At 49.1% G+C, this 71,802-nt stretch overlaps 1 protein-coding gene across 2 annotated transcripts; it reads right to left on the bottom strand.

Annotated features, from left to right (window-relative positions):
* Window positions 1-22,738: 22,738 nt before the first annotated feature.
* Window positions 22,739-42,188, bottom strand: LOC147100526 (proproteinase E-like). Of its 2 annotated transcripts, XM_085967568.1 has the most exons (8): window positions 42,098-42,188; window positions 38,595-38,683; window positions 35,217-35,314; window positions 34,984-35,112; window positions 29,750-29,886; window positions 28,381-28,523; window positions 24,543-24,695; window positions 22,739-22,821 (listed from the first exon to the last, which is right to left on the bottom strand). In XM_085967568.1, the coding sequence occupies exons 1-8, from the start codon at window positions 42,135-42,137 to the stop codon at window positions 22,804-22,806; spliced, it is 807 nt and encodes a 268-aa protein (XP_085823694.1). In that variant the 5' UTR covers window positions 42,138-42,188; the 3' UTR covers window positions 22,739-22,803. The 2 variants fall into 2 exon arrangements, with proteins under 2 accessions (XP_085823694.1, XP_085823693.1); XM_085967567.1 differs by lacking the exon at window positions 22,739-22,821 and having other exon boundaries at window positions 24,522-24,695.
* Window positions 42,189-71,802: the final 29,614 nt, after the last annotated feature.

Below are 71,802 nucleotides of genomic sequence, written 5' to 3'. Positions count from 1 at the left end.
AAGGAAGGGCCAGCATTCTGGGATCATAACCTCTGCTCATTGAATTCTTTGGGGCCTTTGGGAGGCTCCGGGCAGAACCCGTGTCTGCTGTCAGCACTCAGCAGATCTGCTGGGCATAAAAGGGCCGAGCTTGGCGGACCTCCCAGGATAGAAACCCCTAACCGCTGCTGGGACGTGGGAGGTGGTGGTTGAAAGACACACCCACCCTCCCCCTTGATTGGGATTTCCGGAGCAGGACAGATAGGTCGGAAACCCAGCAGATCTGGGTGCCGCCCCAAATTCTGTACCCCCTGCGGGAGTAATGCCAGATTTACTTTGATTATCTGCACCCCCCATTATCCACACTCTTGATTTTCCAGAAGAATTTTTGTTGGAGTCCTGACCTACTTTTTGACAGACCAGTTAAAATGCAATACAATGATTGAACTGATTGTTCAGAGGCTCAGGGCTTTGGATCCAGCAGAAGAAGGTAATTTTTATCTGGAAGTCCATGCAGCTCTGATATTTAGCCTCAGGCCAGGATACTAGTGGCAACGTTGAGTGTGGGAGACCAGCAGGTGTAAGGGCTTCGGGCGTGGGAGACCAGCGAGAGTCAGAGTTTCTAGTGCGGGAGACCATTGGGACTCAGGACCTCAGGTGTGGGAGACAGTGGGAGTCACAGATTTGGGTCCAGGATATTATGTCCGTGTATAATTGAGACACGGACTGCAGGAGTTGATTATAACAAGTCTTTACTGAATGGAGACAACCTGGAACTGAAACTACAGAAGCCTGCTCGGGCCTTTTATACAGGGGTGGTCACTGCCGGTACTGCAGTCTGAGACCAGTTATTCCCTTAAAGGTACATACACAACACAGTAGACCAGCAGGAATCAGAGCTTCAGGTCTGGGAGACCAATAGCCAGGGCTTTGGGCCTGGGAGTTCAACAGGAGTCAGAGCTTCGCATGCGGGAGAGCAGTGGGAGTCACACCTTTGAGTCCAGGACACCAACAGGACTGCAGGTGTTGAAAGCAGCTGGAGTTGGGGCTTTACATGCAGGAGACCAGCAGGGGTTAGGGCTTCATTTGTCAGAGACCAGCAGGAGTCCCGTTTTTTGGGCACAGGACACCAGCAGAAGTCAGGGCTTTGGGTACGGAGGACCAGTGGGAGTCAGGGCTTTGGGTACGGAGGACCAGTGGGAGTCAGGGCTTTGGGTACGGAGGACCAGTGGGAGTCAGGGCTTTGGGTACGGAGGACCAGTGGGAGTCAGGGCTTTGGGTGTGGAACACGACTGAGAGTCAGCGCTTTGAGTGCAGGAACCAGCGGGAGCCAAGGCTTTGGGTGAAAGAAACCAGTGGGAATCAGGGCTTCGCTAGTATAGGACCAGTGGGAATCAGGGCTTGAGATGTGGGAGACCAGTGGAAATCAGGTGTAGGAGACCAGTTGGAGTCAGCACTTCTGAAGTATAGGACCAGCAGGAGTCAGGGCTTTGGGAGCTCAGTGAGTCACGTTGGCTGTCTGTCTTTCAGGAATGGAAAATGTGAGTCTTATCTGCACTTAATGAAGTAATTTAAATAGACCAACCAAAAGCTTCAATCTCACAGGAGCCTGTAATGTGATGGCGGGCCCCTATGCTCTATATTATTGGCCGTGGAGGCCTCAGGCCGACTCTGCCTCAACAGTACCCAGCATGTCCTGACGTGGCCAGCCAGCAACTGTAGCACTGGGAGCCTGCATATAATTTGCATAAGGCCCCACACTTTAATTCCATGAGGGGGGGTCTCACTATAATACGACTGGATAGTCTCGAATGGGATCTGCAGGGGAGGCCCTACTGAAGAAAATTGGAATCTTTGCCCTGCCAGTAGCCCTGAAGCCTGAAACTCAGGCCCCTGCCTCTCGGCACTCCTGGGGGGACATGCCGGGGGCACCAGGAATAGATTTAAATGAGCTGATTTTGCATCTGTGGGAGAGAAGAGTCTCCCAAAGCTTTCCACCACTGAGGTGGTCCTCGCGTTTGTGTCTGTTGTAGACTAGTTGATTGCTATGATTAGTCAACAACTCCATTATTGTCTTATCATGTGACTACTAGGATGGAAGAATGTGAACCAGATGAACTTTGATCTTTTTTCGTCTAGCGATTCCTATGTTCTAGAGTTGGGGGGCAAGCCATAGGTTGAAGCAGAGGGCAAGGAGTGTGACATAAGAAAACTACTAGGCACTTGGTCTGAGTATTAAACAAGGCTTTAATCAACTGTTTTTCAACATGGAGATCTAGTTGTGTCCTTCACTAGTTCCTGTTAAAGAATGTCCTGAGCAAGCTGGGCCCATGCCCGAGTATTTATACTCTCCCTGGACAGCGCCACCAGCAGGCCGCCCAGTATTATTTCATAAGTCATTTCCCATGAATGACAAGATTCATGTCAGAGTGTTTGACGCTGGCAAAAGTGGGAAGAAGGATTCCCTTGCCCAAAACCGGCTCTTTTACCTCAAGCACAAAATCCAGTCAAAACTGTGTTTTATATATATATATATATGCAAATTAAGCAGAGGATATTAGCTGTTGAACTTTGTAACATCGTTAGTTTTTTGTCAGTACGTTGCTTATCAAAATGAGGGATAATGATGGTGGGGAATTGATAATTTTCCACTCCTTGCATCCATGCCCAGAATGAGGCTCTCCTCACATGTTAGTTATACTACTGGTGAAGGCTTGAACTCTTACAGTGTGTCCAGGGTTAAAACAGGTTTCTTTAAATAAGTTAGGTCAGTGTAGTCATTTTAAACTGCTCACTTGTTATTGTTGCCCTAAATATTTTTTTGAATACTTTGGTAACATTTTCCGTTTCCATTGTAGAAATACGTCCCTTTTTTAGGGGTTGATTTCCTCACAATTACCTGCGGCTGCCCCCTCACATGTGGTTTCTTTATAATGTTTTAATTGTTCTTTCTCAGAACCTAACCCAAACTTGACGTCATTTAACCACCACTTCCTGAGTAACTACCATTCATCTCATTGCTGTTTGGGAGCTCTTATTGTGCACAAAATGGTGTCCTTGCGACATGTTCAAGAAAGGGTGTAACCACAGGCCGGTCAGTTTAACATCAGTGGTGGGTAAATTTTTAGAAACAATAATCAAGGAAAAAATTAACGGGCACTTAGAGAGGTTTAAACTAATTAAGGAGAGCCAACACGGATTTGTAAAAGGCAGATCATGTTTGACTAATCTAATTGAATTTTTTGATGAAGTAACAGGGAGGATCGATGAAGGGAATGCAATGGATGTTGTCTACATGGATTTTTGAAAGGCGTTTGACAAAGTACCACATAGAGGCTGGTTAACAAAATTGAGGCTCATAGGTGGGTCAGTGGCAGCTTGGATAAGGAATTGGCTTAAGGACAGAAAACAGCGAGTTGTGGTAAATGGCTGTTTTTCAGACTGGAGGATGGTAGACAGTGGTGTTCCCCAAGGGTCAGTGCTGGGGCCACTGCTTTTTTTGATATATATAAATGACCTGGATATTGGAATACAAAATAGAATTTCTAAATTTGCAGATGACACCAAACAATGGCAAACAGTGAGGATGATACCAATCGACTGCAACAGGACATAAAAAGGCTAGCAAAATGGGCAGACAAGTGTGTAGGGGGTTTCTCTTGCTCGTTCTGGTCTCCTGCCAGGCTTTGTGCAATAATTACCCTTGAGTGGTTCGACCCACTCTCCCCTACGGTTCTAGACCTTGGACTTAGATGCAGAGAACTGTAGTGCAGAGAAAGGACTCAATAGACCAGGTTGAATAGCACGAAATGGATGCTTTTATTTTTAAACAGTTTGAAGCATTACAAAATACATGTCATAGGCACAGATTAAAGTAACTACAATCATGCACAAATTTATGAACTTGACTCTATGGAAGTGGGGAACACACGGCACGTCGTAAAAGGGGAAACACATTACGATTTAACCTTACTCCCTCCCCTAATACCTAAACTAAGTTTCGACTTGAGGAACTCGGGATCATGCTCACCACTATCAGAATCGCAAAAAAGGGGGTTCGCAGTCTTTTTGGCACAACTTTCCGTCGTCACGTGGATCTGGAAACTTCTGGCGCAGTTGGGTTTTTTTCTCTCTCTCTCAAGGCGGTGGGGCAGCAGACACAGCCTCGATGAGCGCTCGTCAAGGTTGAAATCCGCTAAATATTCTGTTGTGGATTTGGGTCCATGGAGGAGTCCCTGCCAACAATGGAATGTTGAGGCATGGAAGTGTTAGGCCCGGAGAGTCCTTTCTCTCCGGCCTGGATCGTCGGTCCTCCTGAGGGTGTCTTCTCCTTCGGCCTGGGTCGTCGATGAGCTCCCGACAAAGTACCCGGGCCACCCTCGTTGTCTTCCCGTTGTGGCCGAGTCTTGTCTGGCCGAACACCGACCGTGTCCCGAAATGGAAGTGCTGCCTTGCACTGAAAAGTCCGTCCCGAAGCGTCCTCGAAAAGAAGAAACGTCTTGGTCGAATTCCGAAGAAGTGAAGTGAAACGTGAACGTGATCCTGCACCTGTGTAACCGTACCTGAACTCCCCTGTTGGACTTTTCAATCCATAGTTATACCCTTTTGGGATAGTCTTATCTCCCGCCAAATCATAGTCCTGTCTTTGTAATAATTTTGGCGGGCAGAAATCTCTGCAGGGGCGCTTTGTCTTGTAACGGGGGCCGGTGATACCTTAACTGCCCTTCCTGGGCCGATAATGTCTTTTACTTTGTCACCGTAACTCGGTTCGTATATTGATCGGTCTGGAGATTTCCCTTGATGGCTGTTAAACGGTTTTTCCTTTGTACATTAAATGGGTTTAAGTGTTCATGCATTGTCCGCCCATATCTTGATGGGCCCCATCCTATCTCTGAAACTGTCTTGTACTTACAATCTAATTAATATGTATGCTCAGTTCCCTGAGTTTCGTTTTCCCGATACTGGCTTTCGCGGGCTTACTGTCTTCAATCCACAAGCCTGTCTGGCTTGCAGTAACAGAAATCAAATGGTCCAAGAAACTGATCACGAGGCCCGGTGGCCATTTTGTATGCCCTTTTATCAAAGGTTTTTCTGTACAAGCTTACCTTGGTCAATACTGTCTTATTTTATCCTGTTTTCTTGCGTGATTAATGCTGAAAATTTCGAATCTTACAGGCCCCCCTGTGATACTGATAGCTTGCTAGAGGTATCAATGATCCTTGGTGAGCAAATTTTCCATGATTCCCCACATCCAAACATTCCTGGCACTTAACTATCTATGACCCTCACGACACATGCAGTTCCCATTTCCGAAAAAAACGAAAATTACCTTGTGCACATTTGGACAATCATAGGCAGTACTTCTTAAACTATAACACATTCATCTGTCAGATGTGCAGGGGTTGATACCCTCTTGCACCACCTGCATACACCTTTTATTAATCCAAAAACTTAACAACGACTAATAACATAACAATATTCATACACTTAAAAGAAAACGCGCAAATGGACAAAATCTAAAAATGGAGGGATGCCTAACTTTCAATACTAGCAGCTTAAAGTGGGGTGTCTTCTTCCCCCATTCGCACATAGCGTTCTCTCCATTCTCCTGTGTTCTCGTGCCTCTGGAGGCGTTTGCCTCTCTTGCAATGCACGAACAGCAAAAATATGACAATTAAAACCTGACACACTACTAGGATGTGGGATGCTATTCTAATCCAGGCCGGGATCTCTATGTTAGTGGACAAGTCCCACCATGGTGGGATGACTTTGTCCAATATGTCTTTTCCTATCTCTAAAGTCTTCTGCTCCAGTGTGTAAAAATGTTTCTGTGAAACTATAACGGCTTTTAAAATCTTGGTGAGGTGTTCGGGAAGAGGGGGAATGACATAACCAAAATGCGCGACGAATCGTTGCAAGTCCGTGAAATTCTCTTTTACAGTGAGATGAACGGTGGAGGGTGCAGGAATGGGGACAATTCGTTGTTGTGCCACTTGAACCTCGGCCCTGGGTTTGAAACAGAAACTGCTATCACTGATCGAACACCACTCGTGCTGTCCGTGGCGGTAGTGAGGCGCTGCAGTGGTGACGCAGTATGTCCCACCCCCGATATATGCTACCTGCGGGGGCACATGGTCCTCTGCCATTGCCTCCATGGTGCAATTTATCGGCTTCGCGCTAGCGGTTCTGAACCCGCACTGTGGTTTCAAAAAGGCATTCAAGTGCTGGGGACACAGGATGATGTGTGCTCCCCGGCTCCGACACCCCAAGAGGTCGGTGCCTGTCATCGTACGCTCCCATCTGATGACGTAAGGCTGGACCACTGCGTAACGAATGTGCGCGCCCCCCTGAATGACTCCAATGTTCTCCACCCTGTATACCGGGGCGGGCTTTGCTGCGGGACCCAACACCGGCATTCTTACCACTATTCCCATGATAGTATGACTCGAACGTCCGCAGTCCACTGGGACTGGGTACGCTTCTGCAGCTAGTCTGAGCTGGCACGGGCTTAATGCATTCTCAAAAGGGTGGTGCGCTTGCAAGTGCTTGTTGCTGATCCAGGACGGGACCAAACCCTGTTTTAAATCCTCAAGATTACTGCGGCCCTCGCCCAGTAACCACGCCCCGTATAGCACACAGGCCTCGTTTTGCGCAGCTTGATCGGACGCATTCCGATCCTCCTTAATGAGCGCATTTACCGTTCTCGCGTGTTTCTCCAGCTCAGCTATTATTTCCTTAAAGTGTAGTGTCATGGCCTGGTCTTCATATAACTCAGAACCCACTACCTTATTTTCGTCTGTCAGTATGTTCCTTAACTGGGCTTTTAAACCGTTGATCTGTGTCTGCAGCTCCACGTTATCTAGAGCGTTGACGACAGATGTCCCGGTATTAAAAGCAGTGAATATGTCATTTACTGTACCCCTTCTTTGCCTCCCGACTCGATCCAAAACTTCCGGTGGTGTGGTGTATAATTTGTCTTTGTCGATGTCGGCAAAGTCATACTCGTAAAACTGTCTAAACATTCGGGTTAACAGGACCTGGTATAATTGTTCCGTTTCTTTGGGACACCACTCCGGCAATCGTACCTCAGTGAGGTTTAAAATCACTGAGGCTACCGCGTAGTGTACCCCTTGGTACAGCACCTGACCGGTGGGTACCAATACTAAACCGTTCCCGGGTCCCTTGGTGGTGGTGGGGCACCCTTCTTTCTGGGCTAGTGCTACCGGAAGCGTGGGCAGGAGCTTGCTTGGGCGGGTGATGAGTTCAGTGGTGTTTACCGGAATAGGGGAGTATGGGGCTCCGCACGCTCGAGTGCTGACATCCCATCTCATCCCTTTTCCTTCATCCTGCCACTGCCTCTGGAAGAAGATGGATACGCCCTTGGGGCAAACGCGTTTTGAACCCCACATACAGACATATATTCCTTCATCTGGTTCCCACCATTTGTCCCAACACACACGTAATTGTCCGTTAGTCCCCGTAATAGTCCGATGGGTATTGTTACCCAGTCGCTCCCACTCGACTGTAGAGTTCTTCATGTCCTTTCCCCGCTTTCGTAGCCACCACCATCGTCTTAGTGGCACGTTCCCATTACACACCAAACAGATCCTCTTTCCCACGGTAACACTGACTCTGGGTGCAAGGATCCTCACCCGAGGGCACGTTAACGAAGTCTCTTGGTAGGCAAAACCGAAATTGCTGGAGTATTCCGTAGAATTCGTCCCCAGCCAACCTGGCCATCTCCCCTGGTGGAAGTAGGTAGCGGTTTCCTCAACCTCTCGCTCCCCTGTCCCATCCGTCGCGATGGGGGCCGTGTCCCCGGAACACCCGAAGATGATGACGTCCTTGGTGCGGCCTCGGTAGGCCCACCCGCACCCGATCGCCACGAACATGATGAGAATCTTTTTCATCATATCCCAGGTTTCTGTAACCAATAAAATGATGTAGCCAGGCTCCCAATAGGTGCTGGCCTAATTAAATGGACGCGCGGGTTCCTAGACCCCGCTTCCAAACAAGCACACATACCGGGCAGACTTCAAAATTGTACTCTTAACATTTCTTAACACCGTAAACTTTATATTCCTTAAACTATCATCATAATTACCTAACTTAACTTATGTACAGCGCTGCCCTCCGCCAGGCGGCCTACTGAATTCCTGTGAGGGCTGCAGCATGCCGCACCCTGTGGTGGGGCTGCACTGACCTTCGGCTTTGATCCCCCGCAGCCTGTCGCTGTTGAACGGGAACCATGCCTTTCTGGGGCTGCTCTAGACCGAGGTTGGGAAGGATGGGGAGAATCTGGCCAAAACTTTCTGGGCTGGGGCGCTCGAGTCGACCTACGAGGGGCTGCTTTGGGTGAGGCTCCCGGGGCTGATGGACCGGGGGTTGGGACTGTCACCGTCACAGCCTGTGGTTCCACCACAGCTGCCGGCTCCAGCTCCCCTCCCTCAGGCTCCGCTCCCCCGGGGCCGGGATTTGTGGCTTCCGACTCCACCTCACTTGTCCCTACAGGTAGTGAGTCTCCGCCCCCATTCCCTACGTCCCCCAAGCTTGAGTCGAGGGCGGGATCGTCGTCCTCTGACTCTTCCTCCTCCGTGATTGGGTCCAAGGCGAGGTCGAGCTGTTCGGGCTCTTCCTCGTCCGAATCCCAAATTAGAGGGGAGACCTCCCACTCCGATGGGGTGGCCCCTCCCTTCACGCAGGCTACTGTTCCAGCCTGTGTGGTCTGTGACTCTGTTACAGGCTGAGGATTTTTGTTCTCAGACCTGGTCCCTGTTGTTGGCCCTTGTGCACCCGATTTAAACAGTTTACACTGGTTAATGTGATACCATTTAGTACGTCGGGGCACCTTCACTGCATAAACCATGGGGCTGGCCTTGTCTACAATGCTGTAAGGCCCCATGTACAATGGTTCAAAACTCCCTACCCTGGCATAGTTTCGGACCATGACCTGGTCTCTGACTACCCACTCTTGTTGCTTACGAGGTTCCAGTAACAGTCGGTTTCCCTGATGCTGTCTTCCCATGTTCCCAGCCGCCTGCCCATAAATCTGTTTCAGGCGCTCCAAAAGGGTTTGGATGAATTTGTCTCGCTTCACCTCTCGGAGCTGGCCCTCAGTGAGCACCGGGGCTAGTACATGGGTGGGTGTTCGCATGATCCTTCCAGTCATTAATTCGTGCGGGGAATACCCCGTACTTTTGGACTGGCTGGCCCGGATCCCCATGAGGACTAAAGGCAGGACCTCCGCCCATTTCTGGGGCGAGCCCATTGTCTCTTTCCTCAGCTTTTCCTTGAGGGTCCGATTCATGCGTTCAACAATCCCGGATGACTGGGGATTGTATGCTACGTGCCACTTCCCCTCAATGCCCAAGAGCATGAGGGCGTTCTGCATTACTTGACCGGTGAACTGACTCCCTTGGTCGGACTCTACAAAACGGGGGAGTCCCCACCGTGAGAACACTTCCCGAATCAAGATCTTAGCAGTGCCCAGTGCCGTAGCTGTTCTGCACGGGAAAGCTTCTACCCATTTGGTGAACACATCTACCAGGACAAGGCAGTACTTATATCCTCCCTGGGCGGCGGGCAGGGGCCCTATGTAGTCGACCTGAATCGACTGCCATGGTCCCTCTACCCTCCTGATGTGCCCCATGGGCACCTTCCTTTTGTGGGGGTCTGGGTTGTTTGCAGCGCACACAAGACAGCTTGTGCAGAACTCGCGGACATCGTCCCGAAGTCCCGGCCACCATCCCGCCTGCTCTACCCATTGCCAGGTAACCTCAGGCCCGGGGTGTCCCGCCCCTGGACCCTCGTGGGCCAGTTGCAGGAATTCCCTCCGGTGCTGCTGCGGCACAACCCACTGCTCCTCTCGGAACAGCATGCCTTCTTTGACTGAGAGGGCTGCCGTACTGTACGGACCCTCTACCTGCTTGCCTTCTGTGATGGCTTTTAGGACTGTTTTTAGGGCGGGATCCAGGGTTTGGACGGTCTTTATGTCTGGGGGCGGTGTCACCCCTGTGTTCCCTGGAGTTCCCTCCCCTTCTCGGATCGCTGCCACGGGTCCGGGTCCATAGGGGTCCCAGAAAGTGCCGTTGAGGGCACCCTCCCGGGCTAGCGCATCCGCCTGCTGGTTGCCCTGACTGCGGGGTTCTGTGGTAAACCACTGTATTGTATATTGCCACCTCTGGGTGGCGCTGTGTATGGAGGCATGCCTCAGCTGACTCCACCCACCACTGTGTGGGTTTCGTTCAGACTTGTTCAGTCACTCACGAAGAAGCATGGTCTCTTCTTAGCTAATAAAAGCCTTATTCATCTCTTCTTTCGACTCATCATCTCTTCTTCGACTCATCACCTTTTATGAAGTAATTGATAAGCGTATCAATTTTATTAGCTAAAAGTTAAATGGCGACACCTGAGGAGCAACAACAGCAACGGATACAGCAGACATTGCTGAGAGCCCTCAGACCACCACGCCTGGACCTCGACCCTCAAGATGTGGGTGCATCAGCCAAGTTTGAACACTGGCTGAGCTGCTTTGAATCCTTCCTCGCAATCTCACAGGTTACAGAGGAGGATCACAAACTGAAAATTTTGACCGCCCAGGTGAGCCATCAAGTATATATGCTAATCCGGGACTCTAATACGTACGTGGCGGCCCTCGAGCTACTAAAAGGGCAATATACGCGCCCAGTGAACACAATTTACGCCCGACACCTCTTGGGATCCCGCAGGCAGCAACCGGGAGAATCGGTAGGGGCATTTGCACGGGCGCTACTGGCACTCTGCAGAGACTGCGATTGTAAAGCGGTAACGGCTGTGGAGCACGCGCAGGGACTCGCCTGTGATGCCTTCGTCAGGGGCCTCCAGTCAGACCACACCCGGCAGAGACTGCTAGAAAGCAAGGAACCCGACCTGAAGACGGCCATTGCCCTTGCGCCCTCGTTAGAGGAGGCCCACCGAAACCTCGAGGCATACCCCCGTAACGGCGCCGAGACATGGCAATCGAAACCGTGGGACACGGGACCGCCGCCCCCGGCACCAACCGCTGCAGCGACCCAACCGAGACAGCAGCCTCCGGTAAGAACTGCTTCGATGCCCAGTAACCAGGCCCAAAAATGCTATTTCTGTGGCCAGTTAAAACATCCCAGAGCGCACTGCCCAGCTAAGACAGCTACCTGCTCGGGCTGCGGGAAGAAAGGCCATTACGCTAACGCCTGCAAGGGGAAGCCAGCCAGCAGCGCAGCGTGCGGGCCGTGGGAGCAGCCATCTTATCCGCCATTTTGTGTACCCCCGGCCGCATGGCATCCGCCGCCATCGTATCCAACGCACTCAACCGCCATTTCGTCACCGGAACCGACCACCGTCTCGGCGGATGACTATAGTGACTCACTAAGCCACATACTGGCCTCCGTGACGCTGGATCAAGGCCACCCTCACCATCTATCCAGCTCCATGATGGATATCGCGGTAAACGGCCGCGCCACCAGTTGCCTGATCGACAGCGGGAGCACAGAGAGTTTCGTCCACCCCGACACGGTACGTAGCCACTCCCTCACGATTCTGCCAACGCACCATCGCATTTCTATGGCGTCCAAGTCCCAGTCAATGGACATCAGCGGCTACTGTGTGGTGACCCTGTCAGTAGGGGGCACTGAATATCAAAAATTTAAACTGCTAGTCCTGCCCCGTCTTTGCGCTGCCGTCCTGCTAGGGTTGGATTTTCAGTGCCACCTTAAGAGTGTCACACTAGCATACGGTGGACCCCTCCCCCCACTCACAGTCTGCAACCAACAACTTTTAAATCGCCCGCTGCAAACCACCTGCAGCCTTTCCACATTAAAAGTCCCCCCCCTCCCCTGTTCGCTAACCTCACCCGCGACTGTAAACCCATCGCTACCAAAAGCAGGCGGTACAGTGCCGGGGACAGAGCTTTTATCAGCTCTGAGGTGGAGCGGCTCTTGAAGGAGGGCATTATCGAAGGTAGCACTAGCCCCTGGCGAGCCCAGGTTGTAGTCGTTAAAACCACTGCAAAACGCCGCATGGTAATCGACTACAGCCAAACCATAAACCGGTACACCCAGCTGGACGCGTACCCCCTCCCTCGCATATCTGATATGGTCAATCAGATTGCGCAATACAAAGTATTCTCCACCATCGACCTTAAGTCAGCGTACCACCAGCTGCCCATCCGCCATGAGGACCGCCAGTATACTGCCTTCGAGGCAAACGGCCGCCTCTACCACTTCCTTAGGGTCCCCTTCGGCGTCACCAACGGGGTTTCGGTCTTCCAAAGGGAGATGGACCGAATGGTTGACCAGAACGCGCTGCGGGCAACCTTCCCCTATTTGGATAACGTCACCATCTGCGGCCACGACCAGCAGGACCACGACGTTAATCTAGCAAATTTCCTCCGTACGGCCCAACGGCTGAACCTAACGTACAATAAGGAAAAATGTATGTTTCACACCAAGCGCCTGGCCATCCTCGGCTGCGTGGTGGAGAACGGAGTCATCGGGCCCGACCCCGACAGAATGCGCCCCCTAATGGAGCTACCCCTTCCCCACTGCCAAAAAGCACTGAAGAGATGCCTGGGGTTTTTCTCCTACTACGCCCAGTGGGTGCCCCTCTATGCAGACAAAGCCAGGCCCCTCATCAAAGCCACCTCCTTCCCCCTGACACCAGAGGCGTGTGCAGCCTTCACTCTTATCAAGAACGATATCGCGAAGGCCGCAATGCACGCGGTGGATGAGTCCATCCCCTTCCAAGTGGAGAGCGATGCCTCCGACTTCGCCCTAGCCGCGACCCTTAACCAGGCGGGCAGACCCGTGGCCTTTTTCTCAAGGACCCTCCAGGGCCCCGAGACGAGACACTCCTCCGTCGAAAAGGAGGCCCAGGCTATTGTAGAAGCGGTGCGTCACTGGAGGCATTACCTGGCCGGGAAACGATTTACCCTGCTCACTGACCAGCGTTCAGTAGCTTTTATGTTTAATAATAAGCAGAGGGGTAAAATCAAGAACGACAAGATCTTGAGGTGGAGAATCGAACTCTCCACCTACAATTATGATATCTTGTATCGGCCAGGGAAACTCAATGAGCCCCCAGATGCCCTATCACGTGGTACATGCGCCAACGCGCAGAGTGATAGGCTGCAGTCCCTCCACAATGACCTCTGCCACCCGGGGGTCACCAGGTTTTTCCATTTTATCAAATCCCGTAACCTGCCCTACTCCATCGAGGAGGTCAGGACCATGACCAAGAGCTGCCAAATCTGCGCCGAGTGCAAACCGCACTTCTATAGGCCGGACAGAGCAAGCCTGATCAAGGCCACCCGCCCCTTCGAACGCCTGAGCGTCGATTTTAAAGGGCCCCTCCCCTCCGCTGACCGCAATGTGTACTTCCTCAACATAGTTGATGAGTACTCCCGTTTCCCCTTTGCCATCCCTTGCCCAGACATGACCAGTACCACGGTCATCAAGTGTCTGAATGACATCTTCGCTCTGTTCGGGTTCCCCAGCTATATACATAGCGACAGGGGCTCATCGTTCATGAGCGACGAACTTCGGCAGTACCTGCTAACAAGAGGTATCGCCACGAGCAGGACCACCAGTTACAACCCCCGGGGGAACGGCCAGGTGGAAAGGGAGAACGCGACGGTTTGGAAGGCAGTCCTCTTAGCACTAAAATCTAAGGGCCTTCCGACCTCCCGCTGGCAGGAGGTCCTCCCTGCAGCGCTTCACTCCATTCGGTCACTGCTTTGTACTGCCACTAATGCGACCCCTCATGAGAAAATGTTCGTTTTCCCCCGGAAGTCTACATCGGGAACCTCGCTACCGGCATGGTTGACTTCTCCTGGGCCCGTCCTACTGCGGAGGCACGTGAGGACGCATAAAACGGACCCCCTGGTCGAGCGGGTGCACCTCCTACACGCCAACCCCCAGTATGCCTGGGTGACATACCCAGACGGGCGGGAGGACACGGTCTCCATACGAGATCTCGCACCCTCGGGTACCCCTGAATTACCACCGTTATCCCCCTTACCACCGTTATCCCCCTTACCACTGTTATCCCCCACCACCCCTCCCAACCCAACCCCTGCAGACGGCATGCCAAAGCCCCAGGAATCTTCGCCAACCACCCAGACACCAGACCCGACGTCGGATGCTGCAACACCACCGCCGCCACCACGACGATCAGGACGTCAGACAAGGCCTCCTGATAGACTTAACTTGTAGTACCCTTCACCCCGCCGGACTTCACATTAAACAAGGGGTGAATGTGGTAAACCACTGTATTGTATATTGCCACCTCTGGGTGGCGCTGTGTATGGAGGCATGCCTCAGCTGACTCCACCCACCACTGTGTGGGTTTCGTTCAGACTTGTTCAGTCACTCACGAAGAAGCATGGTCTCTTCTTAGCTAATAAAAGCCTTATTCATCTCTTCTTTCGACTCATCATCTCTTCTTCGACTCATCACCTTTTATGAAGTAATTGATAAGCGTATCAGGTTCTGTGGTGGAATGAGCCTTCACCTTGTGGATGAACACCTCCCCTTCCTCCCCCACAGCTGCTAGGATCTTTTCCAGCAAGGGCTTAACTGTTAAAGGCCGCCCGTCCGCGGAGGTATATCCGCGGCGGGACCAGATGGCGAGGTACTCCGTACACGAATTGCACGTGAACATGCTGTCTGAGCAAACCGTGTATGGGGTTGGGAAAATCTCGGGGTGGGTAACCACGTACGCCACCGCGGACAGTTCAGCCTGCTGTGCGCTCATAGTGCTGGGGAGCTTAATTGCCAGGGCAATGTTTGCCGCAGGGTCATAAACTCCACACCCTGTGAGTTGTTCGCCAGCAGATACCGTGCTGGAACCGTCTACGTAGATTTCGCGGCCTGTGGGGTGTATCCCGGCCTGTAAACCTATGTTGACCTCCCATACCCCTTCTACGGAACACCGATGGGCTGTTCCGGGGTATACCATGTTGGCTGCGAGCTTTGGCTCACAGAGGCCTTTAACTTTGAGATCCATCTGGGAAAGGAGGAGGGTCCAGCGCGCAATCCGAGCGCTGCTTACGGTCCCATCCTTAATCCTTCCATCCAGAAGCATCTTTGTGGGGGTGTGCTGGGTGAGGAGCGTGATGGGAGAGGTTCCTGTGAAGATCACTGATCTGTTCACAGCCCAATGCGTGGCCAGGAGATGCCGTTCGCAATTGGAGAAACTCCTCTCTACATCCGTGAGCACCCTGGAGGAATAAACTACCGGTCTCAGCTTGCCGTGCCGCTCCTGGAGCAGCACGGCGCTCAGGCTGTCCCCACTAGTGGCTACCTCCAGGAAAAACTCCTCTCCCCCATCTATGGCCCCTAGGGCTGGCGCGGTCTGCAGATCTCTTTTCAACTTCTCAAATGCTGTCTGGCACCCCTCATCCCAAGACCACTCGATTCCCTTGTGTAAGAGTCGGAGTAGCGGGGCTGCTGTGGCAGCATAGTCCTCGATGAAATCTCTGCAGTACCCGGTCAATCCCAAAAAGGACCTTACACCCGTTACTGTGTTGGGGATCGGCAGATCTTGTACTGATTCCCTTCTGGCCTTATCTATGGCTCTTTCTCCAGCGCGGATGGCCAGACCCAGGAATTTGACTTCCTGCTGGCCGATCTGTGCTTTCTTTGGGTTTACTTTGAAACCCTTCCTTTCTAACAGCTCCAATAATTCGGCTAATAGTGGGCCGTGCTCCTCCCTTGTGTCCGTGAACAGGAGTAAGTCGTCCACATACTGTACTATCTGGTTGGGCTGGCTAAATTCTTTTAAACTCCCCGCCATGCATTGATGGAAAATGCTGGGGCTGTTGTGAAAACCCTGTGGCAAGCAGTTCCAAGTGTACTGCTGCCCTTTGAAAGTAAAGGCAAACTTGTACTGATCCTCCCGCCGCAGCGGAATGGACCAAAAACCGTTCGAGATATCCAGCACCGTGAACGTGGTCGCCGATGCTGGAATACTCCCTATTAGGTCGGCAACTGCTGCTACCGTGGGCGCGCAGGCTGGGATGTTACTATTGAGGACTCTGTCGTCCACTGTGGCTCTCCACGAATTGTCCGGCTTCTTTACCGGCCATAAGGGGGAGTTCACGTGAGTGGCTATTGGTCTCAATACGCCCTGCTGCACCAATGAAGATATTGCGGTCTCCATGTCGGGTTCTGCCTCCTTGGGGAAGTTATACTGCTTTTGGGGTCGGATCATGGGGTCCCCGTCTACGCTGACTTCAAACCCAGTGACTCTCCCACAGTCGTGCTTGTGGGTGGCAAACGCGGTCAGATTTTCCGACACACACGCCTGCAAGTCCGTTGGGACGTTCGCTACCATGAGCTCGAGATCGTAACCTCCTGACGGCTTCATGGTGCACAGGGCCCCCTTTTCTTCCCTCCCTGGGATTACAACTACCTTACCTAAACCGCTCTCGGCTCCCCAGAGACAGTGATTTCTCAGGTCCACGAGGATCCCGTGTTCCACCAAGAAATCAGCCCCGAGGATGCCTTTTCCACCCCCCTCACTCCACTTCAATAGGATACACGTCCATGTGGTGTGGAGTGCTCCCAAATGAATGGAGAGCGGGATGGAGTACGCGCCAGCCTGTTCTCTGCCTGTGAAACCCGCTACTGAGAATGGAGCCTGGGTGGACAGAGGTGAGGCAAAAGGTCTAGCTGTGTGGATCACGGTGCACGAAGCTCCCGTATCCAACAGGTAACTACCCTTTTCCCTTTCCACCTCCATCTCCACCACAGGTCTTCTCCAGGCGTCATAGCGGAGCGGACACAAGTAGACGGGCTGCGCAGGCGTCAGTCATTTAGGTGCTTCGGTTGGGGTCTTGGGAGCGATAGGGCTGTTGGCGACTGCTACCTTCCCCTGCGAGGTCATCAGAGACCGCATAGTCTCTAAAATTGACTCAATCGTAGCGGGATCCACAACCGCACCACCTCCTGTTGCTGGGGCAGGGGCTACGGTTGGGTTTTGGGCTGGTGCTGGGGCAACGGTCTGGGCTTGGGCTTGGGCTTGGGCTGCGGGGAATCTCCCTCTATTATCCTTCCATGGATTTCTACAGTCCTTGCGCCAATGACCCTCCTTCCCACACCCATAACAACTGCTTTTGGCTTGGGGAGGGCGATTCCCCTCCTGATGCCATTCCTTTTTAGCAGAAGCTGCGGGCCTTGCCTCATGTACCTTTCCTTTTAAGGCAGGTGTTTTCCTACCCTTGTTGTTCCTGTAACTGATCGTGAGCTGATCGAGCACTACATCTTCCGTGGAGCGGGCGTTAGTGGGGTCAAACCATGCTTTGGCCTGCTCCCTCACTATTGGCAAGCAACCTGCTACCAGGCACCGGAGCCAATGAGCCCTTTGTTCATCATTTAGCACGTCCCGGTCCGGTCCTCCCGGGCAGCTGCGCCGATACACGGGCCACAACCTTCCGGCGAAAACCCGTGGGGGTTCTCCTTCTAGCTGCACTGTCTTTTCTAAACGGAGGAACGGAGTTCCGTCACCCTCTCCTATAATCTCCAGGATCTCGTCCCGTAACAACCCATATTCCCTGTGCCCTCTCTTGCTCTCGTCAGGGAGACACTGGAGGAGCGAGCTGTCCAGGGAGAACAGCAGCATCTTAGACTGTTCAACCCCGTCGCAGTCATTAACGGCTGTGGTCTGCTCCACGTCCCTAAAATGGACGGAGGGGTCTCCTGATTCAGTGAGTTTTGGGATGTGACTGATCATTTCCCTTAGCTGTCGTGCGCTATGGGGCATTATGATCTGATTCACGAGGGGTCCGTCATCGCCATTCGCTGCGTCCGGACCGAGCCTCCGGTGTCACGTGGGACACATCGGTGCCGGTCCTGACTCTGCTACCTGGGGTGGCGCTTCCTCAAGAATCTCTTCATCTACCGTCTCCGTTTCCTTTCCCGGAGTCCAAGACTCATCATAAGCAGGAGGCGCAGAGGGTTCGGGGGTTGGTTCCTGAACTATCTCTTGTGGAATCGGTCTTTTGGATTCCTTGGCTAGCAATAGCTGGCTCGCTGGTGGGTTTATGAGACACACCAACCCGTTTGCCTTGGCTAGGGCCGTTCTCAGGTCCTCTTGCTCCCGGCGGCAAGCGCTGTGGTCGGTGCTCTCAGATCTATCCTCCATGGCCATCTTATATGCTGCCCTGGCTCCCAGAAATTTTTCCTCTTGGGTCTCTATTTGCTTAGCTAGGCGGAAACACCTTTCTCTCATTCTACCTTCACAGGCCTTGGCTTCAATGACCTGACATTTTAAATACTCTACCCGGGATTCGTGGCGGTGAGTTGTGGATTGGCGTTCCTGATTCAGCGCGTTAAGCGATTCAATCAGTTTCTGACCTCCCGCAACCTTTTCCTCTACTTCTGTAAGCAACCCTTTGATCTGGGCTGTCTGTGCTACAACGACTTGGTCCAAAAGCTGGATTTGCTTCTTGTAGCACATCAGCCAGACCGCCTTTTCTACAGATTTCTTATGCTCTTTACCCTCTGTCCACTTGATGGCTGCGTCTAGCGGGCGCCTATCCCTTAATAGGTCAGATATCCATTGTTTTGTGAGGTTTACCTTTCCAAAAACATAATCCGCTATTCTTTCATCCATCACATTTAGTTTATTCAGACCTTGATCTAACACACTACTTTCCTGCTGCCAAGGTCCTGCTGCGGTCGCCATTTCTGTAGGGGGTTTCTCTTGCTCGTTCTGGTCTCCTGCCAGGCTTCGTGCAATAATTACCCTTGAGTGGTTCGACCCACTCTCCCCTACGGTTCTAGACCTTGGATTTAGATGCAGAGAACTGTAGTGCAGAGAAAGGACTCAATAGACCAGGTTGAATAGCACGAAATGGATGCTTTTATTTTCAAACAGTTTGAAGCATTACAAAATACATGTCATAGGCACAGATTAAAGTAACTACAATCATGCACAAATTTATGAACTTGACTCTATGGAAGTGGGGAACACACGGCACGTCGTAAAAGGGGAAACACATTACGATTTAACCTTACTCCCTCCCCTAATACCTAAACTAAGTTTCGACTTGAGGAACTCGGGATCATGCTCACCACTATCAGAATCGCAAAAAAGGGGGTTCGCAGTCTTTTTGGCACAACTTTCCGTCGTCACGTGGATCTGGAAACTTCTGGCACAGTTGGGTTTTTTTCTCTCTCTCTCAAGGCGGTGGGGCAGCAGACACAGCCTCGATGAGCGCTCGTCAAGGTTGAAATCCGCTAAATATTCTGTTGTGGATTTGGGTCCATGGAGGAGTCCCTGCCAACAATGGAATGTTGAGGCATGGAAGTGTTAGGCCCGGAGAGTCCTTTCTCTCCGGCCTGGATCATCGGTCCTCCTGAGGGTGTCTTCTCCTTCGGCCTGGGTCGTCGATGAGCTCCCGACAAAGTACCCGGGCCACCCTCGTCGTCTTCCCGTTGTGGCCGAGCCTTGTCTGGCAGAACACCGACCGTGTCCCGAAATGGAAGTGCTGCCTTGCACTGAAAAGTCCGTCCCGAAGCGTCCTCGAAAAGAAGAAACGTCTTGGTCGAATTCCGAAGAAGTGAAGTGAAATGTGAACGTGATCCTGCACCTGTGTAACCGTACCTGAACTCCCCTGATGGACTTTTCAATCCATAGTTATACCCTTTTGGGATAGTCTTATCTCCCGCCAAATCATAGTCCTGTCTTTGTAATAATTTTGGCGGGCAGAAATCTCTGCAGGGGCGCTTTGTCTTGTAACGGGGGCCGGTGATACCTTAACTGCCCTTCCTGGGCCGATAATGTCTTTTACTTTGTCACCGTAACTCGGTTCGTATATTGATCGGTCTGGAGATTTCCCTTGATGGCTGTTAAACGGTTTTTCCTTTGTACATTAAATGGGTTTAAGTGTTCATGCATTGTCCGCCCATATCTTGATGGGCCCCATCCTGTCTCTGAAACTGTCTTGTACTTACAATCTAATTAATATGTATGCTCAGTTCCCTGAGTTTCGTTTTCCCGATACTGGCTTTCGCGGGCTTACTGTCTTCAATCCACAAGCCTGTCTGGCTTGCAGTAACAGAAATCAAATGGTCCAGAAAACTGATCACGAGGCCCGGCGGCCATTTTGTATGCCCTTTTATCAAAGGTTTTTCTGTACAAGCTTACCTTGGTCAATACTGTCTTATTTTATCCTGTTTTCTTGCGTGATTAATGCTGAAAATTTCGAATCTTGCAAGTGGCAGATGGAATTTAATACAGAGAAGTGCGAGGTGATGCATTTTGGCAGAAGGAACAGGGAGAGGCAATATACATTTAATGGCAAATTTAAAAGAGTGTGCAGGGACAGTTGGCTCTGGGAGTTAATGTGCATAGGTCCCTGAAGGTGGTAGGACATATTGAGAGGGTGGTTAGCAAAGCATATGGGCCTAAAAATTCGGATGCTTTGCGCCTCCCGTTAGTGCCCAGGCGCAGCGCCACCAACGCCTCACGCGAGATTCAGCAGAAGGTTAGCGGCGGCGGTAACCATTAACGCCCCGCGGTAACCGTTAGTGCCCCGCGACACTGCGCCGCCGGCGATGACGTCATCACTGTGCGCAGCGCCCCGGCCGTGATCTTCGGTAGCGCCCCCTGACTTACCGCCGGACGCTATGTCCAACGGGGTCAGGGGGGGGCCTACCTGCGGCCGGGGCGGCGCTAATTAAAGGGAAGGTGCTGGGCAGCCATTTTTGTTGCTGGCCGCCTGCCAACCCCCTCTGCCGTCCCCCTCCTTCTCTGAAGCTCCCCGGTGGATTGCCGGCTGCACTCCGTGAGCCCGGCACTTCTCGAGTGCCGGGTTCTTTTGCCGACACTCCGATCCCTGGTGGCCCAGCTGGGCCTCAGGTCGCGCTGCACTAGGCCCCTCCCCTTTAAGAAGGGGAGGAAGGCCTGCAGTACCGCGGCACGTTGCGCCGCGATATTCACTCGCAGCGCCCCAAGAGGGAGGTGGGGTGATTCTAGTAGCACCCCGCTTCCCTCTTGGGGTGCTACTGATGAATTTCAGCCGCGGGGGCGCTAATTGTTTTGGGGTGCTAAAAGTAGCGCCCCGGCGAAGTTAGCACCCCAAAGGGGGCATAACTCAATTTTTCTCCCTTGGGATCTTGGGTTTCTTAAATAGAGGTAATGAGTACAAAAGTAGAGAAGTTATGCTGAATCTTTATAAAGCGCTGGTTAGGCCACGACTGGAGTATTGCGTCCAGTTCTGGTCACCACACTTTAGGAAGGATGTGAAGGCACTTGAACGGGTGCAGAGGAGATTTACCAGAATGTTTCTGGGGATGGGAGATCTTAGCTACAAGGACAGGTTGGAGAAGCTGGATTTGTTTTCATTAGAGCAAAGGAGGTTGAGAGGTGATTTGATAGAGGTGTACAAGACTATGACGGGTTTGGATTGGCTAGACGGGGAAAGGCTGTTCCCACTAGTTGATGGTACAAGGACTAGGGGACACAGATTTAAGGTTTTGGGCAAGAGATACAGGGGGCATGTGAGGAAAAACTTTTTTACGCAGCGAGTGGTGAGGACCTGGAACTCACTGCCGATGGAAGTGGTGGAGGCGGAGACATTCGGGGAAAAATTCAGTTGTTTGCGCCTTCCGTTAGCGCCTTAATAGGGCACTAATGGGGTGCAAAGCAACTCGCGCCCGGGCACGGCGATATTTGCACCATTCGCAAAATTAACTAGACATTTTGCGGCGGCGCTAAATACTACCGCCACGATCTCCTGCGCCGGCAGATTGTGACGTCAGTCGAGTGCGCAATGCCCCGGTAGCGCCCGGGACTGGATATTGAGTGACACCCCCTGCCTTACCGCCTGCCGCTAGCAACGACAGGTTGAAGGGAGCGTTTTGCAGTCAAAGGGACTAGGGGAGCGCTATTTAAAGGCGACCGCTTCCTGCCTTTTTTTGTTAGTGACATTTTTGCACCACGTATTCTGAGAGAGAGAGAGAGACTTCTGGAGAGATTCAACGCTGTGTGAAGGAGTTTTGGGTAGTGAGCAGCACTTTGCAGGTTCATTTTGATTTGCCCTTCCTTGCTTCGCCAGCGCTCTGAGGTAGCGCCTCACTGCTCAGCCTTTGCGCCTTAAGTCAGGTGTGAAGCGCCTGATTTAGTGCTCCAATCACCTCCAGGGGCGATAAAAGCCAAGTTTGCCATCGGAGGCAATAATTAGCACCAGGCGCTAAACTTTGCGCACGGCCGATAATCGCGCCCCAAATGGGGCGATACCGAATTTTCCCCCCTCAATATTTTCAAGGGGAGACTAGATAGGCACTTAAGGGAACTAAACTTGCAGGGCTACGGGGATAGAGCGGAGGACTGGGACTGACTGGATTGCTCTACAGAGAGCCGGCACGGACTTGATGGACTGAATGGCCTCCTTCTGTGCTGTTATGACTCTATAAGACTCATTGTAGTTCAGAACAGCTCCTTGTAAGGGAAGCACCAAGAGTCAGTTCTGAAAAGTGTGCTGCAGTGTTATATAAATTCAAGAGCTCTTTCTCTCTTCATCCCTTTTCCCTTTCTTTCTTTTTTTTCTTTCTCTCTTTCCTGCTTTCTTCAAACTTGATGGTACCAGGCACTGTGGGCCTTGAGCCCTTCACTCACGTTTCTCACTATAGCCTTTAAGCAGAGTTGAGACCATTTCAAAGCAACATTTCCAATCCATTGGAGACTGAAAATTCACCAGAATTCACAGCAGTGACTCGGAAAAATGACAGACAATGCGTTTCACTTCATGATTTTAGTTTATTGCTCATCATGGGGCAACAGTTTTGACGTTCTTTCCTTCTATTAGTTGTTGGCCATGGTCTGGAAGAAAGGAGTTAAAAAGTAGTTACAACACTCGCCTCTCAAATGAATGCATAAGTATGTGTGAATGGGTCTTGAAGGTGAGACGTCCTCATGTGTAACTGTTCTATAATATATGAAGTACCCAACCTCTCTTGCTTTTCTGTGTTTTGTTAGTAGTATTAATGCATCCCTAGTATTACTGCATCCTCATGTTGTTGAAATCAATACCCATCTAACTCCTTCTTCCCCTAGACCTTAAAAACACTCCATGCACTTTCCCCTGCCACTAGCCCCGATTGCCTGAAATTCCGGCCCCTGCCTCTCGGCACTCCCAGTGCAGCATGAGTGTGCCGCCTCCTCGCAGGGATGCTGCAATGCTCACCTCGGAGGTTGGTGCCATGGAACTGGCATGGAGGACCACCATCCTCGTGACCATCTCGTGTGGCACCGTCTCCACTTCAGCAGCCATCAAATGCTTGCCCAAACCTTGGGTTTCCATTCCCTTCATTTTTGCCCATCTCCTCTTAGTCCCCTATCCCTTCAGCCTTGGCGAATGGGTTGAGATGCCTTTTTGCAGCTCTCCAAAAGCTTTCAGAATTTTTGTCAGCCTATTATGACACTCCCTTTTAATTGTCTCCATCCCTTTAAGTTTCACTTACAAGCATAAATAGAGGATTAATAGTAGAAGCATAAAGGGGAGATTCGAAAGAACTTGGTTCATCAGGAGAATTTTTAGGACATGAAATGCATTACAAGTGGCTATTATAGTCACGCGTAGGGCCAACGAAAGTGCCGGTTTCGTGCATGCGCTGGAAACCGGAACTTCCGTTCCCTTGAAGGAAGGGGTTCACAGGTCAAACGCGTGCGCCGGAGAGGCAGCGCGTACGCCTGGAACTTTTGTTTTTTTTACAGGTTTCTCCGGGAGGGTAAGTCTCCAGCAGCTGCGTGTTTAAAAAGCAGACGCAAAGCCTGCTTTTAACAAGGTAAGTGGTGAATTAAATAAAATTAAAACATTTTTTTCACAGGTTTATTATTTTTAAATACTTTAAAGAAAGGTAAGTTTATTTTTAGCTCTGTTAAAAACTGTAATTATTTTTTTTTTTTAAGTTTAAATTATTGTTTAAAATAGTTATTTTATGTAATTTATAGTTATTTTAAAAATGTGATTTTTAAAAAATTTATTTGAAGTTTTAGTTAGGTTTTGGGGCCGATCACTATTCATAGATTTGACAGGTCTTCCTGTCAAAGCTATGAATAGAGATTCCCTGCTACGATTGGCTCTCCATGGCCCACGTGATCCCAGGGGACGCTTTGAACTACTGCGCCCCTGGGATACGCAAGCAGCTGGAGGAGGCCCAGGATCGGAATCCCACACGGGCCCACAACACAACGGCAGGCACGCTAGGTAAGTGCAGGTCGGGGGCTTGCACCCGCGGGAAGCCTCCGACCCGAGTGTCTGGGCCATAATTGGAAATTAAAAATACTAAAGGGTAAAGGAAATGGGATTAGAGTAAACACAGGCAAAGGCACAATAGGACGATAGCAAAATACTGCAGATGTTGGAAATCCGAAATAACAACAGAAAATGCTGGAAAAACTCAGCAGGTCAGGCAACATCCGTGGAGAGAATAGACTGGGTGGCTTCCTACTGTGCTGACATTTCTTTGATTCTATGATTTTGAGCTCTGTAATAATAAGAGACGTATTTCTGTTGCTTCCTACTTGGAAATGATACTTACCTGAGTAATCCAGTAATCGAAGGCTGATACCCGAGTCCAGACAGTAGGTTTCTTTATGGTGTTGCATCCCAAACTTGACACAAAGCTGGTCACACCATGGACGTACCACAATCCGTCAGCATTCTTGCAGTGCAATGGTCCACCAGAGTCTCCCTGCAAAAAAAATGAGGCAAAATGTTTCAAGAAGTTTTGCTGAATTTCTTCTTTTTTTAATTCCCTCCTCTCCAGAAGGTGGCAACTCAAGTTAGAGCATGACTCCACGAGGGCTGGAAGATCTCCAAAATACCTTGCTGAAGAGGGCATTTTCCATTTGTGAGCATAGAGAGTGAATGTTGGCAGGCTATTATTTCACGAATGATTGTGACCAAAAAAAAGCATTTTTGTTTAAGATTTAACGTGGTATCGACCTCTTTAGTTGTGTAACAGTATATAAGGCATCAAAAATCAGAAATCATGTCCCAACCTAATTTGATTCAACTTTTGGAGATTTTAGTTGGATTGTCTTTGTCTGATGTCTGAAAAAGGGGCCAACACATTCAATTCAAATACAAACATCTTGTAGAATTTGTTTCAATATGTGTTTGATTGGTAACTTTAAAATTGTTCATAGCAGTTATTTAAATGTGTTTGGTCCTGGGCTCCTTTTTAAAGTTATTTATCAGTATGTCTTGTTGAAATTGGAGAGTCTGTCTGAATCCTTCAAACAATTAGGTAGATGGTGAAAAAGAAAAAGGAATCATTACTTGTAGTTTAGTGCAGCAGTTGCAAATTATTTACTATTTTGTATTACACAGGAGTTAGCTAAGTTTTATAACAACTGAAAAAAAAGTGTTTACTACTACTGCTCATCTCTTTTATTTTTAATAGATTTGTCACTTAAAGCCTGAATGAAAATCTAGTGCAATGTTATTCTGTTGCCTTCTGAATGCAAGGAGGATCCCATGGGATCAGGTGATAAAATCAATAGTTGAAATATGCTGAAGCGACTTCTCTGTTCATTCCCCGAGCATGCTAAGAATCTACCTAGATATCTGGGCACGTGAAAACACTTCCTCTGGGACAGAACATAGGAACAGGAGTAGGCCATTGAGCCCCTCGAGCCTGTTCTGCCATTGAATGAGATCATGGCTGATCTGTCACCTAACTCCATCTACCCGCCTTTGCCCCACATCTCTTAATACCTTTTGTTAACAAAAATCTATCAATCTCAGACTTAAAATTAACAATTGACCCAGCATCAATTGCCGTTTGCGGAAGAGAGTTCCAAGCTTCTACCACCCTTTGTGTGTAGAAGTGTTTCCTAATTTCACTCCTGAAAGGTCTGGCTCTAATTTTTAGACTATGCCCCCTAGTCCTATATTCTTAACCTACACCCCTTAACCTTCTAAATTCTAGGGAATACAACCCTAGTTTGTGTAATCTCTCCTCGTAATTTAACCCTTGGAGTCCGGGTGTCATTCTGGTAAACCTACGCTGCACTCCCTCCAAGGCCAATATATCCTTCCTAAAATGTGGTGCTCAGAACTGCTCACAGTATTCTAGGGAGGAAAAATTTGTTTGATTTGCGCCTCCCATTAGCTCCCTAAGAGGGCGCCAATGGGCTGCAAAGCAACTAGCACCCGGGCGCGGCGCTGCTAACGCCTCCCGCGAAATTCAGCGGGAGGTTAGTGGCGGCGGTAACCGTTATCGTCCTGCGGCGCTGTCCCTCTGGCGATTACGTCATCGCCGTGCGCAGCACCCCGCTCGCTCACCAGCCACGATCTTCGGTAGCGCCCCCTGCCTTATCGCCGAGCGCTATGTCCGACAGGGTCAAGGGGGCATACGTGCAGTCGGGGAGGCATAAATTAAAGGGGAGATGCCGGGCGGCCATTTTTGTTGCTGGCCGCCTGCCAGCACCTGCCCCCATTGCTGTTCCTGGCCTCCTGTGCAGTCTCCCCACGGGTTGCTGGCTACGCTCCGTGAGCCCGGCACTTCTCGAGTGCCGGGCTCTTTTGCCAGCACTCCGATCCCTGGTGGCCCAGCTGGGCCACGGGTCGCGCTGCACTAGGCCCCTCCCCTTTAATAAGGGGAGGGAGGCCTGCAGTACTGCAGTGCGACGTGCCGCAGCATGTGACGTTGCGGCACGTAATGCCGCGATATTCCCTCGCAGCGCCCCAAGAGGGAGGCAGGAGGTTTCCAGTAGCGCCCCGCCTCCCTCTTGAGGCGTTACCAGTGAATTTCGTTCGCGGGGGTGCTAATTTTAGCGCCCCGGCGAAGTTAGCATCCCAAGGGGGGCACGACCCAATTTTTCCCCCTAGGTATGGTCTAACCAGGGCTTTGTATAGCTGTGGCATAACTTCTACCCCCTTGTATTCTAGTCCTCTAGATATAAAGGCCAGCATCCCATTACCTTTTTTGATTATTTTCTGTACCTGTTCATGATATTTTAATGATCTATGAACCTGGACCCCAAGTCTCTTTGGACATCCACTGTTTTTAGCTTTTCATCATTTAGGAAGTAACGCGTTCTATCCTTTTTAGCTACAAAGTGGATGACCTCACATTTGCTTACATTGAAATTCATTTGCCACAGTTTTTCCCATTCACTTAATCTATCAATATCCCTTTGTAATTTTATGCTTTCATCTAAATTGCCGCCTATCTTTGTGTGATCGGCAAATTTGGATATATGACTTTCTATGCCATCATCTAAGTCGTTAATAAATACAGTAAATAGTTGAGGCCCCAACACAGACCCCTGCGGGACACCACTAGTCACATCCTGCCCATTATCCCTACTGTCTGTCTCCTGCCACTCAGCCAATTTCATAACCAGGTCAATAATATGCCCTCAATTCCATCGGCTTCTACAGTCTCTTATGTGGGACTTTATCAAATGCCTTCTGGAAGTCCATATAAATAATATCAATAGACAGCCCCCTGCTCACCTACGCGAGTAGTCTGAAACACAGAAGCCAAAAATACTTTATGTAAAGAAACCCCCCAATGGTTCACCTGATGTCAACTTACAGTGGACTTCACTGCACAGCAATCAGAAGTGGAAACCCCCTGGTTCATTGATCTCCTCCCTGGTCTAGATCAGCCACTGAGCCCGGACCATGGATCGAGGCTGGAACCATCTTGGTCTGGATGGCTCCATACCACACTACACAATGGGGTTGAAATTCCCTCATCAGTTCCACCTGATTCCCGACGTAACTCCGGCGGGAGTCCGATGGAACCACTCGGAAAAGTACTGGGTGCTGAATATGCCCGGTTGGGAAATTCCGGTCAGCCTTGGGGGTGGGATCTACCTACTGGTGGGAATTCCCATTTCCCAAGCCCATAACGGACCTGGTGTAAGACTGGAGGCCAGTATGGCCCCCAGTAGGGTGTAAGTGGGCTCCACTGGGTGGGAGGGTGGTCTCGACTGCTGAATATGGGTAATATATATTTTTTTAATTGGCCCTTTTACACAGGGGGCAACTGGATGGGCTCTTGGGAGGGGGTGGCCCTGGGCACCCTCATGGCAGCCAGGCATCAGAGCTTCCAGCAGTATAGGGCTGGCGGGCAATCAAGATGTGCCCACAGTGGCATGGGCTCCATGCGAATGAAGTGCCCTCCAACTGACTGTGCAAATTCTGGTGTGGTCAGCACTGGAGGTAATTGCTGGGATCTAGGCCCATGATTTTTGGAGCCAGTACCTTTACTCACTGGGCCACCAGGCCTATTGGAACTTTCACATCACATGGTTTTAGGTTGTGGGTTGGTGTCTGGTGCCCACAATCAACTATATAGTCAGACATGTCTCATCCCTCACCTCAGTGAGCACACATAAATCTCTAGAATAATTACGTACATTACATCCGGACTTTTCAGCACCTCCGGCACAAACCATGGTAGTTTTCACAATGCTGCCCCACCAGTCTCTTTGGCTGCAGTGATCATAGTCAATCACTGGTAAATAAGCTTGTTGTAGCTTTCCTGGAAGTGGCCCATTAGCTGTAAAGATCCAGATAAAAGGTTTTAAGTCAATCTGATAAACAGTCAAATATATTCATGAACAAGAATATAAGAGCACCTGTAAAAGTTGGATTAAAAGTATGACCCTGTGCTAAACTGGCCTGATGTCACCATTCCTTGGTGTGGCAATGGGTTGATTCCCACCATTCCCTTCGTGGAAAAGATTCACTTTAGCCGCGCTAACTGGCTTAGATGTTTTCTGTTAGGGGAAAAGCGAATACTGGAGAATGAAGGAACACTGCCTTCAACATATGGCTTTACAGCTGAACACAGAACGGCACTGGAAGAGACTTGGGAATACACTACCTACTCTCATCCATGTCATTGTCATCTCCAGATCCGACTATTCCAATGCTCTCCTGGCTGATCTCTCATCGTCCATCCCCCTCTGTAAACTTCAACTCATTCAAAACTTGGCTGCCCACACCAGGTCCCATTCACCCAACACCCCTCTGCTCCCTCACCTACACTGGCTCCCAGCCCTCAACACCTCCAGTTTAAAATTGCCATCCTCACGTTTAAATCCCTCCATGGCATCGCCTCTCCCTATCCCTGTAACCTCCGCCACCCTACTACCTCCCCCCACCCCACCCCCGCAAAGTCTCCATTCCTCTAACTCTGGCCTTTCATGCGTTCCCCCGTCCCTTTGCCCCACCATTGGCAGTCGTGCCTTCAGCGACCTGGGCCTCACCCTCAGGAATTGCCTCCCTAAACCCCTCTGCCTCTCTTCCTTTAAGACCCTCCTTAAAACCCAACTGTTTGACCAAGCCTTTGGTCACCCCTTTTAATAGCTTCTTCTTTGGCTTGGCGTTCATTTTTTTTGGATTGCTCCTCCGAGAAGCACCTTGAAACATTTTTCTACGTTAAAGGCGCTACATAAATGCAGTTTGTTGTTGTTGGATTTCCACCAATCCAGTTTTTTTTTCCAGTGGGCTCTCCAGAAATTGCTAAAATGGGAACCAGAAGTCCATTTTGACCCCACTTGTGATGTGGGCGACATTTAGCTCTTGAGGTCTCCAATCAACTTCCAGCGAAACAAACGTCAGAGCTTGACCTTTGACCTCACCACCCCGCCCCAGCCCGATCCTGACCCTGTTCAGTTTTAAAAGCTGCAAATTCCACACTCAATCAACAACTTGGCATAGCATGGAAAAACCTGAGGGGGACGAGAGAGAAAAAATCTTTGAAGGTTTGTGCAGACTTACTGTAGAGTCGCCCCCATCCAGTAATGTAGCAGTAAGAGTTACTGGGAAGAATATACCCAGAAGGAGGAATACAGGCGATCTGAACTTTGTCATTCAAGTACGCAGGCTTTGAGAGCTTGATCAAAGTGATATCATTCCTTTAAAAGAGTAGAAATTCCTGCTTAATGTTCTATCATGTAAGCATTTTTAAACCTTGTTTCCCTTTGGCATGAAATTTTAAGCAATGCCATTTTGGCACCCTGTGGTCAAATAGCCTGCTTCACACATGAATAATGACCACTTGACTGAACTGTATCCCAGCAAAGCGTGAAATACCTTCAGGAGATAAGATGGGGAAGGAAGGGAAGGAAAAAGGAAAACATGGGCCCGTAATTTCCGACTGGAGGCGTCCTGCGTGCGGATACCTCCTATCAGAAAAAAATCTACGAACTTACCTGCGGGTTCCCGGGGTCCGGACATTTCCGATCCTGGGCCTGTCCACAGTCGAAATGCGCAGGGCCCAGGTATCCCGGGGCGCAGGCGGTTCGCAGTCATCCCTGGGATCACGTGGGCCAGGCCAGCCAATGGGAGAAGGGAATCTCCCTTCATACTTTTGACAGATAGACCCGTCAAAAGTATGAATGGGGATCACTGAAAAAAGACACTAAAACATTGTTAATTTTTTTTTAAACATCCATTTTTAAAATGAGCTAAAATTACATTAAATTAAATATTTTAAACAAAAATTTACTTTTTTGAAAAAAAAATTAAAGTTTTTTATGGGGTATTTTTAAATTATAAATGAGTGAAATTTTTAAAAACTCTTATGCTGGTAAAAGCAGTGCTTACGCTTGCTTTTACCAGGCGTAAGAATTTTTAAGGGTTTTCAGCGGGCGGAGGTTCTCCAGAAAGCGGAACTCTCCGCCCGCAGAGGCCCTTCTCCAGGGCAGGCGTCCGATCTGTCAAGAGGATTCTTGACAGATCGGAAATGCCAGTTTTCAGCGCATTCACATGCCTGAAACCAGCATTTCCAATGTCCCTACGGGTGTGTACACAGCCCGTACACACCTGTAGGCATCGGAAAATATGGGCCATGGATAAAGAGAAGTCCATTTGGTCCATCAAGCCCAATCCTTTCACAGGCTGTGCAGAATCGATCCCATTGTGGACACTACTAGACTTCTTCGGAGGAGGAAAGGTTCTGTAAATTTCTCCTGCTGCCCCAAAGTTAAGTCAAACAGAAATCCAGGCCACCTCTCTAACCTTTACCTCTTATGCTATATTCATCCCTGACTGGTTCCTTCTTTGGTGTGATAGTTCCATGGTCCCAGCAGCTCAGGTGCCATCTTGCTCCACACAGAATTCAATGAGGTAAATTTTGGTCTGAGCCTATTTTCGAGCCCAGAACCGGTGCTGCGCGCACAGCACTCACACAAACAGAGAGGCCAAGGCCGTCCTAAGATTAGGCCAGGGGCCTTATCTACATACTCAACAGAGGCTGTCCTACTACTAAATTGTATGTTTTGCGCCCATTATGCGCTTGAAAAATGGGCGCAACCTAAACCAATTTCTACCCTAATTATCTCTATCTGTACTTATCCTTATATGCCTCAATCCTAATTGATATTATCCAAATCTTTGTCAATCTAAACACATTTTACATTAAACCTTTGGACACTTTTGTTGACCATCCACTCCAAAGAGTCAGTACTCCGTGACAGAAAAGAAATTTCTTATCATCTCCAGTCTTATTTGGGGACAGTTGACTTTAATAATCTTTTCTTCTAGTTCTGTGTGCACAATTAAAAATGAAATAACTTAGTTCCATCTATATCACCTCTGCCTCTCAGCATTTTAAAGAACTGGATCAAATCCCCTCTCTATTTTCTTTTCTATGAAAAAAAAACAAGTTCAGTTCTGTGAGCCTGTCTTCGTAACTTCAAATCATCCTGGTTGCTCTTTTCTGACCCCATCACTGTTTCCTACATTACAACAGTGACTACACTTCAAGAGTACTTCATTGGCTGTAAAGCGCTTTGAGGTTGTGAAAGGCACTGTATAAATGCAAGTCTTTCTTTCTTTAGGGCACATGAATATTCTAAATGTGCCCTTACTAGTAAGGATAAAAAGAAAATCCTCAAATGCTGGAAATGCAAAAGCACAAAATATTGGAAAAACACAGCAGGCCACACAGGATCGGAAAGCAAAGGAACGGTGCACCGATATAAAGCAAAAAGATAGGTAGATAGGTTAACAGAACTGCCGTGGTTGGGGACAGCCCTTTATAGCAGAGTTGTCCAGTCGCATTGTCTTCATGGACCACATAGGAGTGCACCATGGAGCCTTGATCCACGCTTAAAGTTTAAATCCATGTTCCTATCTATTTGCTTATTTAAATGGAACAAATAGGTGAGTTTGATATATAAGCGTAATTAGAACTGAGTTGCTTGAACTACGACTAGCGGTTGCCAACTCTCCAGGAATGTCCTGGAGTCTCCAGGAATTAGTCTCCAGAAGCAACCCGGACGAAAAATTATAGGGGCGTTAAAAAAAAATAGCATGTTTGTTTCATTTTGCGCCATGAGGATGGACCTGTCGGGTGAGCAATGGCGGGAGCGTGGGGGCGGGGCGGAAGACCATGTGATGAATCCTCCTGGATTGTGTCCAACCAGTGTCCAACCGTGTCCAATCAGACAGTGAAATCTATATTTTCAACACTTTACCTTATTGGACAGATCTGTGCACACCTTGAGAAGTGACTTACTGAGTTCTAGTGAATGTTGAGACATTCAATGGCCCAGAAATTCGGGTCCCCACGGGTGAGTATGCACGGGGTACTCACCCGTAGGCCCAATGGAAGTGCCGGTTTCGTGCATACCTACGCATGCGCGGGAAACTGGAACTTCCGTTCCCTTAAAGGAAGGGGTTCAGAGGTGGAACGCGTGCGCCGGAGAGGCAGCGCGTGCGCATGGAACTTACATTTTTTTTCCAGGTTTTTCCGGGAGGGTATGTCTCCAGGAGTTACACATATAAAAAGTAGGTGCAAGGCCTACTTTTAACAAGGTAAGTGGTGAATTAATTAAAATTAAAACATTTTTTCCACAGGTTTATTATTTTTAAATACTTTAAAGTTTATTTTTAGCCCCGTTAGAAAATGTAATTAATTTTTTCAAAAATTAAAATTATTGTTTAAAATAATTATTTTATATAATTTATAGTTATTTTAAAAATGTGATTTAAAAATTTTTTTATTTGAAGTTTTAGTGATGTTTTGGGGCTTATAGTATTTATGGTTTTGACAGCTCTTCCTGTCAATTTTATGAATGGGCATTTCCCTGCTACCATTGGCTCTCCATGGCCCACGTGATCCCAGGGGACGCTTCGAACTAGCTGCGCTCCTGGGATACGCAAGCACTGTGCACCGCAGTTGGAGGAGGCCCAGGATCGGAATCCCACGGAGGCTCACAGCTCAACGGCCGGTGTGCTAGGTAAGCGCTGGTTGGAGGCTTGCACCCGCGGGAAGCCTCCGACCCGAATTTCTGGGCCAATACTTCTCCGCCACCACCACCCCCTCCACTATAGTGATGAGTGTGCATGGAATGGCTTGGACATTAAAGGGGTGCTTCATGGTGCTGGTGTGGGATGGTGTCAACCTGGCACATCATGTGGCAGCCAGGGTTTACAGCGTCGAGTGAAATAAATCTGGCCATGGTGATGCCACTGCTGGTCTCCTGGGCAACAATGTTATCAGGGGCTGATGCCCTGTGTCCAGTGCAGCATCAGGTGATGGCGGAGAAGGTTGGATGTTGTTGGTAATGTTGGTGTGCCTGGTGATGTTGGTGCTGGGGCTGATTGTGGAGGGATTCAGAGGAACAAGGTCTGATTTTTTCAAGGGCGCCGATGTTGCTGCAATAGATGACAGAAGCGATCTGTCAGTGGTGAGAGAGGTTGTTCCAATGAGGTGGCACTGGACATACAGTTGGATCTAAACACTTGCAAGCTAAAGAAATCTCTATATGTCTTACAAATGCAGCAACAACAGTTTCTGCACTCTGAAACTGACCATCTGCAACATGGCATCCTTTACACCACTTCTGCAGCTGTCAGCTTATCAGAAACATCAGAGCAGACTCAACTCACGCCTGGGTGAGCTGGTGTGTTCCCCGAGCAGCGGGTAACCCGTGGGGGAGAACGTAAAATTGGAAGGAAACCTCAAAATAGCATTAAATTGGCTGTTAACAAGCCATTTAATGATCTCAATTGTCTCCCCCGCCGCTTGGTGTCGGGTCAGTTCTCCGCTCACAGACCCGGCACCTGGTTTCCTACCCGCTGTCAATCTTTGCTAATTCGACAGTGGACCCGCCTCCAAACCCGCACTCTGAGCGCTGGCAAAATCCAGCCCTTAACCTACACCCCTTAAGCTTCTAAATTCCATGGAATACAACCCTAGTTTGTGTAATCTCTCCTCGGAATTTAACCCTTGGAGTCCAGGTGTCATTCTGGTAAACCTACGCTGCGCTCCCTCCAAGGCCAATCTATCCTTTCTAAGGTGTGGAGCCCAGAACTGCTCACAGTACTCCAGGTGTGGTCTAACCAGGGTTTTGTATAGCTGCAGCATAACTTCTACCCCCTTGTATTCTAGTCCTCTAGATATAAAGGCCAGCATTCCATTAGCCTGCTTGATTATTTTCTGTACCTGTTCATGACATTTTAATGATCGATGTACCTGGACCCCCAAGTCTCTCTGGACCTCCACTGTTTTTAGCTTTTCACCATTTAGAAAGTACCCTGTTCTATCCTTTTATGTCCAAAGTGGATGACCTCACATTTGCCCACATTGAAATCAATTTGCCACAGTTTTACCCATTCACTTAATCTATCAATATCTTTTTGTAAATTTATGCTTCCATCTACACTGCTTACAATGCCGCATATCTTCGTGTCATTGACAAATTTTGATATGTGGCTTTTCTATCCCATCATCTAAGTCGATAATAAATACGGTGAATAGTTGAGGGCCCAACCCAGATCCCTGCGGGACACCACTCATCACATCCTGCCAATTAGAGTACCTGCCCATTATCCCTACTCTCTGTCTCCTGCCGCTCAGCCAAGTTCCGAACCAGGTCAATAATTTCCCTTCAATTCCATGGGCTTCAATCTTAGTTTCCATGATGTATTGAAACAAACAAGAACATATTAAGGATATGCAACAATAATGAGGAAGGCACTTGCGTATAGGTGCTGGGACTTACCCGCATGCAACACAGTTGATATTCCACGCTGGGTGAATGACGAATTTGGCAGGGCTTATAACCTGCTCTCCCCCCTCGTTAACAGTCAAGTCGTAGTCTCCCAGCACCACACGGTAAGTCTGTCCCGTGCTAGGAACAAAGAGCAGAATCAAATCTAAATCACATTTGCTTCAGGGACATAACAAATCATGGAGGAGGAGGGAAGAAAACGCTTTGATAGTAGTCGTACTCACCTGATACAGTGGCCTGCAGTCATAACCCAATTGGCAGAAATTAGAGTTCCACCACAAGTGTGATAAAATGAACCGCCAGATTTGACTTGCAAAGAAATCTAACAGTAAACAAAATTATAAGTTAGGGTTTTATTTCTCTGTAACATATTGCCATGTGCATTTTTTTCTTAACTGATGGGTAATCCTTATCGGCGATGCTTCCCTCACCTCTAGTTTCTAACCTCTTTCTCTCACAACCTTTCTTGTCGCTTTTCCATTCTTATCTATCCAGTTGTAGACAGAGAATCACCTGCAATGGCTTCTCTTCCCACTCCTGCTCCCGCACCCGCACCATTACCTCTAGAGTCCCCCAAGGATCTATCCTTGGCCCCCTCCTAATTCTCATCTACATGCTGTCCCTCTGCGACATCATCCGAAAACACAAGGTCAGGTTCCACATGTACGCTGACGACACCCAGCTCGACCTCACCAACACCTCTCTCGACCCTTCCACTGTCTCTGATTTGTCACACTGCTTGTCCGACATTCAGTACTGGATGAGCAGAAATTTCCTCCAACTAAATATTGGAAAGACCGAAGCCATTGTCTTTGTTCCCCGCCACAAACTCCATTCCCTAGCTATCGATTCCATCCCTCTCTCTGATCACTGTCTGAGTCTGAAGCAGCCTGTTCGCAACCATGATGTCCTATTTGACCCTGAGACGAGCTTGTGACCACATATCTGTGCAATCACTAAGACTGCCTAATTGCACCTCCGGAACATCGCCCGACTCCGCCCCTACCTCAGCTCATCTGCTGCTGAAACCCTCATCCATACCTTTGTTACCGCTTGACTATTCCAACGCACTCCTGGCCGGCCTCTATTCTTCCATCCTCCATAGATTTAAGCTCATCCAAAACTCTGCTGCCCACATCCGAACTCGCACCAAGTTCCGTTCACCCATCACCCCTGTGCTCGCTGACCTACACTGGCTCCCAATTGAGCAATGCCTCAATTTTAAAATTCTCATCCTTGTTTTCAAATCCCTCCATGGCCTCGCCCCTCCCTATTGCTGTAACCTCCTCCTGCCCTACAACCCTCTGAGATACCTGGCTTCTATGCCCTCAGCTGCCTGATCCCTAAGCTCTGGAATTCCTTCCCTAATCCTCGCCGCCTCTCTACCTCTCTCTCCTCCTTTGAGAGGCTTCTTAAAACCTACCTCTTTGACCAAGCTGCCCTAATATCTCCTTAATAAAAACAGAAAATGCTGGAAATATTCAGCAGGTCAGGCAGCATCTGTGGAGAGAGAAACAAAGTTAACGTTTCAGGTCGATGACCCTTCTGACCTGAAACGTTGACCCTGTTTCTCTCTCCACAGATGCTGCCAGAGCTGCTGAGTAGTTCCAGCATTTTCTGTTTTTATTTCCCTTACTTGGCTTGGTGTCAAATGTTGTTTGATAACGCCCCTGCGAAGCGCCTTGGGACACTATACTACATTAAAGGTGCTATATAAATGCAAGGCGTTGGTGTTGTTGTTTTCCTCTCTTTAGTAAATGCTGCTCTGCACTTTCCCCCTTGTTTCTCCCAGGTGTCCACTCCGCTCAATTAGTAGCGGTCTTGCTTCTGAAAGAGGTGATTAGCTCAAGCCCCATTCCGGGACCTGACCACCGAATCTAGGCCGACACAGCAGTGCACTTGCGCATTGTCAAGGAGGCTGCTCTTTTGGGTGCGTTGTGAAAGTGAGGCCCCATCTGCCTGTTCCAACGGCTGTAAAACATCCCATGGCGGTATGTGTAGAAGACCTATGTCCTGGTGCCGGGCCTGACATAGCTCCCTCAGCCACCACCAGAACTGGTCAACTTGACTTGCTGTTTACGTGACATTGCTGTGTGCAAATTGGCTGCTGTGCGCAAATTGGCTGCTGTGCGCAAATTGGCTGCTGTGCTTGCCCGCATAACAACAGTGAGTGCACTTCAAAAATAATTTATTGGTTGTGAAGCACTTGGAGACATCCTGAGAATGAACTATATAAATGCGAGTTCATTCTGCCTTTCCTAAGCTCCAAACACATCACCCTACTTTCCTCTTTCCTACATGCACACTTAGGGCGCGATCTTGCCAGCCCTGGGGAGGCGGGTATGGAGGCGGGACTGACGGAAAAATGGCAGAATCTGGGGGTGGGTGCCCAACCCGCCCCCAACCCGCCTCCGTGCCATCTTCCCAGGAGGCGGGTAGCCGACCCGCGCCGGGTCCCGTCTCCTTGGAGGCAGGAAGGGGATTAGTGCCACTTATCTGCCCGTTAACAGGTAGTTAACAGGCAGATGAGAGAATTATCCCCATTTTACCCAACACAAGTGCGGGCTTCCCAAAGGCTCCGAACCCCGCCAGGATCACCGAGGTGAGCAGTGGGTCTGCGGGGGTCGGAGGGGTGCAAAAGTGCGCTGTGGAGATAAGTGATGGGTGCAAGTGTGGAGAGGTAAGTATGTGAGGTGAGTGGAAAGTGATAGAAAATGTTTAATTACCTTTGTTTCTTCCTGCAGGCTTCAAGAGTTGGGTATGCGGAGATACTCGTACCTCCGCGGCAGAGATGACAGATGGCCGCTGCATTCTCCAATGCAGCACCCATCTAATTTCCGCTAAACAAAGAGGTTTGATGAGTCTTGAATTCAACAACTCATCAAACTACAGAGAATGTCAGTGTTTGACAGCTTCACTGAGCTGTCAAACGATGACAATTCATCTGTCAAAAATTTTTGACAGATGAAACGTCATACGTTGACGTTCTCTGTAACCGGCTTTCCCTTAATTGGCCTGCTAAACCCACTGGGCGGGCTTAACAAAGTCAATCAAGGGAAAATAGCGTGGGTTGGCCAGAAGTCGATGGAGGCGGGACTAAAACCCGACAAGTGGGAGTCCCGCCTCCAAAAGCTCCCCATTGGCAAAATCCAGCCCTTGGCCTCATCACACATTTCCTTCTCTAACTCAGTCTTTCCCAGAACCTCACATCTGTGGAACTCATTGCCTCCCTCAGTTTTCCCTTCCTTTTATTACCTACAGACTTATAAAACTCAAACTTGATGATCATCCAACCATTACCAATTGATTTACCTCACCTTCTCCCTTACTCTTTTCAATCTTCGAGCCGCCCTGCACCTGTGTGCCTTAGCCCTTCCTCTAGGTTTCTCAATGAAAAGAAAACATTTAAAGATTTTGTAAGACAAACATAAAGTGGTGGAAACACACAACGGGTCAGTCGGCATCTTGTGGAGACAATCCTGTCCTTTCCGCGGACACTGACTGACCTACTGTGCATCTTCAGCATTTTCGTTTTTTTGTTTCCGATTTCCAGCATCCATGGCAATTGGGCTATTGGGCTTTACAGTTCCGCGTTGACTTACCTGCCATGGCCAGCTGTACGGCCTTGCATCAACTCCATTCACCACCCTTGAGGAATACGGAGGGTAGCTGGATTTCCCACAGCCATAAGCTGGAATTACAGAAATCAAAGACTAGCTGTTCATTCTGACCAATGTAGCATGCAGATAGGTCTTAACTTGCTGAGGTGGATTAGGTATTCCAAATGTCTGCTTTGCAAATACAGTGGTATTACATTACAAAATACATTACATAGTATTTACAGCACAGAAACAGGCCATTCGGCCCAACAGGTCCAAGCCAGTGTATATACTCCACACAAGCCTCCTCCCACCTTACTTCATTGCACCCTGTCAACATATCCTTCTATTCCTTTCTCCAATTTTAATATCATTTAAAAAATTATATTAAAAAAATATTTTGTGCTTATCACGGTGAGGGACGTCAGTGTTGGGAAAGGATAATGTGTCTCACTGTCTCAGACAGTCTCCATAATGCTTTCTCTTCAAAGAATGGCCACTTGGGTGAGATTCCAAAGGGCTGCTTGGACTGGTGGAACCATACCCCACTGTGAATCAACGGGGATAATTTAGACTGTGTGTGACGGTGTAAAATGGGCGATAGCGAATCGGCAGCCTGTGTTACATCGCTCCCCATCTTTATTTCTATTGGCTTCAATGAGGATTTGAGTCTAAGAGTAAAGACGTCTTACTGCAGTTATATAGGGCCCTGGCGAGACCACACCTGGAGTATTGTGTACAGTTTTGGTCTCCTTACCTAAGGAAGGATACACTTGCCATAGAGGGAGTGCAACGCAGGTTCACCAGACTGGTTCCTGGGATGGGGGGGTTGTCCTATGAGGAGAGATTGAGTAGACTAGGCCTATATTCTCTAGAGTTTAGAAGAATGAGAGGTGATCTCATTGAAACATACAAAATTCTTACAGGGCTGGACAGGGTAGATGCAGGGAGGATGTTTGCCCTGGCTGGGGAGTCTAGAATCAGGGGTCACAGTCTCAGAATAAGGGGTCGGCCATTTAGGACTGAGATGAGGAGAAATGTCTTCACTCAGAGGGTGGTGAATCTTTGGAATTCTCTACCCCAGAGGCTCAGTCGTTGAGTATATTCAAGACAGAGATCGATAGATTTTTGAATATTAAGGGAATCAAGGGATATGGGGATAGTGCAGGAAAGTGGAGATGAGGTAGAAGATCAGCCATGATCGCATCGAATGGCGGAGCAGGCTCAAGGGGCGAAATGGCCGACTCCTGCTCCTATTTCTTATGTTCTTATGTTATGTTCTTATGTAAATGACAATCGGGAAAGATGTAAAACAGACTGCCGATTCGCTGTTTACAGCAGCGCATAACGTCAAAATTACCAACGTCTGCATGAAGGGGAAAAGTGGGAGAAAATATACTTTAAAAAGTGAAAGCTGAATTAGCAGTGCAATACATTGTACGAAAAGATTAAATCCCCGACTGCTCATTTGTTTTTCTAGTCATGTGAATGAACATTGGATTCGGCTGTAGCCAATGTGTAGAAAATCTGTCTCACAAATCTCTGCGGGCTAGGTTTCTCTGCAATCTCTAATTTTAGCAATAAAGTAGGTTTGAGTATAAAGCAGTCAACTCCCTTTTAAACTTATCTATTTGCTCACCAGTGAATGGAGCGAAAAGAAGCCCTGGGTATTTTTCCATATATATCTTCAGCCATAAACACTGCTACCACACATAACTAGTCAGAATAATAAAGTGCCTCAATCACTCGGTGAGTAATCACGCTGAACTGTACAGACCAGAAGGCCTCAAGTTCGATCTTGAGTCAGTACAGAGTGAGCTGACCTCATTCAGGGCAATGGTAGGGGGTGTTACAAATGGCCTCAGCAACCTTGGGCTAGGGAGGGATGGGGTGGGGGCACTCTATCAACTTTTTGATCTACTCTATACCAAAAGCCTTCATAATTTTGAACACCCCTATTAAATCTCCCCTTAACCTTCTCAGGCAAACAATCCCAGCTTCTCAAATCACTCCACATAATTGAAGTCCCTCATCCCTGGTACCATTCTAGTAACTTCCCTCTGCACCCTTTCCAAAGCCTTGACATCCTTCCCAAAGTATGGTGCCCAGAATTTAAATTTTTTTAAAAATTCATTCATCGGATGTGGGCATCGCTGGCAAGGCCAGCATTTATTGTCCATCCCTAATTGCCCTTGAGAAGGTGGTGGTGAGCCACCAGTTCAGAGTCAACCACATTGCTGTGGATCTGGAACCACATATAGGCCAGACCAGATAAGGACAGCAGATTTCCTTCCCTAAAGGACATTAATGAACCAGATGGGTTTTTACAACAATCCGGTAGTTTCCTGGTCACCATTACTGATACTAGCTTTGAATTCCAGATTTGTTTTTTTAATTAACTGAATTTAAATTCTCCAGCTGCTATGATGGGATTTGAATCTCACATCTCCGGATCATTAATCCAGGCCTTTGGATTGCTAGTCCAGTAACATAACCACTATGCTACCGTACCCGGTTAGACACAATGGGGGAAAAATTGGGTCATGCCCCCTTTGGGGCGCTAACTTCGCCGGGGCGCTACTTTTAGCACCCCGAAAAAATTAGCGTCCCGCGGCCGAAATTCACTGGTAGCGCTCCAAGAGGGAGGCGGGGCGCTACTGGAAATGAATATCGCGGCGCTATGTGCCGCAGCGCCAGGCACGTTGGCCGCGTTACTGCAGGCCTTCCCTCCCCTTATTAAAGGGGAGGGGCCTAGTGCAGCGCGACCCCGGGCCCAGCTGGGCCACCAGGGAGCAGGATGCCGGCAAAAGAGCCCGGCACGCAAGAGAAGTGCCGGGCTCACGGAGCGCAGCCGGCACTCTGCGGGGTGGGGGGGGGGAGGGGGCGGGGCTTCACAGGAGGCCGAGGACAGCAATGGGGGCAGGTGCTGGCAGGTGGCCAGCAACAAAAATGGCCACCCGGCACCTCTCCTTTAATTAGCGCCGCCCCGGCCGCAGGTAGGCAACACCGACCCTGTCGGACATAGCGTCCGGCGGTAAGTCAGGGGGCGCTACAGAAGATCGTGGCCGGGGCGCTGTGCACGGTGATGACGTCAACACCGGTGGCGCAGCGTCGTGGAGCGCTAACAGTTATCGCCGCCGCTAACCTCCCACTGAATTTCGCGGGAGGCATTGGCGGCGCTGCGCCCAGGTGCTAGTTGCTTTGCGCCACCCGTTAGCGCCCTCTTGGGCCAATTTTTAGGCCAATATTCCTTTTGAGACCTAGCGAGCGATTTATTAAGGTTTAGCACAACTTCCTTGCTCGTGTACTCTACGCTAATGTTCCCCCTAATTTTTGTTGGGGGTGTGCAGCCCCTTTAACTGGCTGCGTGGCCCATTCACAATGCGCAAAGTTTAAGATTGGAAAAACCTTGCAGCTTAGAGAGAACGTTGCTCTATGCCTCTATATATACATGTTTCTGGAGTTAGATATTTTGTTTGGATGGAGGGCGCTTTCTGGTGACTTACCACTGGCTGCAAGCAGTACAACGAGGAGCAGTCGGTACATCTTCTCTCTGTGTTGCTGAGTTGCTGAGACACGCACTGGAAAATGCGGACCTTTATATATCCTGCCGGCTGCTGCTATTTTTTTGGATTCAGCAGTTATTTTAATAATGCTGATATCTGTTAGCTTCCCCACTCTATGTAGGAAAGTAAACAATTAAATGTCTTTGTGTCAAGGTTGTGCTGTTTATATGGCCCAAAAAACTTTCCATGGTGTGTACGTGCAACCACCACCTGCCACAACAGCGTTCTCGCACAGGGTCATTCGCTGTAGAGGTAATTCATGGTTAAAGGAAAACTCCCCCCTCCCCCCCAATGTTTCCGTTGATTGATCCATTGCTCAGTGTGGGGCTGAGCCAAACTGACCAGCAGGTTCCAGGTTTGATCCCTCGTCCATGCCTTTGTTGCCTCTAGACTTGACTATTCCAATGCACTCCTGGCTGACCTCCCTACGTTCTACCCTACCTAAACTTGAGGTCATCCAAAACTCAGCTGCCCATGTCCTAACTCGCACCAAGTCCCGTTCGTCCATCACTCCTGTGCTCGCTGACCTACATTGGCTCCCGGTTAAGCAGCGCCTCGATTTCAAATCCCTCCATGGCCTCACTCCTCCCCATCTCTGTAATCTCCTCCAGCCCCACAAGCCCCCGAGATATCTGCGCTCCTCTAATTCTGCCCTCTTGAGCATCCCTCATTATAATCGCTCAACCTTTGGTGGCCGGGCCTTCTGTTGCCTAGGCCCTAAGCTCTGGAATTCCCTGCCTAAACCTCTCTGCCTCGCTACCTCTCTTTCCTCCTTTAAGACGCTCCTTAAAACCTACCTCTTTGACCAAGCTTTTGGTCACCTGCCCTAATTTATCCTTATGTGGCTCGGTGTCAAATTTTTTGTCTTATAATACTCCTGTGCAGCGCCTTGGAATGTTTTACTACGTTAAAGGCGCTATATAAATACAAGTTGTTGTTGTTGTTGGTTGGTGCTCAATTAGCTGATCGTAACTGTTGAATTTGTGAATCTTTAGGTAGTGTGTCCTTCAAATAATCGACAGAGACTGCAGAGAACAATCAACAGGTGTTTACTGGATGAGGGTTACTCTAAAACTAACAGTACAGATCCCTATTCAGGGTTATATACAGGTGTGGTCACTGCCAGTACTACAGTATACAGGAGCTGTAAAAAGTAGTTCTCTCTTAAAGGTACATACACTACAATTCCTCCCCTTTTAGATTAACTGTACCATAACATTCATTTAACAATTAACACTTTTAACATGCAACATTAACTGAAAATAGTCCATTTATAAATTCAGTCTTTGGGGCGGCTTCCTGACCCTTTCTGGATAGCGCCTTTCCTGAGTGTCTTGCTCTTGGTGCGGAGGCGATTCTGGCCCCCTGTCGTCGGTTGGTTCATCAGCTTCCGATACTACTGTTTCTGGGGTAGATGCTACCTGTACGTCGGGTTCATTACCAGGTACGCGAGACATGGGGTTGACTCGTTCCTGTGTCGCTAGGATCTGGTCGACATGGCGTCTCACAATGTTCTCCCCAACATTCACTGTGTACATTAGTGGCCCCTGCCGCGTGCATATCGTTCCTGGTTGCCATTTCTCTGTTCGGTAGTCACGGGCCAAGACTGGTTGCCCTACATTGAAGCTCCTTGTTGGCTTCTCATTGATGTGCTGGAATTGCTTATTCTCAACATTTCTTCGTACATTTGGCAGAGCAAATCCAGACGAGATCTCAACCTTCGGTTAAAGAACATCATGGCCGGGGTCTGGTTGGTAACTGCATGTGTCGCATTTCTGTAGGCTAACAGGAAATTGTCCACCTTATGCTGCAGTGGAATGTCGTCATCGCACATGGCCCTTACAGCCTTTTTAAAGGTTTGTACGAACCTCTCAGCCAATCCATTTGTGGCTGGATGATACGGGGCGGATGTGTAATGCCTTACCATTCCTTTTCATAAGTTTCCGAAACTCTTCGGCCACAAACTGTGGTCCGTTATCAGAGCAAATCTGCTCTGGCAAGCCGTTCCTGGCAAATATGGTCCGTAGGACTGCAATCGTTTTCTCCGTGATGGTGGAGGACATTTTGATCACCTCAGGCCATTTCGAGTGCGCATCCACGGCTATTAAGAACATTGAGTCCATGAATGGACCAGCAAAATCAATATGCACCCGTTGCCATGGAGAGGAGGGCCACTCCCATGGGTGTAGAGGGGCATGTGGTGGTGCATTTTGGACCTTCTGGCATCCTGAGCAGCTCTTTGTCAGGTTCTCGATTTGCTGATCGATCCCCGGCCACCACACATAAGCCCTAGCAAGGCTTTTCATTTTCACCCCTCCCAGATGGCCTTCGTGAAGCTCATTGATCACTCTCTCCCTTAACTTGGGTGGATTTACCACTCGGGATCCACACATCAAGGTCCCCTGGCATACTGACAGCTGTTCTCTTCTGGATGAGAATGCTGGCAACAGTGAGTCGCCATGTGTTGGCCATCCCTTCACCGTCAAATCATATACCCGAGACAGTGTCGGGTCATTTCGGGTCTGCTTCTCTATATCAGCGTTAGTTACTGGCAAGCGTTCAATTATAGTCGAATAAAATATTTCGACAGGGTCCACTGCTGGTGCTTCCTCCGCAGTAGGCAGTGGCAGGCGTGATAGCCCATCAGCGTTTCCATGCTGTTTCGTGCCCTTATACTCTATTTCATATTGGTTCGCCCCTAGAAAAAGGGACCATCTTTGTAGCCGTTGCGCGGTCATCACCGGAACGCCCTTCTTTGGATTAAAGATGGAGACAAGTGGTTGGTGGTCAGTCAGCAAGGTGAACTTCTGCCCGTGCAGATAGTGGTTGAACTTTTTCACTCCCCACACTAGGCTGAGGGCCTCCCTGTCAATTTGGGTGTAGTTACGCTCGGCTGAGGTTAGTGACCGAGACGCAAAGGCTACTGGCCTCTCCAAGCCGTCCGGGAATTTGTGCGACAGCACCGCTCCAATACCGTAGGGTGATGCATCACACGCCAACCGAATTGGTAGTGCTGGGTTGAAATGAGCCAACACCTCTTTTGATGTGATCAATTCTTTGCACTTCTGGAAAGCTCGTTTACATTCGTCATTCCACTTCCAAGGTACCCCCGTTTGCAGTAGGGTGTTCAGTGGGTGTAGTAACGTAGACAAATTTGGCAAGAACTTATGGTAGTAGTTCACCAGCCCGAGGAACGATCTCAGTTGTGACACATTTTCCGGTGCTGGAGCCTTGACTACTGCCTCAATCTTTTCAGGGGACTTATGTAACTCCTCTTTATCAATAACGTGGCCACAATACGAGATCTGCTTCTGGAAAAACTCGCATTTGTGGCGATTAGCTCGGAGCCCATAATCCTTCAATCTAGTGAGCACCTGTTCCAGGTTGGCGAGGTGATCACTGTCATTTTCGCCCGTGACCAGGATGTCGTCCAAATAACACTGGGTCCCTGGAATCCCTTGCAGGACTTGATCCATTGCCCTTTGCCAAATAGCCGGAGCTGATGCTACCCCGAACACCAGCCGATTGTATTGGTAGAGACCTTTGTGAGTGTTGATCGTGAGGTACTGTTTCGAGGCTTCTTCTACCTCCATTTGCAGGTACGCCTGGGCCAGATCAATCTTAGTGATGCGTTTTCCTCCAGATAGCGAGGCGAAAATATCTTCAATCCTCGGAAGTGGATATTGTACCGTGTGAAGGACTGGGTTCACTGTCACCTTAAAGTCCCCACAGATGCGAATCTTCTTTGGTTCCCCAGGCGTATTACTTAACGACCTCTTCATTACAGGAACGATGGGTGTAGCCCACTCGCTCCAGTCCACTTTGGACAGTACTCCAGAACGTTCCAAACCTTCCAGCTCTGCTTCGACGGCTGGGCGGATTGCATAAGGCACCGGTCTGGCCTTAAAAAACTTTGGGCTTGCATTTTCCTCTATTTTGATCATCGCTGTTATGCCTTTTAGTGTTCCGAGTCCCTCCTGGAACACTTCTTGTGTGACATTTAGCATTTTTGACAGTCGTCCAGGTGTGACGTCATCATCCTTTTTGGCATCTACCGTCAGTGCTTGTATGGCATGCCAATCTAACTGTATCTTCCGGATCCATTCACGTCCTAGTAGTGGTGGTCCTCCATCTGGCAATACATATAAGTCCATTTTTGGTGTTTCCTTGCCGTTGTATATCACTTTCACCCTTATTTTTCCTTTGGGGTAGACTTTTTGCCCCGTGTACGTCTTCAAGATAATCTCTGTATCTCTCAAGGGTATATGTGAGAATAGCCGCTTGTAGTCCCTTTGGTTTATGACTGTTAGGGCTGATCCTGTGTCCAATTCCATTTTCACTTGGAGTCTGTCTATGTTGAGCGTGACCCAAATAGTTTGGTGATCCTCCATTTTGGTTACATTATGTAGTTTCAGACAACCCAGCTCCTTGCTTCCGGAGTCTGTATCACTTTTCTGTTCATCTGAACTGCTCTCCGTCACCTTATGTACCTTTTTGTACTTCTCCTGTGGAGGTTTCTTGCTGCTGGTTTTCTTTCCCAACCTGCAGACTCTTATTATGTGTCCTACTTTTCCACACTGTCTGCACACTTGGTCCTTGAACCAACAATCCTTATGGTCGTGTGTTGTTCTGCCGCAGCGATAACACTTCACTGCTCCATATGACATTTCATTTGTGCCATATTCTTGCGGTCTCCGTTGTATCTCTGCAGCGCCCCGTGCGGCTGCTTCGTGTGATACTGCCATGTTGAAAGCCTTGTCCAGCGTAAGATCCTTTTCTGATAGAAGCCGTTTCTGGGTTCCTTCACTTTGAAGCCCACACACAAACTTGTCCCTTAAAGTATCTGCTAGTCCCGTTCCAAACTGGCAGTGTTTCGATAGCTTGCGCAGTTCCGTTAAATACTCAGCATTACTTTCGTCTTTATGCTGGTTCCTTTTGTGAAACTTAAATCTTTCTGCTATCAGCAGCGGTGTGGGGTTTAAGTGGTCCTGTAGGATTGCCACTATGCTTTCAAAATCCTTTTCCACTGGCTTCTCTGGGGTGACTAGGTTTCGCAGTAAGCCGTACGTTTTTGCACCCATGGAATTCAACAATACCAGTGCTTTCCTGGCATCTGGCACTTCATTCGCTTTGCAGTCCACCTCTATGCGTTCTACATATGTCGCCCAATCTTCGACTTCATTGTCGAACGCTGTGACCCTGACACTCTTCTGCATCCCTGGGTGTGGTTAGACTGGCTAAAAATGGCGTCTCCCGTGCTCTCCCTTCTTCTCCGCTGGCTCAAAATGGCGTCTCCCGCGCTCTCCCTTCTTCTCCGCTGGCTCAAAATGGCGTCTCCCGCGCTTCCCTTTCTTCTCCGCTGCGGCCCAAGTGGCGTCTCCCGCACTTTCTTTTCTTCCCCCGCGGACGCTGCTCAGCCCTTGAACACCGGCCGCGCTCTGCGCGTTTGTTATACCTATCAATTCATTCCATGAAAAGCGACGAGTTAAGATAGTAACTATAGGTTTTTATTGGCTAAATAACAGAGCCCACCCTCGTGGGTGATCAGTTCCAACAAGGAAGAATACTAGCCAATCAGTCACCTTTATACCTGGGCAAGCAGGCGGAGCCATGGGCGGAGTCAGCTGAGGTATGCCTAGGTATAACAGCGTGCATGGCAAGAGGTAACCTTGTGTAGTGATAACAACAGTGTAAACAGTGATAACAACAGTGTAACAATAGTGAACGGTTGTGAACGATAACAGTGGTTTACCACATTCACCTCTTGTTTAAAATTGAGTCCGGCGGGGTGAAGTGTACTACCAGTTCGTGTATGTCAGTCTATCAGGAGGCCTCGTAAGCCTTTCTGATCGGCGCAGCAGCGGCGGCGGTGGTGAAGTATCCGATGTTAGTGCTGGTGTCTGCGTGGTCGACGAAGGCTCCTGGGGTTCCGGCATGCCGCCTACAGGAGCTGGATTTGGGGGAGTGGTGGGGGATAACGGTGGTATCTCAGGGGTGCCCGAGGGTGCGAGGTCTCGCAAGGAGACTGTGTCCTCCCGCCCGTCTGGGTATGCCACATAAGCATACTGGGGGTTGGCGTGCAGGAGGTTCACCCTCTCGACCAGGGGGTCCATTTTATGGGTCCTCACGTGCTTCCGCAGCAGGACGGGCCCCGGAGAAGTCAGCCATGTTGGTAGCGAGGTTCCCGTAGTTGACTTCCTGGGGAAAACAAACATTTGCTCATGAGGGGTGGCGTTAATGGCAGTACAAAGCAGTGACCGGATGGAATGGAGCGCTGCCGGGAGGACTTCCTGCCAGCAAGAGGTTGGGAGGCCCTTAGACTTTAGGGCTAAGAGGACGGCCTTCCAAACTGTCGCGTTCTCTCTTTCCACCTGGCCGTTCCCCCGGGGGTTGTAGCTGGTGGTCCTGCTCGCAGCAATACCTCTCGCGAGCAGGAACTGGCGAAGTTCCTCGCTCATGAAGGATGAGCCCCGGTCTCTATGTATATAGTTCGGGAACCCGAACAAGGCGAAGAGGTCGTTCAGGCATTTGACCAGTGGTACTGGTCATGTCTGGGCAGGGGATGGCAAAGGGGAAACGGGAGTACTCGTCAATAATGTTGAGGAAGTACACATTACGGTCAGAGGACGGGAGGGGCCCCTTAAAATCGATGCTCAAGCACTCGAAGGGGCGGGTGGCCTTGATCAGGCTTGCTCTGTCCGGCCTATAGAAATGCGGTTTGCATTCGGCACAGGCTTGGCAGTTCCTGGTCATGGTCCTGACCTCCTCGATGGAGTAGGGCAGGTTGCGGGCCTTAATGAAGTGGTAAAGTCTAGTGACCCCGGGGTGGCAGAGGTCGTTGTGGAGGGTCCGCAGTCTATCAACTTGCGCGTTGGCGCATGTACCTCGTGATAGAGCATCTGGGGGCTCGTTGAGTTTACCAGGCCGGTACAAGATATCATAATCGTAGGTGGAGAGCTCAATTCTCCACCTCAAGATCTTGTCGTTCTTGATTTTGCCCCTCAGCTTGTTATTAAACATAAAAGCAACCGAACGCTGGTCGGTGAGGAGGGTAAATCGTTTGCCTGCCAGGTAATGCCTCCAGCGTCGTACCGCTTCCACAATCGCCTGGGCCTCCTTCTCGACAGAAGAGTGTCGGATCTCAGGGCCCTGGAGGGTCCTTGAGAAGAAGGCCACAGGTCTCCCTGCCTGGTTAAGGGTTGCAGCTAGGGCGAAGTCGGATGTATCGCTCTCCACTTGGAAAGGGATGGACTCATCCACTGCGTGCATTGTGGCCTTCGCAATGTCTCCTTTTATGAGGGAGAAGGCTGCGCATGCTTCTGCTGTCAGGGGGAAGGAGGTGGACTTCATGAGGGGTCTGGCTTTGTCCGCATAATTGGGCACCCATTGGGCATAGTAAACGAAGAGCCCCAGGGTTCTCTTCAGTGCCTTTTGACAGTGGGGAAGGGGGAGCTCCATGAGGGGGCGCATTCTTTCGGGGTCGGGGCCGATGACTCCGTTCTCTACTACGCAGCCGAGGATGGCAAGGCGCGAGGTGTTAAACATACATTTCTCCTTATTGTAAGTGAGATTCAGCCGTTGGGCCGTACGGAGGAATTTCTCCAGATTAACATCATGGTCCTGCTGGTCGTGGCCGCAGATGGTGACGTTATCTAGATAAGGAAACGTGGCCTGCAGCGCGTTCTGGTCAACCATCCGGTCCATCTCCCTTTGGAAGACCGAAACCCCGTTGGTGACGCTGAAGGGAACCCTAAGGAAGTGGTAGAGGCGGCCATTCGCCTCGAAGGCGGTATACTGGCGGTCCTCAGGGCGGATAGGGAGTTGGTGATAGGCCGACTTAAGGTCGATGGTGGAGAATACCCGGTACTGTGCAATCTGGTTGACCATATCAGATATGCGGGGAAGGGGGTATGCGTCCAGCTGGGTGTACCGGTTTATGGTTTGGCTGTAGTCGATGACCAGGTGGTGTTTATTGCCGGTCTTAACGACTACGACCTGGGCACGCCAGGGGCTGGTGCTCCCCTCGATGATGCCCTCCTTCAGGAGTCGCTGCACCTCAGAGCTAATAAAAGCTCTGTCCCCGCCGCTGTACCGCCTGCTCTTGGTAGCGACGGGTTTACAGTCGCGGGTGAGGTTAGCGAACAAGGAGGGGGGCGGGACTTTGAGAGTGGAGAGGCCGCAGGTGGTACGCGGCGGGCGGTTTAAAAACTGCTGGTTGTAGACTGTGAGTGGGGGGAGGGATCCACCGTATGCCAAAGTGACACTTTGAAGGTGGCATTGGAAATCCAGCCCTAGTAGGACGGCAGCGCAGAGCTGGGGCAGGACGAGAAGTTTAAAGTTTTTATATTCCGTGCCCCTAACCGACAGGGTCACCACACAGTAGCCGCTGACGTCTGTTGAATGGGACTTCGACGCCATCGAGATCCGATGGCGCGTTGGCCGGACAGTGAGGGAGTAGCAGCGCACCGTGTCTGGGTGAATAAAACTCTCCGTGCTCCCGCTGTCGAACAGGCAGGTCGTGGCGTGGCCGTTTACTTCGATGTCCATCCTGGACCTGGACAGATGATGCGGGAGAGCTTGGTCAAGCGTGACGGAGGCCAGTGTATGGCTGAGTGAGCTGCTGTAGTCGGCAGGTGAGGCGGTGGTCGGGTCTGGAGACAAAATGGCGGCCGAGTGCGGCGAACAAAATGGCGGCGCCCATGACGCGGATCCCCACGCGGTCGAAGTTGGACAAAATGGCGGAGAAGATGGCCGCCCCCACGACTCACATGAGGCACTGCTGGCGTCTGTGGCCTTGATCAAAGATGGCCGCCCCCACGACTCACATGAGGCACTGCTGGCGTCTGTGGCTTTCCCCCTGCAGGCGTTTGCGAAGTGGCCTTTTTTTCCGCATCCGGAGCAGGTCGCGTTCCTTGCAGGGCAGCGCGCCCTTTGATGTCTCGCCTGGCCACAGAAATAGCAGCTGGCGGCCCGATCGCGGGGCTCCGCTGCCGCAGCAGGTCCCGAGGGTGGCGGTCCCGATCGATTCCGGGACACCGACGGCGTAGTAGGTCCCAGGGGCGGCGGTGCGAGGGGTATTGCGGCCGAAGTCGGGCCCGAGTCCCAGGGTCGCGCAACACTGTATCCGGAGTACGCCTCGAGGTCCCGATGGGCCACTTCCAGGGAGCGAGCGAGGGCTGCAGCTGCTTTCAAGCCGAGGTCCTTTGATTCGAGCAGTCTTTGCCGTGAGTAGTCGGACCGAAGGCCTTTCACGAAGGCATCACGGATATTTCCTTCAGCATGTTGTGCAGCCGATACAGCTTTAAAGTCACAGTCCCTGCCGAGTGTTTGTAGCGCCCGTAAAAATTCATCTACAGACTCTCCTGGCTGTTGCGAGCGGGATCTTAGGAGATGTCTGGCATACATTGAATTTACTGGGCTCCGGTACTGCTCTTTTAGCAGGTCGAGGGCCTCCTCATATGTAGCAAGGTCCCGGATGAGTGCAAATACTTTAGGGCTCACCTGGGCGGTCAGAACTCTTAGTTTGTCGGCTTCCGATGGCACGCCGGAGGCTACCAGGTAGGATTCAAAGCAGCTCAGCCAGTGATCGAAGTCGGCTGAATTCGCTGCCTGTGGATTTAGATCCAGATACGGCGGTCGGAGGGCTCGCAGCCAAGTCGGCTGCTGGGGCTGTTGTAGCTGGCCGTTTGGCTGGTCGTTTGGCTGCTCCAGTCCGTTCATTTCAAAATTTAGCCAATAAAATTGATATACCTATCAATTCATTCCATGAAAAGCGACGAGTTAAGATAGTAACTATAGGTTTTTATTGGCTAAATAACAGAGCCCACCCTCGTGGGTGATCGGTTCCAACAAGGAAGAATACTAGCCAATCAGTCACCTTTATACCTGGGCAAGCAGGCGGAGCCATGGGCGGAGTCAGCTGAGGTATGCCTAGGTATAACAGCGTGCATGGCAAGAGGTAACCTTGTGTAGTGATAACAACAGTGTAAACAGTGATAACAACAGTGTAACAATAGTGAACGGTTGTGAATGATAACAGTGGTTTACCACAGCGTTTTCCTGCGCGCTTCTCTCGTTGACGCCGCTCGGTCTTCAACCCCGGCTGCGCCCTGCACGCTTCACCCTCTCTCGTTGATGCCGCTCGGTCTTCAATCCCGGCTGCGCCCTGTGCGCTTTACCCTCTCTCTTACCCGTCGACGCTGCTCGGCCTTTTTCTGTGCCGTCGGTCGGCTCCCACCGCCGCTGTCCGGGAAGGGTCTGCGCCGTACCTGCTGCCAGCCCGCTGCGCTGGATCGTTTCGGCTGGAGAACCAAACCCAGCTCTCCACAGCCTCCTCTGCCTGCTCAAGTCCTCTCAGGATGGTCGACGCCCGCACTGATGGAATCGGCCTTCTTCTGCAGAGTTGCAGGTAGGTTCGAATCACCTCGTCGCCAATGTTGAATCCGTGAATCTTTAGGTAGTGTGTCCTTCAAATAATCGACAGAGACTGCAGAGAACAATCAACAGGTGTTTACTGGATGAGGGTTGCTCTAAAACTAAACAGTACAGATCCCTACTCAGGGTTATATACAGGTGTGGTCACTGCCGGTACTACAGTATACAGGAGCTGTAAAAAGTAGTTCTCCCCTTAAAGGCACATACACTACAGTAACTCTGGCCTGCAGTAGGGGAGGTATAATTAGAATCAGCGGATTAGATTTTGACTTTGTGCGATGGTGTAAAGCGGGTGATAGCGAATCGACATCCTGTTTTACGTCTCTCCCATTGAAGTCAATGCTCTAGGGAGGGAGAAAAATCAGCCGGGGCTCTTGCTCCTGATCTGCCATCCAGTGACGTGCTGAAAAGTATTTGTTAAATGAGGACAGGAACAAGGTCAACTGTGATGCGTTCCGAACCCCCATGTCCAAATAGCCTGATGACACTGGTTGCCTTGACTCACGCATGGAGAGCCATCACTTGAGTGAGGTATTGGGTGGCGAGGGATGGGGATCACAGTCAAGGCTCAGAGGCACTTAAGCTAGTTCTAACTTTTTTACTGCTGTCCTTCCCAAGATCAGCGAACTCAGCACAGAATGGGGATTGAACTCCAGGACCGCCCTGCTCTGTATGACTCACGAACACCACACACCACAGTACAGATCGCTTCAAAACCATCGAGGGAACTTCAGCTACACAGTTTAAAATGGCTGTGCAAGAAACTTATCTCATGCAGTCATTTAATGAGTTCCCAACCATGGTGGCCATTTTGATATTGAGTGAGAATAGAGGTATAAAACCTCAAGTGGTGGTTGGTTTTGTTCCTTTCATACATGTACCTAGGTTTACACAGGAGCATCTGTTATAAACAAGAGTCCCCATAGATTTGAAGACACTGCCTCACACTGAACCTTGAAGAAGTGTTTTTTTTGCATGTAACAAGCCCAAACAATTACAAACAGAATCACTTACAGGAACAGGCAATATACGTGTAGTACTAAACAGAGTTGGTTTTCGTCCTTTGATATCGAAAGCCAGAATACCATCTCATTTTCTGCACTCATTTCTTTGGTGACCGATGAGACCCATTTTTTGCTGGGAATCAGCGTCCGCACATTGAACAGTGGATCCCGGATACACCAGGTTGGGGATCTTGATTTTTCAGGCGAGACTTCCTCAGCAGGCGTTTACATTCAGAATCAGCAATGCGATGGGCCTCATGGGAGGAGGTGCTTTCATGGATGGTTTTACGTCATGCTTTCTTATCCTGAGCAAGTTGTTCCCACTTATGGACGTCTATTTTGCACTGTTTCAGAGTTGCTTTTAAGCAGTCTTTGTATCTCTTTTGCTGTCCCACCACAAAATCACTTCCCAGTTGTCAATACGCCCCAAAAAAATTTCTTCGGGATTCGGTTATCAGACATTCACACCACATGACCTGACCACCGTAGCCGTGCTTTCATGATCAGAATGAATCCATGCTTGGCACGTCAACTTTGTAAAGAACTTCGGTGTCAGGGATCTTGTTCAGCCACCTGATCTTCATTAGTCATCTCAGGCAGCTTAGGTGGAAGTGATTCAGTTTCTGAATATGTTGCGCAAGTTTCATAGGCATAAAGCAGGGTGGTCAGTACAGCAGCCCAGTACACTTTGAGCTTGGTCTGCTGGCCAATGCCTCTCTTGTCCCAGAGCTACTCACGGAATTTGCCAATAGCTAAACTGGCTTTGGCCCTTTTGCAGGATGTTTCTCTATCAATATGGACTTCTCTAGACAGGGTTCTACCCAGGTGTTAAGCAAGGATGCGCCCTTGCACCATGACTCTTCAGCATTTTGTTTGCTGCTATGCTTCTCTTGGCTTGCAATAATCTCGAACTAGGAGTCTTGGTGATGGAGAGGCTATGGGGTCACAAGCTCAGCTCAGGGCCAAATAGGACACTGAGGTTGCGAACAGTTTGATTGAAATGAGACAGTGACCAGGGGCTGGGATGGAATTGGTGGCTAGAGAATGGAGTTTGTGACAGAGGCCGAAGACAGTGACTTTGGTCTTCCTAATGTTTAATTGGAGAAAATTAGCTAGTGAGTATAGGAATAGGAGGATAGAGCAGATGAATGCATGGCTAAAGAGTTGGTGCAGGAGGGAGGGCTTTAGTTTCCTGGATCACTGGGTCTGTTTCTGGGGAAGGTGGGACCTGTACAAGTCGGACGGGTTGCACCTGAACCGGAACGGGACCAACATCCTTGCGGAGAAGTTTGCTAGTGCTGTTGGGGGGGGGGTGGGGTTTCAACTAACTTGGCAGGGGGATGGGATACGGAGTGGAGCTATAGTAGGGGGTGATGCACAGCCAAATATAGAAGAAAAAACAAGTCAGTCTGGAAGGCAGAGCAAATATGTAATGGCACAAGGGAGTATGGCAAGGCTGGATGGCATTTATTTTAATGCAAGGAGTCTTGCGAGTAAGGCAGATGAATTGAAGGTGTTGATGAACACATGGGAGTATGATATTGTTGCTATCACAGAGACATGGCTGAGGGCGGGGCAGGACTGGCAGCTCAATATTCCAGGGTATAGAATCTTCAGGCGAGACAGAGGGGGGTGTAAAATAGGAGGGGGGTGTTGCAATATTAATCAAGGAGTCAATTACTGCTGTAAGGAGGGATGATATCTTAGCAGGTTCCTCTAATGAGGCCATATGGGTAGAACTTAAAAACAAAAAGGGGGCAAGCACTTTGCTGGGAGTGTACTATAGGCCCCCAAACAGTCAGGGGGAGATAGAGGAACAAATATGTAGGCAAATCTCAGAGAAGTGTAGAAATAATACGGTAATAATAGTAGGTGACTTCAACTTCCCCAATATTAACTGGGATAGTCAGAGTGTGAAAGGCTTAGAGGGTGTGGAATTCTTAAAGTGCATCCAGGAGAGCTTTTTGAGCCAGCATGTAGAAAGTCCTACAAGAGAGGGGGCGGTACTGGACCTAATTCTAGGGAATGTAACCGGGCAAGTGGTAGAAGTGTCAGTAGGAGAACATTTTGGTGACCGTTGTAATGATATCAGCAAATAGTGATGGTATTTGCCTGTTTGATTATGATGCCTTACCAGCATATTTGCCTGTTTGATTATTTATGCCTGACCAGCAGAGGGCATGTGAGAGAGAGTTTAGTTTTAGTTTCGTTTTACATGGATCTCTAAGATGGCGTCTCCTGTAATGCTGCTAAAAGAGTTGAACATACTTTAGATTAAAAGACATTCTCTTTCATGAATGTGTCGTCATTGAACCCACATAAAAATCAATACATGGTGTCAGAAGTGATTGAAAGAGATGAAGAGGAAAAATCTGAAGTTAAATCAGCTCTCCACATATTAGCAAGCCAAAAGAGAACATCGTTACTTACCATTGGAGAATAGCTAACGAAGTGAAAAAATGGAAGGTTTACTCCCACCGGCGAAGCTTCAGTTGACAGGTAATGTGGCTGAAAATTGGAGGAGGTTCAAACAACGTTTGGAGTTGTATTTAGCGGCAATCGGAGTTGATGAGAAAAGTGATAAAATGAAAGCGTCAGTGTTCTTACATGTCGTGGGTGATGAAGCGCTGGAAGTGTATAATAACTTCACATTCGCTGCTGATGGAGACAGAATGAAGCTGGATAAAATAATGGAACAGTTTGAGGCCTACTGCATACCTAAACGTAACATAACGTTTGAGAGGCACAGATTTTTCACATGTGTACAGAAAACAGGAGAGAATATTGATCAGTATGTGACTGAACTGAGAAACAGAAGCAAAACGTGTGAATTTGGGGGACTGACAGACTCACTGATAAAAGACAGACTGGTGTGTGGTATTCCAGATAATGGTCTAAGGGAAAGACTGCTAAGAGAGCAAAATCTAGACCTGGGAAAAGCCATAGCACTGTGTAGGGCTACAGAGACTGTGAAGTCGCAGGCAAAGGAGCTGTTCAGTGACAGTAGCTGCAATGTGGATGCAGTGAGTAAGAACGGACACAAACCGTTTAACAAAAAGAGCGCCAATGTGAAAAAAGAGGCATGGCCAGCGAACAAAAATGAAAGGGGCAATCGAAAGTCATGTAGTCGATGCGGTACACAGCATCCACCAAAAAAGTGTCCAGCATATGGTAAAACATGCAATAGTTGCAACAAAAACAACCATTATGCCCGTTGCTGCAAGAACCAAGCGCAACAAAGCAAGGTCCATACAGTAGATGAAAGCGAGATAGAGGAGTTCTATGTAGATGTTGTGTCTGAAAAGAAAAAAGAGACTGGATGTTGACACTAAAAGTGAATGACATACACATTCCATTTAAATTGGATACTGGAGCACAAGTTAATGTGATATCAGAGACTGATTTTAAGAAAATTAGACCCAGACCAAAGATACATGGAATAAAAGTGAAAGTAACAGGATACTCAGGTACTAATATACCAGTGAAAGGAAGATGCATTGTCAAAGTGACACACAAGGACAGAGAGCACACGCTAGCATTAATCGTGGTGCCAAAGGATGTGCAAGCCATACTAGGTTTAATAGCCTGTGAGAGACTGAACCTGGTAAAGAGAGTCCTCGTTGTGGAAAGCGAAGGAGAGACAGTCTATGATGAACTCATGAAAGAGTACAACGACCTATTTCAGGGTCTAGGCTGCCTTCCAGGAGAACACACGATCAGAGTAGATAAAAGTATGCCAACGGTCATACATCCATGCAGAAAAGTTCCGTTTGCTCTTCAAAAGCAACTGAAGGCAGAGTTGGACAGGATGGAAAGCCTGAATGTGATTCAGAAGATAGATGAGCCAACTGAGTGGGTGAGTTCCCTCGTCGTTGTGGACAAAAAGAATGGAAAGCTCAGAATTTGCCTGGATCCAAGAGATCTAAACAGAGCAATAAAGAGAGAGCACTTCAAGCTTCCTACACGTGAGGAAATCATGTCACAGTTTGCAAATGCAAAGTATTTCAGCAAATTAGATGCATCATCAGGATTTTGGCAGATGAAACTGGACAAGGCAAGTTCAAGACTGTGCATGTTCAACAGTCCATTTGGCAGCTACAGATTCCTAAGGTTACCATTTGGCATTGCCTCAGCTCCTGAAGTGTATCACAAAACTATCCATATGATCTATGAGCACCTGGAGGGAGTTGATACATCAATGGATGACATCATAGTATGGGGAACCACGAGAACTGAGCATGACGAGAGACTGAAAAAAGTGCTGGAAGCAACAAGGAAAACAAACCTGAAGCTGAATAGAGAGAAATGTCAGCTCGGGGTGACAGAACTGACATTCGTGGGAGATATCCTTAGCAGTGAGGGCATCAGACCAGATCCCAGAAAGGTGTCCACCATTGAGAATATGCCAAAGCCACAATGCAAAAAGGACGTGCAGAGGTTTAATGGAATGATCAACTACATGGGTAAATTCATATCCAACCTCTCAGAAAAGATGGCGCCACTGAGACGACTAACTGAAAAGAACATAGTATGGGAATGGAATCATGAGCATGAGAAGTCATGGAGCGATCTAAAGAAACTGCTCACAGAGGAACCAGTTCTGAGGTTTTATGACCCAGCGAGACCCATCAAGATATCATCAGATGCATCACAGAGTGGGCTCGGTGCCGTTCTTCTGCAAAAATATGACTACTGGCAACCTATTGCATATGCATCGCGCTCAATGACAGACGCGGAGACGCGGTATGCTCAAATAGAAAAGGAGCTGCTCAGCATCACATACGCCTGTGAAAGATTTCACCAGTTTGTGGCAGGACAAGCAATCAGTGTAGAGACTGACCATAAGCCCTTGATTGCATTGTTCCAAAAGCCACTAAATAGCTGTCCGCTTAGAATACAAAGAATGATGATCAGGCTGCAACGCTATACACTGAATGTTGCGTACACACCGGGTAAGCTGATGTATACAGCAGACACGTTGTCCAGAGCTGTTGACCCAAGAGAGCCCGCAAACACCAAAATGGATGAAAAAGTGAACGCCTACGTGGACATGATCACAAGTGCACTGCCCATAGCAGATGCAAAAATGGAGCTCATAAAGACTGAGACAAACAAAGATGAAACACTGAGACGACTGAGGAAAAGCATCTTGGATGGATGGCCCAACATGAAGCAAGACTGCTCACCTGACATGGCAGAGTACTGGAACTGCAGGGCAGAACTATCAGTGGTCGAAGACATCATCTATAAAGGAAGTAAAATAGTTATCCCAAAGAGTCTGAGAAAAGAGATGCTAAAAAGGATCCATGGAGGATATCTGGGAATCGAAAAGTGTAAGAAAAGAGCACGAGAGGTGATGTACTGGCCACGAATCAACCAAGATGTGACAAATGAGGTGTCAAACTGCACAATATGCCTGAAATATCGAGCAAGCAATCCGGTAGAACCACTAAAGCCACACCCAGCACCAGACAGACCTTACCAGAAGGTAGGCGCTGACCTATTCGTATGTCAAGGGAAGGACTATCGTGTAGTCACAGACTATTACTCCCTGTATCCAGAGGTTTGTAGACTGTACACCACCACTGCAGATGCTGTGATAACATGTATGAAAGCCATATTCTCCAGACATGGCGTGGCAAGCGAGGTCTTCACAGACAACGGACCCCAGTTTTACAATGCAAGTTTCCGACACTTTGCCAAAGACTGGGACTTTGTCCACACAACGTCAAGTCCTCACTTTCCACAATCCAATGGACTGGTGGAAAAATCGGTCCAGACAGTGAAAAGACTGATGCACGAGGCAAAAGACGGTGGAACTGACTTCTACCAGAGCATGCTTGTATACCGCACAACGCCGCTCGAGTGTGGTATGTCACCAGCCCAACTCCTTATGGGACGTCTGCTAAGGTCAAACCTACCCATCCCGGAGAACCTCCTGAAAACTAAAGAGGGGGAGAAAGTGAGGAAGTTCAAAGAACAACAGAAAGAAAAGCAAAAGTACTACTATGACAGAGGAACACAAAACCTACCTGAACTCCACACTGGTGACCAAGTAAGGTTCAAAGACAAAACTAACATATGGACTCAGAAGGGAACTGTCCTGAGTGAAGTCCAAGATCATACACCATTCAGACAGATGAGGGTGCTGTTCTGCGAAGAAATCGTCGGGATCTTCTCATGGGACCAGCCACAGCAAGTCAAGAGACTGATACTGTTGAACAACCTGATCACACAGCAGGTCAAAAGACTGATACTGTTGAACAACCTGATCACACAGCTGAGAAACCATCATCTGAGGCAACAACTCAGATTCAAGGACAATCAATCAGAAAATCCTCAAGCTGCGTGAAGCCTCCTGAGAGACTCATTGAGCAAGTTTAAGGACTCTTGTTATAGAAGGAAGTAATGTTATCTTATTCTCTCTTCAAGTTTTAGTGTATTTACATATTTCATGTGAACACACAAAACAAGGTTAAAAAACCTTGATAATGATAATGATAATGTAAGTTCATTATGTGTTACAGTTAAAATGCAGAGTAATACAAAGAAAACATGTTGTTAGATAAAAGTAAAATACTTTTGTTTTAAGAAAGGGAGATGTAATGATATCAGCAAATAGTGATGGTATTTGCTTGTTTGATTATGATGCCTTACCAGCATATTTGCCTGTTTGATTATTTATGCCTGACCAGCAGAGGGCATGTGAGAGAGAGAGTTTAGTTTTAGTTTTGTTTTAGATGGATCTCTAAGATGGTGTCTCCTGTAATGCTGTTAAAAGAGTTGAACATGCTTTAGATTAAAAGACATTCTCTTTCATGAATGTGTCGTCATTGAACCCACATACAAATCAATACAACCATGACCATAATTCGGTGAGATTTAAGGTAGCCATGGAAAAGGACAAAGATGGACCGGAAATAAAGGTTCTAAATTGGGGGCTAGGCCGATTTTAATATGATAAAGCAGGATCTGGCCAAAGTGGACTGGGATCAGCTACTTGTAGGAAAATCCACATCAGAGCAGTGGGAGTCTTTCAGAAAGGAAATAGAGAGAGTACAGCGCCAACATGTTCCAGTCAAGGGTGAGACCAACAAGTCCAGGGAACCCTGTATGTCAAGGGATATACAAAAATGGATTAGGAAAAAAAGGGAGGCTTTTGGCAGATACAAAGGACTAAAAACAATGGAAGCCCTAGAGGAGTATAGAAAGTGCAGGGAGGTACTTAAAAAAGAAATTGGGAGAGCGAAGAGGGGGCATGAAAAAACACTGGCGGGCAAAATAAAGGAAAATCCCAAGGTGTTTTATAAGTATATTAAGGGCAAGAGGATAACCAGGGAAAGAGTAGGGCCCATTAGGGGCCAAAGTGGCAATCTGTGTGTAGAGCCGGATGATGTAGGTGAGGTTTTAAATGAATATTTTGCATCTGTGTTCACTATGGAGAAGGACAATGTAGGCATAGAAATCAGGCAGGGGGATTGTGATATACTTGAACAAATTAGTATTGAGAGGGAGGAGGTACTAGCAGTTTTAGCGGGCTTAAAAGTGGATAAATCCCCAGGCGCAGACGAGATGTATCCCAGGCTGCTGTGTGAGGCAAGGGAGGAGATTGCAGGGGCTCTGACACAAATTCTCAGAACCTCTCTGGCCACAGGGGAGGTGCCAGAGGACTGGAGGACAGCTAACGTAGTACCATTATTCAAGAAGGGTAGTATGGATAAACCAGGGAATTACAGGCCAGTGAGCCTAACATCAGTGGTAGGGAAATTATTGGTAAAAATTCTGAGGGACAGAATTAGTCTCCACTTGGAGAGGCAAGGATTAATCAAGGATAGTCAGCATGGCTTTGTCAGGGGGAGATCATGTCTAACCAATTTGATTGAATTTTTCGAGGGGGTGACTAGGTGTGTGGATGAGGGTAGTGCAGTTGATGTAGTCTACATCGACTTCAGTAAGGCTTTTGACAAAGTCCCGCATGGGAGACTGGCCAAGAAGGTAAGAGCCCATGGGATCCAGGGCAATTTGGCACATTGGATCCAAAATTGGCTTAGTGGCAGGAGGCAGAGGGTGATGGTCGAAGGTTGTTTTTGTGACTGGAAGCCTGTGTCCAGTCATGTACCGCAGGGATCGGTGCTGGGTCCTTTGCTGTTTGTAGTGTACATTAATGATTTAGATATGAATGTAGGAGGTATGATCAGTAAGTTCGCAGATGACACTAAAATTGGTGGAGTGGTAAATAGCGAGGAGGGAAGCCTCAGACTACAGGACGATATAGACGGGTTGGTTAGATGGGCAGAACAGTGGCAAATGGAATTTAACCCTGAAAAGTATGAGATGATGCATTTTGGGAGGACTAACACAGCAAGGGAATAAACAATGAATGGTAGAACCCTAGGAAGGACAGAGGATCAGAGGGACCTTGGTGTGCATGTACATAGATCCCTGAAGGCAGCAGGACAGGTAGATAAGGTGGTTAAAAAGGCATATGGGATACTTGCCTTCATTAGCCGAGGCATAGAATATAAGAGCAGGGAGGTTATGATGGAGCTGTACAAAACGCTAGATAGGCTACAGCTGGAATACTGTGTGCAGTTCTGATCGCCACACTATAGGAAGGATGTGATTGCATTGGAGAGGGTGCAGAGGAGATTCACCAGGATGTTACCTGGGCTGGAGCGCTTCAGCTATGAAGAGAGACTGGACAGGCCGGGGTTGTTTTCCTTAGAGCAGAGAAGGCTGAGGGGGTCCTGATTGAGGTGTACAAAATTATGAGGGGCATAGATAGGGTAGATAGAAATAAACTTTTCCCCTTAGTAGAGGGGCCAATAACTAGGGGGCATAGTTTCAAGGTAAGGGGCAGGAGGTTTAGAGGGGATTTGACATAAAACTTTTTCACCCAGAAGGTGGTTGGAATCTGGAACTCACTGCCTGAAAGGGTGGTAGAGGCAGGAACCCTCACAACATTCAAGAAGCATTTAGATGAGCACTTGAAATGCCTTAGCATACAAGGCTATGGACCAAGTGCTGGAAAATGGGATTAGAATAGACAGGGCTTGATGGCCGGCGCGGACACGATGGGCCGAAGGGCCTCTTTCTGTGCTGTATAACTCTATGACTCTATGGCCCCGATTTTCGGCTTGTGTGGGAAATGGTCGGATTTCCCCGAATGTGGGGTTTCTGACACACATAAAAAAGTGTCAGCCAGCCCCATGCAATTTTCCCTCAATTGGCCAATTAATTCCCAGCATGTGGGAAGCCTTGCTAATTGTCTAAATCGAGTCAGAAATCCCCACAGTATGATGTCATCATTCGTGGTGCTTTCAAGGTCCATGGCAAGCACTGCATCCTCTGAAGGCTTCCAAATGAACCATACGGGATGGCAGAGGAGCCTGCAGCAGCTGTGGCCAGTGCCAGACCCCGAGCTGCCTTCAAATTCGACGAGGCTTCACTGCAGGCATTATTGGATGGGGTTAGGGCCCACAGGGATGTCCTCTTCCCTAGGTCAGGGAGGAAGAGGCCTTCCACTGAGACCAATGCTGCATGAATGCAGGTGTCAGCAGATGCCAACTCGCTGGGAGTCACCAGAGGAACCTTGGCATTACATCTGTAACTCCTTCCTTTACTCCCCCACAGTACCATCCAGAGCCCCTGTCCTCACTGTGGAGGAGGAAGAGGCTGTGCAGCCAGACTCCTCAGAGGAAGCTCCAACCTCTGAGGGTGCAGCGTCAGCAGAAGTAGGCGCACCCAGCATCAGCGCAGACACTCACACCTCGGGGGGACCTTTGGGACATAGAGTAGTGTTGTCACCTGGTGTTTCACAGCTGACAAGTGAGCCTCAGCAGATTCTGGAGACAGGGACAGCAGTGGAGAGTCCTCATCGGAGGGCGCAGGGCTCTGCCAGCTCAGCTCAGCTGCGCTGCATCTCGACCCTCTGCCTCTGGGTCCATCCGCAAGAGAAGAGGTGATGGCTCTCCATGCACAGATGCAGGAGTCTCTGGCAGGTTTTGTCTCCAGGGTCGCTGCGAGTGTTGTGCAAATGGAGGAGTCCATAGCGACCATGAGCAGAGTCTTTGTGGAGTCATTGGTGCATGAACGCAGCACCATGGAAAGGTTGGCAACCTCCATGGAGGAGATAACTCGCCAGCATACGGAAAACATGGTGAGTGCTCATAAGAGAATGACATCTCTTGAGGAGCGTTGGCCATCTGTTGAACAGAGAAACCAGATCTTCATGGAAGTCCTTCTGAGTAGGACTGCCAGTGCAGAAACGGGTCCCACTGGCCCCCTAAAGCGCAGCAAGGTGCTCTCAAGCCACTTCCAAGCGCTGGCCCCTTCTGGCTTATGCAGCTTCAGATGAGTGAGCAGCAGCCTGGTGCTCCTGGTAATCATCCTGCTGTTCCTGGTTCTGCTGCTGCCACCTCTGCTGTTGGAGGTCCTCTAATGCCAGGAAGGGAAGGTGCCAAAGGCCTCCCATGCTTCTAGCAGATGCCTCGGTTGAGGAGGTCCTGAGTTAGGGTGGTGAGAGGGGCTTCCCAGGAGCTCACACTGAAGAAGTGTGTGAGGCTCCAACTTTCTGCAGCTGCTCCTAAGGCTTCAAATAGTTCCCCCAAGCCTTGATCAACAAGGTCCTGCAGCCTGCAAATGCTGCCTCTTTAAATATCTTCAGCCCTCAGCGACCTGCTGCTGCAAGCAAGCAAGCCAGCTGTTTTCATGCCAGCTCTCATCGGCGGGGTTCCCTGCAGGCGGGTTTCAGGTGGGGAAAGCCCCAAAGTCGCAATGGCACGGGAAAATCGTCCTTAACAAGGTGATCATTGGTGATTAGTGCTCCGACGAGCAGTCCCGCCAGCGGCGGGCGGGACTGAAGCGGGGCGCGTTGAAACGGCGGTCCGAAAGTCGGACGGGGCGGGGAATCAGGCGGGGGGGGGTCCCGACCCGCTTTTTCCGCGATTTTCGGACCACGGCCGCATGAAAAGCCGCCCGACAGCTGCCCGAAAATCGGGGCCAATGACTCTAAAATTTTGGCTCATCCAGGACTGGATGTCGGACGAGCAGTCTGAAAACACAGAGGTAGTGGAGGGGTCGAGAGAGGTAGTGGTGAGGTAGAACTGGGTGTTATCACGTGGAACCTGATGTCGTGTTAAGTAACTCTGCCTAATAATGATTTGCTTTTCAAATTGCCAGGTAACCCCATCTATAACTACTTATATCTGTTAATTGTATACTCAATGTTTAAATTTAAGTAGTAACAATTGTGGCTTGTAGTTAACAAATCGTTGTTAGTTCATGACTTGTTGTCTGACTTTGATGATTTGACAACAAATAATTCTCCCAGTAGCTTGTGGGTATCCTAATTGAGGGTTGGGAAGGTGAACTCAAATTCAATCCAAACTGGGTGATGTAGGGCAGGTCGGTGAGCCAAACATCGTTCACTCCTGGACCTAAACTGGGCAATTAATCCCAGATGGCTCCTGAGTGAGGAATTCAGTGAGCTGGTTAAGGGTTCCTTGACGCATATTTGTCGATATACCCAGTGTTCTTCCAAAAAACCCATTCTTGTCAAAGAATCCACCCAGAATCTGTACAGGTATCATGGCGATTGGAAATTGCTTGCGAAGGCCGTGAGTGAATAATATTTGGAGTAAGAATCCATCTATTGGCACTGGTGCAACAACTGCTAGTGTTTGTTATTTGGGGGGAGACAGGCATTCCTGAAGAAGAGAGAAAAAAAGCTTTAAATTCAGAGAAAAATATTGATTTTTTTTCCCCCACTCTTTTCCACGTGTAGCTTTTAAGTCAAATAGTGCACCGTAAGGGTGAGGAGACCACGCTTTACAAACACTCAACGCCATGGAACAGGAATCAATATGGAACTTGTGGTGCTCAGTTCTTGATTTGAACTGTGTTGAGCAGGAAAATGGAGCTTAAAGCCTGAAGCATCTACCAATGGGAAAAACAGTAGGGGAAGAGTGTCCCAGCTGGGCAGTGCCTGGCACTTCCTAGTGGCCGGTTGCAGGAATCATTGGCGGTGGTGTATGTAGTGTATGTGCCTTTAAGTCAGAACTACTTTTACAGCTCCTGTATACTGTATTACTGGCAGTGACCACATATAAGCTTTGCGCATGCCACTGTACCCCCAGTCTTGAGACTACCCTCCTCCAGTAAAGACCTGTTTATTGTTAATGTACAGCATCCGTGTGATTATTTAATAACAGCATATCCTCTGAATCACGGATCCAACAGTGGCGACGAGTGTCGATTCGAATCTACCTGCAACATAAAAAAAAAAAGTCGAGGCCAGGAACACGGGCGTCGACCACGAGCAACCGCCCAGCCATCAGGCAGAGATTGAACTTCGCAGGGGAGGCTGTGGAGAGCCGGGCTTGGTTCCCCAGCCACGACGAGCAGCAAGAGACCGACGACAGGTCCAGCGCAGACCCTTCCCGAGCAGCGGCGGCTGGAGCCGACCAACGGCGGAGAGAAAGCCTAGCAGCGTCGACGGGGTAAGGCAGAGGGTGAAGAGCGTAGGGCACAGCCGGGGGTTGAACACCGAGCGGCGTCGAGAAAAAGAGAACAAACCGGAGAGAGAGAGGGTAAAGAAACAGCCAGGTTCTAGACTGAGCGGCGTCGAAAAATATAAAAAGAACGCGCAGAGCACAGCCAGGGCTCACGGGCTGAACAGGGTCCGCGGGGCGAAGAAAGGGGAGCACGGGAGACGCCATTGAGCCGCGGAGAAGAAGGAAGAGCGCGGGAGACACCATTTTTAGAAGCCGCAGCGGAGAAGAAGGGCGAGCGCGGGAAGGAAGGAAAGCGCGGGAGACGCCATTTTGTGCCAGCGGAGAAGAAGGGGAAGCGCGGGAGGCGCCATTTTTGACAGTTAACTCACACCCAAGGATGCCAAAGAGTGGCAGTATCTCTACGTTCGACAATGAAGTCGAAGATTGGGCGACATATGTGGAACGTATTGAGGTGTACTGCAGGGCGAATGAAGTGCCAGATGCTAATAAAGCACTGGTTCTGTTAAATTCCATGGGTGCAAAACCTTATGGGTTACTGCGAAATCTAATAACCCCAGAGAAGCCGGTAAACAAGAATTTTGAAAGCATAGTAGAAATCCTACAGGACCACTTAAACCCCACACCACTGCTGATAGCAGAACGATTTAAGTTCCATAAAAGGAACCAACACAAAGACGAAAGCAATGCTGAGTACCTAACGGAACTGCGCAAGCTATCGAAACACTGCCAGTTTGGAGCGGGACTAGCAGATACGTTAAGGGACAAGTTTGTGTGTGGGCTACAGAGTGAAGGAACCCAGAAACGGCTTCTGTCGGAAAAGGATCTTACGCTGGACAAAGCTTTCAGTATGGCAGTATCACACGAAGCAGCCGCAAGGGGCGCTGCAGAGATACAACGGAGACCACAAGAATATGGCACCAATGAAATGTCCTATGGAACAGGGAAGTGCTATCGCTGCGGCAGAACAACACATGACCAGAAAGATTGTTGGTTCAAGGACCAAGTGTGCAGACAGTGTGGGAAAGCAGAACACATAGCAAGAGTCTGCAGGTCTGGGAAGAAAACCAACAGTAAGAAATCTCCACAGGAGAAGTACAAAAAGGCACACCAGGTGATGGACAGTGGTTCAGACGAACAGAAAAGTGACACAGACTCTGGAAGCAAGGAGCTGGGTTGTCTGAAACTACATAAGGTAACCAAAATGGAGGATCACCAGACTATCTGGGTTACACTCAAGATAGACGGAGTCCAAGTGAAAATGGAATTGGACACAGGGTCAGCTCTAACAGTCGTAAATCAAAGAGACTACAAGCGGCTATTTTCACACATACCCTTGAAAGCTACAGAGATTGTCTTGAAGACGTATACGGGGCAAAAAGTCCACCCCAAAGGAAAAATAAGGGTGAAAGTGACATATAAAGGCCAGGAAATACCTAAAATGGATATATATGTATTGCCAGATGGAGGACCACCACTGCTAGGACGTGAATGGATCTGGAAGATACAATTAGATTGGCATTCCATACAGGCACTGAAGGTTGAGGCCAAAAAGGATGACGACGTCACACCTGGACGACTGTCAAAAATGCTAACTGACGTAAAAGAAGTGTTCCAGGAGGGACTAGGAACACTAAAAGGAATAACAGCAATGATTAAAATAGAGGAAAATGCAAGCCCAAAGTTTCTGAAGGCCAGACCAGTGCCTTATGCGATCAGACCAGCTGTTGAAGCAGAGCTGGAAGGGTTGGAACGTTCAGGAGTACTGTCCAAAGTGGACTGGAGCGAGTGGGCTACACCCATCGTTCCTGTAATGAAGAGGTCATTGAGTAATACACCTGGGGAACCAAAGAAGGTCCGCATCTGTGGGGATTTTAAGGTGACAGTGAACCCAGTCCTTCACACAGTACAATATCCGCTTCCACGAATTGAGGATATTTTCGCCTCGCTATCTGGAGGTAAACACTTCACCAAAATTGATCTAGCCCAGGCGTACTTGCAAATGGAGGTAGAAGAAGCTTCGAAACAATACCTTACGATCAACACTCATAAAGGTCTCTATCAATACAACCGGCTGGTGTTTGGAGTAGCATCAGCTCCGGCTATTTAGCAAAGGGCAATGGATCAAGTCCTGCAAGGGATTCCAGGGACCCAGTGTTATTTGGACGACATCTTGGTAACGGGCGAAAATGACGGTGATCACCTCGCCAACTTGGAGAAGGTGCTCACCAGATTAAAGGAGTATGAGCTACGAGCTAATCGCCACAAGTGCGAGTTTTTCCAGAAACAGATCTCGTATTGTGGCCACGTCATCGATGAAGAGGGGTTACATAAGTCCCCTGACAAGATTGAGGCAGTAGTCAAGGCTCTAGCACCGGAAAATGTGTCACAACTGAGGTCGTTCCTCGGGCTGGTAAACTACTACCACAAGCTCTTACCAAATTTGCCTATGGTATTACACCCACTGAACACCCTACTGCAAACTGGGGTACCATGGAAGTGGGATGACGAACGTAGACGAGCTTTCCAGAAGTGTAAAGAATTGATCACATCAAAAGAGGTGTTGGCCCATTTCAACCCAGCACTACCAATTCGTTTGGCATGTGATGCATCACCCTATGGTATTGGAGCGGTGCTATTGCACAAATTCCCTGACGGGTTGGAGAGGCCAGTAGCCTTTGCGTCTCGGTCACTAACCTCAGCCGAGCGCAACTACGCCCAGATTGACAGGGAGGCCCTCAGCCTAGTATGGGGAGTAAAAAAATTCAACCACTATCTGCATGGGCAGAAGTTCACCTTGCTGACTGACCACCAACCGCTTGTCTCCATCTTTAATCCTAAGAAGGGCGTTCCAGTGATGACTGCACAGCGGTTACAAAGATGGTCCCTGTTTCTAGGGGCGAATCAATATGAAATAGAATATAAAGGCACGAAACAGCATGGGAACGCTGATGGACTATCGCGCCTGCCACTGCCTACTGTGGAGGAAGCACCAGCAGTGGACCCTATCGAGATATTTTATTCGTCAATAATTGAACGATTGCCAGTAACAAACGCGGATATAGAGAAGGAGACCCGCAATGATCCGACGCTGTCGCGGGTATATGAATTGACGGTGAGGGGATGGCCAACACATGGCGACTCACTGTTACCAGCATTCTCATCCAGAAGAGAACAGCTGTCAGTATGCCAGGGGACAGTGATGTGTGGATCCAGAGTGGTGATTCCACCCAAGTTAATGGAGAGAGTGCTAAATGAGCTACATGAAGGTCATCTGGTGGGAGTGAAAATGAAAAGCCTTGCTAGGGCTTATGTGTGGTGGCCGGGAATCGATCAACAAATCGAAGACCTAACTAAGAGCTGCTTAGGATGCCAGAAGGTCCAAAATGCACCACCACATGCCCCTCTACACCCATGGGAGTGGCCCTCCTCTCCATGGCAACGGGTGCATATTGATTTCGCTGGTCCATTCATGGACTCAATGTTCTTAATAGCAGTGGATGCTCATTCAAAGTGGCCTGAGGTGATAAAAATGTCCTCAACCACTACAGAGAAAACGATTGCAGTCCTATGGACCATATTTGCCAGAAACGGGTTGCCAGAGCAGATTTGCTCTGATAATGGACCACAGTTTGTGTCCGACGAGTTCCAAAAATTTATGAGAAGGAATGGGGTAAGGCATTACACATCCGCCCCGTATCATCCAGCCATGAATGGATTGGCTGAGAGGTTTGTACAAACCTTTAAGAAGGCGATAAAGGCCATGTGTGACGATGAAATTCCACTACAGCATAAGATGGACAATTTCTTATTAGCCTACCGAAACGCGACACATGCAGTTACCAACCAGACCCCGGCCATGATGTTCTTTAACCGAAGGTTGAGATCTCATCTGGACTTGCTCAGACCAAATGTGCGAAGAAATGTTGAGGACAAACAATTCCAGCACATCAATGAGAAGCCGACAAGGAGCTTCAATGTAGGGCAACCAGTCTTGGCCCGTGACTATCGAACAGAGAAATGGCAACCCAGAACGATATGTACAAGGCAGGGGCCATTAATGTACACAGTGGATGTCGGGGAGAACATTGTGAGACGCCACGTCGATCAGATCTTAGCGTCACAGGAACGCGTCAACCCCATGTCTCGAGTACCTGGGGATGAACCCGACATACCGGTAGCATTTACTTCAGACCCAGTAGCAGTGGAACCCGATGAACTACCCGATGAAAAGGGGTCAGAATCGCCTCTGCACCAAGAACAAGAACCTCCGGAAAGGCGCTATCCCGAAAGGGTCAGGAAGCCGCCCCAAAGACTGAATCTATAAATGGACTTTTGTTGTTTAATGTACATGTTGAAATGTTAATTGTTATTTGAATATTAGGGGTACTACTAATCTAAAAGGGGAGGAATTGTAGTGTATGTGCGTTTAAGTCAGAACTACTTTTACAGCTCCTGTATACTGTAGTACCAACAGTGACCACACCGGTATATAAGCTTTGCGCATGCCTCTGTACCCCCAGTCTTGAGACTACCCTCCTCCAGTAAAGACCTGTTTATTGTTAATGTACAGCATCCGTGTGATTATTTAATAACAGCATATCCTCTGAATCACGGATCCAACAGTGTACCCTTCCTCTTGACTGCAAGGTAAGAGACTGCACGAACAAAGAAAAAGAGAGGAAAATTATATAAATAAATAGGCGCGGGGTAAGAGTTTAACTAATATAATATTGGTGACAAATTATTATTTTCATCACCCGCCCCCTCCCCCAAGGACTCTTATCTTCATCAGTCCTCATTGTGCTGGGAAACTGTGGTGTATGTAACCTGTTCCACCTTAAGAGAACTACCTTAAGAGATGTACTACTTTCTCTTGGCTGCTGTATACTGTAATACCGGTGGTGACCACACCGGTATATAAGTGTTGTGTAGGGATTTGCTGGGCAGTTCAGCCCTGACCTCCGAATAGTAAAGACCTGTGTGCTTTTCTGGCTGTCTCAAGCAGCAAGAGGAGAAGGAGCTGCCAAGGCAGGAGAGTGGAGAGTGGTGGTCTCCTGACCAGGTAGTGGAGGAGAACGTCAGATCACCACCTCCACCTCCTCCAACACCATCAACACAGCTGAGGTGCCTGGAGAGACAGGACAGAGGAGGAGAAGGAGAAAGGAGGCCTACATCAACATCAACCAGGGGAGAGGCCTTTCCTATTACTGCCTCCCCAAATTGGCCTCCACTTCAGGAGAGGGAAGAGAAACCAACTGTTTGGAAGGAGGGAAGAAACATCTTCCTGAGTATCTACAGGTGGGTGTTATTTGGGGCACTCTCCCAAGGCTTTGTATTTTAGGTGGGGGGAGAAAAGAAGAAGCAAGGCCGGATCATCAAGGGGTGTAGTGTGTGTGTGTGTGGCTCTTGCTAAAAGCTAGGCCACACACACCACTAATTAGCATCCCTGCTATTGCCTGCCCTGGGAGAGCTGGAGCTGCCCAGGTGAAGTCCTTAATTTCATTTCATTTAATTGCATCGTTAAGACCTGTTGCAGGACTGAGCCTGGGCTTCTCCAGCTTTTCCAGGTGAAGACATCTTCTCCCCCTGCCAGAAGACCACCACCACCAAAGACTTTTAACTCCATCGGAGAGTGCACCCCTGCCAACACCCACCCACCATCCTGAGTGGCAACACTGCCCTTTGCGGCCTC

This window comes from Somniosus microcephalus, chromosome 25, assembly GCF_052327205.1.
Source record: "Somniosus microcephalus isolate GS21.2 chromosome 25, FLI_Smic_1.0, whole genome shotgun sequence".
NCBI lineage: Eukaryota > Metazoa > Chordata > Chondrichthyes > Squaliformes > Somniosidae > Somniosus > Somniosus microcephalus.
This window is presented reverse-complemented; position numbering and strand designations above follow the sequence as displayed.

Bases quoted from the DNA above. Each gene is read 5' to 3' on its own strand.
- LOC147100526 (XM_085967567.1), bottom strand. From the start codon at position 42,137: ATGTACCGACTGCTCCTCGTTGTACTGCTTGCAGCCAGTG. The intron at 38,684-42,097 runs GTAAGTCACCAG...CTGTAATTCCAG, and splicing joins TGTACTGCTTGCAGCCAGTG to CTTATGGCTGTGGGAAATCC. The intron at 35,113-35,216 runs GTGAGTACGACT...CTTTGTTCCTAG, and splicing joins ACTGCAGGCCACTGTATCAG to CACGGGACAGACTTACCGTG.